At 46.1% G+C, this 72,089-nt stretch overlaps 2 protein-coding genes across 2 annotated transcripts; both read right to left on the bottom strand.

Moving 5' to 3' along the window:
- Window positions 1–40,771: 40,771 nt before the first annotated feature.
- Window positions 40,772–56,534, bottom strand: LOC127587422 (uncharacterized). The gene is made up of 5 exons (XM_052045719.1): window positions 56,354–56,534; window positions 46,679–47,017; window positions 46,292–46,591; window positions 44,608–44,732; window positions 40,772–40,852 (listed from the first exon to the last, which is right to left on the bottom strand). Exons 1-5 carry the CDS (start codon window positions 56,532–56,534, stop codon window positions 40,772–40,774), a joined length of 1,026 nt encoding a protein of 341 aa, XP_051901679.1.
- A 4,952-nt stretch (window positions 56,535–61,486) lies between these two features.
- On the bottom strand, window positions 61,487–70,081 carry LOC127587543 (uncharacterized). Its single transcript, XM_052045950.1, has 6 exons — window positions 69,974–70,081; window positions 68,841–69,167; window positions 65,749–66,039; window positions 63,715–63,828; window positions 63,556–63,614; window positions 61,487–61,642 (listed from the first exon to the last, which is right to left on the bottom strand). Exons 1-6 carry the CDS (start codon window positions 70,014–70,016, stop codon window positions 61,610–61,612), a joined length of 867 nt encoding a protein of 288 aa, XP_051901910.1. The 5' UTR covers window positions 70,017–70,081; the 3' UTR covers window positions 61,487–61,609.
- Between the last annotated feature and the right edge of the window lie 2,008 nt (window positions 70,082–72,089).

The following is a 72,089-nucleotide window of genomic DNA, read 5'->3' as shown; positions in this document are numbered from 1 at the left end:
ATCCACGAAGTTCTCTGTAGCATCAGCAGGAACAGGGATGTACATCACCACAATCAGTAACTTCATTTCCTGGGATATCTCTCATCGTACCATTAGTGTTAAGTTAGGGATTGAACCTTCGTCAATGAGGAGTACAGAAAGGCATGCCGGGATCACCGCCAGGCATAGCTGAACATTAGGTACCAACACATCAGCCCAACGCAGCGAAAGCAGCATGCATTCGACAGAGATAAGCCAGCTCATGATCAACAGATCAGATCCAACTCTGCAGTCGTATTAACATCCCGCCGTGAATGGCGGTGGACAACTAAATTATCAAAGGGAAGCAGAGGCTCCAAAGGTACCTTCATCCTCAGCCATAGCAGAATGCAGCATTGAGAGCTAAAGGCATGGCTGAGGTAGACACGAACATCTTCAGACGAGCAAACTGTCCATTTAGTGTTCCTGCCATTCCCATCATAACGAAAGCAAACTTGCAGCCAAATCATTGAGTCCACGTGATACCAAGAATCGGCGGAGAGCCCTGGATACCCCAAAGGTATTGGGGCCAGTGAACATCTGAGATGCAGAACTGAAGACTTTGGCTTCATCTCTAACCGAACTGCTCCAGTACAGTTACAACACTGCCACCTACCCGACAACGTGACATCTGTCCAGGTATGAAATGTAAACAAAAAACAGGCGTCTGCTCCCCCTCTGTGCCAGATCCCCATAGCCCCCAATCCTCTGATCTTTGAAAACTTCATCTCCCTCTACTTTAAACACCATAATGAGCTGGTCTCCACAACTCTCTGGGGCAGAGAATTCCAGAGATTTACCACCGGTTACCAAAAGGAATGTCTGTGTAACTCAGTTTTAAATAATTGGCCCTTGTTCGAGACTCTCCCATCAATGAAAACCTTTCAAAATCTCACGTTTCTATAAAATCAGTCCTTATTTTTCGAAGCTTCAAAGAATACAGAATCAACATGTTTATCCTCTCCTGATAGGACAATCCCCTCACTCTAAGATCAATCTCTTTTGGGCTATCTAGAATTTCGTTCAGTATTTGCATTGCCCTTCAGCAAGGAGAAGGACACGGAGGATCAGTGCTGAGTGCACTAATATCCACAGTAAGATCAGCGTGGAGTATACTAACATGCCAATGTATTTTGAGATCAAGAAGGAGGTGGTTTTGTGTCTGATGGTACATTAAGGTGGATAAGTCCCCAGTGTCTCATCGGATCTATCCCAGAGAGGGAAAAGAGGAGATTTCTGGGGTATTTATGCAGATCGTTGTATCCTCTCTAGCCCCAGGCGAGGTCCTTGAGGACTAGAGAATAGCCAAAGTGTTTTCTTTGAAAGAAATAAGGAGGTGTTCACGTTGGGAGATCAAATGTAAGGGGAAACTGAACAGTTAATGCTAGGACTCGTAACAGCATTGATATACAGAGGGATCTTGGGGTCTTAGCTCCCTGAAAGAGGAAACACAGATAGAATGCTAAGGAGGGCGGATGGCATGCTAGCCTTCATTTGTTGGGGCAATGAGTAAAAGAGTCAGCAGGTCATATTGCAGCTGTATAAAGCTTCGGTTAGGCCGGCAATTCTGGTCTCCCCGTCAGAGGAAGGATGGGGAGGCTTTGGAGTGGGTGCAGAAGAGGTTTACCAGAATGCAGTCTGGATTAGATGCTATTGTCTATACGGAGACGTTGGATTGCTTCCTCTAGAGTATCGGAGGGTGAAGGAACACCGGATGGAAGTTTATAAAAATATGAGAGTCATAGATCGAATAGTCATTTAGAATCTATTCCCCGGGTAGAAATGTCGACGACTACACGGCATTGAATTAAGATGAATGAGGGAAAGTTTAAAGGAGATGTGCGAGGCATTTTGTTTTACACAGTGCGCGGTGGGTGCCTGGAATATGCTGCTAGGAGTGGTGGTGGAGGCAGATGCAATACTGGCATTTTAAAAACTTTCAGACAGGCACATGAATATGCAGAGAATGGAGGGATATGGATAATGTGCAGGCAGAAGTGATTAGTGTAGCTTGGCATCATGGTCGGCACAGGCATCTTGGGCAGAAGAGACTGTTCCTTTGCTGTACTGTTCTATGCTCTATCTCCAATGCTACTCCATACTTTCTTAGGTAAGGGGACCAAAACTGTTTTTTGTTCCTGAGGTGTGACCTCACAACCACCCTGTATAATTGTAACAACACCTCCCCATTTTTAAGATCCAAAATTTTCACAATACAGACCAATATCCTGGTTACACTCGATGTTCCTTTTGTGATTCATGCACAAGAGCACCGACACCCCTCTATATTCCTGGCAGTTCTTTTCCGTTTGGATTATAATATACCTTTTGATTTCTCTTATCGAAGTGCACGACCTCAAGCTTTCTCACATTAAGTTCTATTTGCCAAGTTTTCGCCCACTCACTCAAACTATATTCGCAATATCCTCATCACATCTTGCCCTTCCACCTACTTTCGTGCCATCAGCATGAAGCACCCTCAGAGATGTCACCCAAAACACCACACAAAACTCTTTCCCTTCTCCAGGGATGCCCTGTGACAGTAGAGTGAAGCAGGTACAAGATGCACCGCTCGACAGAAGAGTAATATGTTTAGTGCCACCAGGAACGTCACGATGAAGGAAAGGCGATATACTTCCAAGTTTCACACCATTCTAACTTGGAAACACATTGTCTTCCCTTCATTGCCGCTGCGTCTAATTCCTGCAAGTACCTCCCAACAGCACTGTGGGGGCATCCTCATCACACCGACTGCAGCGGTTTAAGAAGGAGTTTCACCCCCAACTTATCAAAGGGCGATTAGAGGTGGGCAACAAACGTTAGTCTTGCTTGAGATAAGCAGAACCCCAAAATAAATAAATGCAGATTAACACTGATTGTGGCCTCAGTAAACCAGCAGCTCTTCCGACGGACACCACAGATGAGCGTCAATCTTTTCTGTACAAATCCTTGTCTTACCTTGATGTGTTTCGGTGATGGAACGGGACACGCTCTTTGTCCTTGTCTTGCCAGCACCGCCAAATTGTGCGATGCAGGTACAGACACCGCCGCTCCTCCAGGTTTCTGGCGGGACCAGCACTTGACTTCTGACGCTGTAGCTCCCGTCCGGGTCAAGTGTACCGGGATCGCTCCGTCCTCCCGTAATCTCTCCCGAAATGTTCCAGTAAATGACAGTCTGGACGGAAGAAAGGCCGCTGACTTGACAAACCAGGGGAACCGACTCACTTGTCTCAGACGGCGGGACAAACACCAGAAGACCGGTCCGGTTGGTGGAGCTGTCTGGGCAGAGATTGGGACACCGTTTACCACAGCTTTACCCGAATTACATGGCTGTGCAGAGCCCGACCGTCGCCTTCTCTTACCTCCAACCAGAAGCGTGGGCCCTTTCACGAGCGGTGAATAGCTATTCCTTCCAGCGCAGTAGTAGTAACCCGAATCCTCCACCTGGACATCCCGGATTTCCAGTACCGATGTGTAATCGCTGGAGCCTTTTTTGTAAGTAGCCCTACAGCCGGTCTGTTGACAGTCCCTGGTCTCGATCGGTACCGGGCGTTCGTCCGCACGTTGTTTGTACCATAGAGCAGCGCTCGGGACCGCCAGTCTATACGTCAGTTCACAGGACAGTTGAACTGTCTGACCAACATCCGCAGTCACTGCACCCGGACCCGCAGAAAAAAGTTCTGGTTCTGTAACTGGAAACATCATCAGTAAATTAAAATTGTCTATTAAGAGAACTGAAACACTTTGCCTTCAGTTTAGGAAATGCGCTGTCATTTTAGGTTGCTTTTATTGCCTAAAGTGTCTTTTCAACAACTACTGGAAGACCAGAAGATAAATTCACGTTAACCTGGTCAAATTCGCAAAACCTTTCTCTGATTCATTTACAGGATATATGCGTCGACGGCAAGACTAGTTTGCTTATCCATCCATAGTTGACCTTATACTGAGACGTTTGCTAGCCATTTCCACCAGGACTCGCCAAACATTCTGCTGTAGGTCTGGAGTTGCTTATTGGGCAGAGGTTTAGTGAGCCGATGTCCTTCTTCAAAAGAAAATGAGCTAGATTCAGTACTTTTAGTACTAACGTTAATGAGCTTCTCGTTTTGTATTCCAGATTTATTCAATTAACTGATTTTTATTTCCCCAGTTGCTTCGGACTGTGGCCGCGGAGAGCTGGGGTGAGGGACGTGTGAGTAACTTACTCCGGATTATTAGCATGAGCTGCTGATTTTATAACGGAGCAAAATCCCCACAGGGCTACCAAACCTGCTCAGTGTTTTCTCCCACTATTTTCGGCCGATCCTGTCTAAAAGTTCCCACAACCCCGACTCACTCACCGCAAACCTGGAACAACTGGACGGCAATGACCAAGGATAAAGCTTCCGTCAACATCTGGACTCGGGTCGGTGGTCGGCTGGCGCTGTGCTCTCTCCCAGGGGTCGGAGTGAGTGGCGTGTGTCCGCAGTTCAGCCGCAGCTGTGTGCAGCCCCTCAGCTGCCGTGGCCTCTGCTCGATGCTGAGGTTCCGGGGCGGGATTGTTCCAACCATACCGCGCCTTGTGCGGGTTACACCTGGTGACGGCATCAGTGCGTCACAGGGTCAAAGGGCTATGGAAAGAACTACTGGAGGATTGTTCAGAGGTTTCCAGGCAGACCGTGGTTGGGCATGTCTTTTCGGGATGTAGAGAGGGGCACAACCGGCAAAACCAGCATTCATTTCCTCTTGCCTATATCCCCGGCAGAAGGTGGCGTTGAGTCGACTGTCTGCAGTTACTGCAGTCCTTATGATGAAGGCACTCCTTGCTGCAGAGGAAGGAGTTTCAGGGTTTAGAACCAGTGACATTGAAGGAATTCAGATTATATTTCCAAGTCAGGGTCATTCACGATTTGGAGAGCAACCTGCAGGTGGTGGTGTTCCCGTGCCTGCTCCTCTTGAACTTCTTGGCCAGGGTTTGGGGGAGCAGTTGGAGTGATCTGGGTGAGTAACTGCAGTGTATTTGGCAGGACTACTGGATGACACTGTTTGTGTTGTCGGAACTGTACTGCCAGAAGTAGAGAATATTCCATCGAAATCGTGACCTGTGCCTTGCAGATGGTGGAAGTGGTTTGTGCCGTCATGAAGTGTTACTCGCTCTGGTATTCCCAGCTTCTGAGCTGTTCTTGCAGCCACCATATTCATATAGCGTTAGGAGTTTCTGATAAATGGTGACGGCGTGGTGTTGATTTTGGGGGATTCGGCGAAGTATCATTAACTATCAAGGTTCATCTTGCTGGGGATGGTCAGTGCCCTGAGCTTATGTGCCTCCAGTGTCAACTTTCTCTTCACTGTTTCAGATCACAGTGTTGCTTACATTCCGATACCCGCTAAACAGGACGCAACAGAGGACACTGTAACTGAGGTTAATTTCCACAGAACTACTTGCTGTTCAGTTGAACCCACCCTGGCCGCTGCAGTGCATTCCAGCGCGCCGTTCAACATGAAGTCTAATGGGTTGACCTTTGGGCAGCAGCGCCCAAACTACGAAAACAGGAAACCCACACAAGAGCTCCAGTTCGGTCACTTTTTCCACCTCAAGCGATATAATCGTGATGAGATACTTGGCCATTGATTGCTGCAATTGTTTACGGGTCTTTGAAGCGTCTGAATGTGAGAAAATTGAAATAGATGTAAATCCCTGAATGTGAGCGAGGCAGTCTATGAGTTTAACCCCAGCAGTCCACTGGTCATCCCTGTGCTGCCAGCTCCCCCTGCCCTCTCTACATCAGAGGCTGACCCGTTTCATTGTCACTGAAGGTCAAATCTCTCTCCAGCATTGATTCAGTCAGGTGCAACATGGTTATTTTAGTCCAAAACCAGTAATTCCACTGTGAATTGGAAAATAATCCTTTTTCAATTTTCTCTCCCCCTTCCCGGTCTCCCAAAGCTGACCGCCTCTGCTAAGGACTCCTGCAAAAAAAAAACTGTTCTGCGAACGATCCATTTGTCCCCTTTCCTCCCTGTTGTTATTTCTGCTCTACAGCAACTTCCTCTCACCTCTCTCCATCTCACCCATCTCTACCTACTTCCATTCTTTTCCCTGTCGTGTGCCCATCTATCTTCACTCAAATCCGTCTCTGTTGTTCACCACCTCGAGCGAGTTCCGCATTTTCCCTTCACTATTAAATGTGTCCCAGTTTCCACGGTGGAGTTATTAGGGATTATCCTCATGACCACCTGTCCCACTCCGTCTTGGTTTCCTCCACCATTATACAATTTCATAATTTTATTGGCTTCTTCTTTGCCCAATTTTCTTTCCAGGTATAATCTCTTAGTTCTGGTATCAGCCTTGTAAAACCTTCCTTTGTATACTTTACAAAGTCTCTAATATTGTACAGACCAGAACAGTGCAGAGCGCTCGAGGGCTAATCAAGGCTCTATACAAATACATATCACTTTCTTGATCTTTACTGACATGTTTTCTTTTTGTGGATGGTTGGGTCAGTGTTGTGGGTCGTCTAAGTAGGAGAGGCCTTGGGATGAGAACATTATCAACAGTAGATTCCTTTGGTCTGCAGAAGCTCACAATTTCACAGGTGTTACTAATTTTCTCAAACTGCACCTTACCACGGCTCTACATGAACTGGCATTCATTTACAGTTACTTATTTCATGCTTGTTTATATCTTTCGCAGCTATTTTTGGTATTAACAACGTGAGCTGGTTTGGTGCTGACGACAAATTCCATAGATCCATTCTGAAAATGTGGGCAACGATGCCAAGAACCGGTCTCACGCCTTTCGTGATCTGAAGACATCCTACGGGGGGTGGGGGGTGGTGGGCTTTATTTCTTGATGCATTTCCTGAGACGTGCCAGATCATGGCAAGATCAAAATTGGTTTCCCATTTCTGATTGCCCTTGAGAAGACTGGGATGGACCGTCGTAGTCTGCCTGCTGAATGCATTTCCTTGGCGCTCCTGGGAAGACCCGGCCACGAAGGACCGACAATAAACTTCCAAATGAGGACGGTGAGCGAAAGGAAGGGAACCGTGCAGGTGGCGATACCATGTGTCTGCTGCCCTTTCCATTCCATTATTTTAGGAACAGACCAGGTTAACGTCTCATTCAAGAAACAACACCCTGGCCAACACACCACACCCCAGTGGTTCGTTAGATTCGACCTCTTGAAGTAGGGGAGGGTTGGGTTGAACCTGCTGAAGAATTGAAGTGATACCTACTGACGGTTTCAACACAGCAATCGTGGCCCATTCAATGATACCTAGTTGTTCTCTTGTTCCATTCCATTGCCCTCTCCCGCCACCCCCGACACACACAGCTCACTGTTGCAAATTTGGACCAAATTTAGCAGCAGATAACTTATTTGATCACAATTGAGATGGCATTGGGAAATGCTCGGTAGCATCGTCCAATAGGGTTGGAGAACATTGGACGATTTGTCCACCCGCTGGAACTGAGCGGAGACCCAGAGAGTTATGTACACACCTACATAAGATGTAGGAGCAGGACCAGGGAAATTCGTCCCCTCTGACTGATCGTGATTCATTAGGCTCATCTTCTGACTCATGCACCATATTCCAACCCTTTCCCCCTTTCCCCTTGATCCCTTTCATGTGCATCAGCCTACGAATCTCTGCTTTGAATCCGACCAATGACCAATAGCCTTTGGAGGGAGAGAAACTTATTTATTCATCGCCCCTGCCTTAAGGACATTTTTCTTCGTCATTCGTAAATCGCCTACCCCTTATTCTGGAACCATGACTCCCAGTTTTGGACTCCTTAGCTAAAAAAACTTCTTCCTCGAATCCACACCGTTGAACCCAAAGAAAGCAGGGAAGGTGGGTCATTGCGAAGAGTTTCAGGTTAGATACAGAGGCAGAGATAGACACAGAGGCAGGGATAGATAGAAGTGAGGAAGGGAGGGGGAAAGTGGGGAAAATGGGAGAGAGAGAGGTGGAGAGGAAGGGGTGGCGCTGAGGAAGGTAGGACCGACTGTGCATTATATATATGAATGTCTATCTGTGTGTAAGAGAGAGAGATAAAGAACATGCCTGTTTCGGAGGTAAAGAGTTCCAGATTTCCGACATCGTTTTTGCGAACACGAGGAGGTGTTGGCATTAGCCAAGACAGCTCCATGTAACCGAGAGCAAATTCGGGATTTAACTGTGTCTGTATGAGGCCGAACTGCCCAGCCTCTTCCTACGTCAATCCCTTCATCGCAAGTGTTAACCAGTGAACCTTCTCTGCACTGCCTCCAATATGAACAAGTCCTTCCTTCCACATAGGGGCCAAAACCACTGGCTGTGCTTCAGCTGTTGTCTCAGCAGCGCTCTCTGCAGTTTGCACAGAATAGTTTTTTGCAACAAAGACCAGCATTTCATTAATCTTCTTGATTATTCGTTGTATCCACATACCAGCCCAGTGGGTTTTATGCCGCGGGTCTCTTTGCACCACACAATGTTGTTGACTCTCTCCACTTAAATCATAAATTGTTTTTCATTTTTCCTTCTAAGATTCCTTCTTCACATTTTATCACATTACACTCCGTCTTTCCCATTCGTTTAACCATCGATAACAGTTTTGTACCTTTGGTAATCCACCTGATTTCGTTTCATCGTTAAGTCTGGCCCTTCATCCAAGACACATAATGAAGGTCCAGCATGGTCGTGTTAGAAAGAAGGGCAAGGCTGACAGGATTAGGGAACCCTAGTTGACGAGGGATATTGAGGCTCTCGTCAGGAAAGATAAGGAGGCGTATGTCAAGTATAGGAATCTGGGATCAAGCGAATCCCTTTGATTAGTATAACAGATGTAGGAATGCACTTAAGATGGAAATCAGGAGGGCAAAAAAGAGGACATGAGATAGCCCTGGCAAATAAGGTAAAGGAAAAACATAAGAGATTCTACAAGTAACGATCAACGCGACCGTCTATCTGTGCAGCCATGGGAGCTGGGCGAGGTCATAAATGGATATTTTTCATCTATATTTACGGTGGAGAGGGTTGTGTAAACTGAGTATTTAAGGGGAATGAATTGTGACATCTTGGAACACATCCACATTGCAAAGGAAGAGGTGCTGGTGGTCTTAAATCATATGAAGTCGGATAAATCCCCTGGGCCTGACCAAGTGTATCCTAGGACATGGTGGGAAACCTGAAAATACATTGCATGGGCCCTGGTAGAGATATTTGCATCATTTTTTTGTCCACGGGTGAGGTACCGGAAGACTAGAGGGTGGCTAATGTTATGCCTTTATTTTAAGAGAGCTGCAGGAAAAGCCAAGGAACTACACGATGGTGAGCCTAACATCAGTGGTTGCAAAGTTACTGGAGGGTTTTCTGAGGAACAGGATCTACCACTATTTGGAAAGGCAAAGAATGATTAGGGATGGTCATCTTGGCTTTGTGCGAGGGAAGTCGTGTCGCACATTTGAAGAGGTGACAGAGGACTGACGAGGGCAGGTCGGTGGACCTTTTCTACAGAGACTTTAGTGGTGGGTCATTCTCCCTCGCGGTAGGCTAGTCCGGAAGATTTTACCACATGGAATCCGGGATGAGCTTGCCAATTGGATGCAGAATTGACGGTGGAAGGAGTCAGAGGGTGATAGTGGAAAGTTGTTTTTCAGATTAGTGTTCACCAGAGTGCTACAGGGATCGATGCTGTGTCCACTGTTGTTTGTCATCTATATGTACGATTTGGATGAGAATGCAGTTGGCATGCTTAGTAAGTTTGCGATGAGAACGAACTTGGTGATACAGTGGACAGTGTAGAGGGTGTTCTCTAATGACAACGGGATCTAGATCAACTGGAGAGGCGGGCCAAAGAATGGTAAATGGAACTTAACTCGGACAGTGTTTCACTTTGATAAGTTAGACCAGGGCAGGACTTACACCGTAAATGGTCGGGCTCTAGAGAGTGTCGGAGAACAGAGCGAACAAGGGGGAAAAGGTACATAGTTCCCGGAAAATGGAAACATGGGTAGGCAGGGTGGTGAAGAAGGCATTTGGCATGCTTACCCTCCTCGGACGGGGCTTTGAGTACAAGAGTTGTGACGTCATGTTAAAACTGTGCGCGTCCTTGGTGAGAGCAGACCTGGAGTATTGTGTGCACTTCTGGTCGTCCAACTACACGAAGGATGTCATTGAGCGGGAAACATGTAGAAAAGATTCATGAGGATGTTTCTGGAAATAGAGAGCTTGAGTTATCAGCAGAGGCTGGATAGGCTGGGAATTTACAGGATGCTGACCTTACAGACGTATATAAGGGGCACAGATGAGTTGAATGGTAACTGTCTTTTTCCCAGGTTGGGGGAATACAAAACTAGCAGGAATAGGTTTAAGATTAGAAGGGAAAGATTTAAAAAGGACCTCAGGTACAACGTTTTCACACGGAAGGTGGCTGGAATACGGAACAAACTGCCGGGGAAAATGGTAGAGGCGGGTACAATTAAAATATTTTAAAAACATTTAAACAGGTTCATGATAGGAAAGGTTAAGAAGGATATGGGCCAAACTCAGGCAAATGGGACTACGTCAAGTAGACAACTTGGTCGGCATGGACGAGTTGGACAGAAGGGCTGTATAACTCTATGAACGTGAAAACAATGTTGTATACATTTCACGAAGTAGTCGGAGAATTGTTTACTGGGGAAAAGTGCATGTCCCGAAAGATTTGAATGACTGGGAATGTCTACAAGAGCATCAGAAATTGTTCTCAGTCCATTAACGTAAGGAAAACACTTCTAAATCTTTCCATTTATAAAATAAGTCGAGACTATCTTGTTAACTTCAGTGTTTTAAGTGTTGCAGTTATTTGGAAGTGTTCATAAATGACGAATATGTGAGAAATAAATGTGTTTTAGGAGTCATAGAGACAGAGTTATACAGCACAGAAACAGGCCCTTCGGCCCAACTGGTACATGCCGACCAGCATGCCCATCTACTCTCGTCCCATTTATCAGTGCTTGGCCCAAATCCCCCCAACCCTTCCCAATCCATATACCTGTCCAATGCCTTTTAAAAATCTTTGTGCTTTTAGTTCATAAATTTATTTCCTTTTTAAGTGTTAAATATTTTCGAACGCATTCGAATGCCTCAGAAATTTCAAAGATATTTAAAACTATTTAGTATGTTACTAGTTCCATCTGACCAGCTGAGGGCGTGATGTACCCGACTTCACTTTGTTCTCATTCTTCGGGCGCGGTTTGTTTCGGCTGCCCCAACGATGTCCCGCACACTCCAGATGGCTCACTCGTTGTGGAGGTAGAACATCGACCTTGTGGTTACCATGGCCTATGGTAACAAGCCCCGGGCGCAAACCTACACCACCCCTCCTCTTCTCCAACTACTGTCAGAATTTCCTCATAATGGCAATCTGCGCAATGAGCTTTGGGGAAAAAATGCACAGAGTTGTCCATGTCCGGAATCTGCGCTTTCTGGCAGAGAATGTAAAAACAGGAATGGATCCTATCCGGATTCACAGTGAAGTACATGTGTCAAATAATCCGCTCCCAAACTCCCCGTCTCTGCTTGGAACGTCCTGCTCTTCCTATGCAAGTCCTTGCTTCCTCGACCATCTGCAAACTTGGATTTACAGCTCCCTGTCCATTCATCCGTGGGTATTGGTGAGAATTATAGCACCAGAAAGATCCCCGGGGAGCAGGACTCTTGGCATCCTCCATTCTTTGTATTTGTTCCACCCCCACTCTTCAGCTCCTATCTTACAATCAATACCCGGCCCAAATCAAATGACTCCCTCTAATTCTTCACGCTCACATTTTACCCAATACTCAAGTTTCTGGGAGTGAACATCACCAACAGCCTGTCCTGGTCAAATCACGTGATTCCACGGCCAAGAAAGCTCACCAGAACCTCTAGTTCCTCAGGAGGCTAAAGAAATTTGGTTTGTCCCCTTTGACTCTCACCAACCTTTACCGATGCACCATAGAAAACATCCTATCTGGATGTATCATGGCTTGGTACGGCAACTGCTCTGCCCAGGACCGCAAGAAGCTGCAGAGAGCTGTGGACACAGCCCAGCGCATCACGGACACCAGCCTCCCCTCCTTGGGCTCTTTACCTCTCGTTGTCTTGGTGCAGCAGCTAGCATAATCAAAGACCCCACCCACCCGGGACATTCTCTCTTCTCTCCTCATCCATAGGGTAGAAGATACAGGTGCCTGAAGGCACGTACCACCAGACTTAAGGAAAGCTTCTACCCCACTGTGATAAAACTATTGAACTGTTCCCTTATACAATGAGATGGACTATGACCTCACGATCTACCTTGTTGTGACCTTGCACCTTATTGCACTATACTTCCTCTGTAGCTGTGACATTTTACTTTGTACTGTTACTGTTTTTACCTGTACTACATCAATGCACTTTGTACTAACTCAGTGTAACTGCACTGTGTAATGAATTGACCTGTACGATCGGTTCGTAAGACAAGCTTTTCACTGTACCCCGGTACAAGTGACAATAATAAACCAATACCAATACCAATGGTAAAAGCTTACTGAATTTGTTTTGAGTACAGATAACTGTCGTCCACAGACACTCAAAAGTCTGCCTGACTGGTGATACCATCAATAAATGTCCGTGTTCATGAAAGGGATCTACCTCTCACAGAACCATGTATACCCTGTGGTCAGCTCATAGTTACTTCAGAGTGCAGCCATTATATACTTAGAGTCAAATAAAAGAAGCTTCCCTGCAAGTAGTGACCCTCCCGCAGAGATGCGAAAGCTTGATATGTTTTTGGATATTGAGGGGATCAATGAATAAGGGTTAATGCGCAAGGCACCGAAAGGTGTACTATGGCTACTGTGTGTTATGTTATTATGTTCCCTGCCGCCGCCCCCCCCCCCCCCCTCCACCACCGACCTTTTAAATATTCTAGCTCCGGAACCTCTGTGCACGGAAGCGGACAACGTGTCTCAGGAGGGACAGATTGGAAAGAGAGCAAATACCTTCGCCCGAATGGGACCAGCTCACAAATTTAGAAGAAGTTAAATAATTTAATGTCTTTCCCTCCTGCCCACCTCCCTGGATGTGCAATGTTAATAGGGGTTGGATAGCTGTCTCTTTGGGACCTTGGAACCGATTGTTTGCATGAACTGAGAGAAAGTATAACCTCAGATGGAGGGACGGGCCAAGTCACCGGGCAACACTCCTACAGTGGAACACTCCCAAAAGGGAAGTCGGAGTTCGGTCAAAGAGCGGTGAGAATGTGAACAAAATACCACAGGGAGGGTATGAGGTGAAGAGCAGACACATGTTTAAGGATGATCAGGATAACCACTGGGGAGAACTATGAATAGAGGGTCCCGCTGACGGCAGGAAGTGAGAGAAGACAGAAGAAGCCGCTGTAGGACACAGAGATCGGCATTGATCAGGAGGGGCGGAATAGGATGTCTGAGCTGATTTGACTGTAGTTCTGTGTCAGGTGGCTCCTGAGCGTCACGATATTTGCTGCCAATTCCCTTAATGTCCTGTGAGGAGCTGAGTAAAAACAGACACTGTAAACCCACCACTGAGTCTATTAAGAGACGTGTTATACAAGGTCCAATCACAACACGGTCACCGTCTACGGGGTAATCGCGACCCATTCTACGCAGAGCACAAGTTCAGACACAGAGCAGTGGGGACAATTCCACGGAGAATTGTGAGTCGCAAAAGGCTGACAAGCATCGCGATCACTTCTGAAATTATTAAACATTCCGTTTGTTCCCAGAAGCGGACCTCCGACACAATTACATTGCACAAGGCGGCGGCACAGACCCAGTGAGGATTTCACTGCATTAAACAGGAGCGAAGAATTCGGGTGTGCTGCCACCTTGAGCGGCCTCACTGCGCACAGGTGGACGAAGAGATGGTGTTGCGCAGAGGCGAGCTCAGCGAGCTGTGGCTCACGCTGCAGGAGTAGCTCGACACCTTGTTCCAGGCAGCGGCGGAGACCCACAGGTAACTGCTCAGCCTGTAGGTCTGGTCGGTGTCCGGGGACACGGCGCCTATCGTCACCCCGCTCTCCGCCTCGACGCCATCCACGCTCCAGCGCAGCGCCACCAAGCCCGGCTTAAAGCCGTTCACCAGGCAGGACAGAGTGGCCGAGCCGGAGCCGGATTCGTCCTGGGAGGAAGGGAGCAGCAGAACCGAGGGCATCCGGGACTTGCCACCTGTGTGTGAGAGAGGGGCGGAGGGGGTAGAGAAACATCTTTGGTTTGTGGAATCCGTCAGCAGCGCCACACTCTGACCCCTAGAAAGAAACTCGGTCACAGACATTATCACAAACCACAGATGATACAGACCATCACTGAAACGTGAGGCGTTGAAAACTGCAGCTCCAGCAACTCCTGGACATGCCCCACAATTACCACCCTAAAAACCGGCGGCGCAACGGGCCTGCGGTGTGAGCCATTACAAAATAGATAAGGACAATGGTCCGCCTTTCTGTCATTGGACCCTCGCGCCTTCTCTGCCGTTCAATGAGACTCCAGCTAATTATTTTCCCGAGAGACGCATTCTTGCACTCAAACCATATCTATCAATTCCCTTTGTATCCGAAGATCCATGAAACTCCTCTAATATGCTTAGCAACTGAGTATCCAGGCCACAAAATAACACCTAATTTCTTGCTCATATCAGTCCGGAATGACACACAACGTTTGAGACGTTGACCCATATTTCTAGACACTTCAGCCGGGGAAATCATCACCACTGTATCTCTGTCATTCAACAACAGTTTCAGTGAAATTACCTTTCCTTCTAAACTCGGGAGATTACAGGATTTGTCGCCTAATCTCTTTTTATTCGTGGATCAACCGTGTTACCTTCTGTCATATTCACTCCATCACTGATATAACCTTTCACACCCGGAAGGCAGGCGATACACAATATTCCAATCGTACTCTCACGAGGGCCCTTTGTGATTACTGTAAGACATCATTACTTTTTGCTCAAATATTCATGCAATAAAGTCTAATAAAACCTTTTGCTTTATTACTTGCTTAGTGTATCTACTCATTAACGTTCAGTGATTTGTTTGCAAGTGCACCCAGGTCCTTTCCTATCCGATTACTCACTATTGAATAGCTCTACAATTTTTTATTGACTCTGCAAAAGTAGATGATCTCATTTTTTCCCCGCCATTTGTTCCATCTGTCGTATCCCCGCTTGTATACCTAACCCGTCTGTACCACCTCAAGAATTTTTGGAACGCCTCAGAAACCGGGTGGGTTTGTATTATCAACAAGATGAAAAACACTATGATGCCGGATGAACTCAGCAGGCCAGGCAGCATCCGTGCAGAAAAGCAGGCGGTATCATCAACAACCCTGTACAGATTACACTTATCTCTCTCATCCTAAAATTTGATGTAGATTGTGAACAGCTAGAAGTGTTTCTCACGAACCTCTCTTGCAACACCTGCAGACGGCTACAGAAGGTCGGCATGCACCGCATTATTTAGTTTCCTCCTTTTCTATCCTCTTACAGAGTTGTGGAAAAAAATCTTGCTTCAAACAATCTCGAACCTGGGCGATTCTATTGCTATTATCTAAATGCTCTGTTACCTCATCTTAATAAAAGATTCCAGCATTCTCCCTACAACAGATACAGAATAAATGTTTTCTCGCTCTCTCTCTCTCTTACCCGGTCGCTAACATTGTAAAGGGTCTCTAAACTATGTATAAATCCCAGCCGTCTTCCAGTCCACCCCTCACACTCTGCAGGATGTCCTGTCGCTAATTGAAGGGACTACGAACCACTACCAATCCCTAGCAATCTGGCCACCAAGACAATGAACACAAGCAACACTCGGAGCAACACACAAGATGCTGGAGGAACTAGGCGGGTGAGGCAGCATCTGTGGAAGGAGATGGACAGTCGAATTTTTCGGGTGACACTCCTCATCTGTGTATCCAACTGAAGAGAGATTGTCCCCAGAATATACAGCACCCAGCGTTTCCCGCACTAACATCGCGGAGGAGTCTGCTGAAGAAGCAGGAGTTGTTTCCAGAGTCAGAGTCCCAGTAACCAGGGATTCAAAGGAAGTGACACAGGAGAGAGCAGGAAATGAAGGGCGGAGCTTTGTGCAGGAGGCCGTTGTGATCGGAACCGAAGGCTGTGGAAACATGTTCAATAAATAGAACATAGAAAAATACAGCAAAGTCCGCGCGGAACACGATACCGAATTAAACTAATTATTTTCTTCCTGCAGATGACCCATATCCAAAGTCAAAGTCGAGTTTTTTGCCATGTGCATAAGTACATGCATGCACAGGTGCAATGAAATACTTACAGCAGCATCACAGGCACATAGCATTATATAATCAGCTTTCATAAGAAAAGTATATATTATTATACATTACATGTATTACATAAATTATTCACTGCTTTTATAAGATAAAAATTAGAACAAAAGAAAACAAGGTCTATTTTAGTACAGAGTGATCAGACTGGTGACAGGGTTGTTAAACTGTCGTGATGAGTATTTGTTGGTTGGTTCAAAAACCGAATGGTTCAAGAGAAGTAGCTGTTCTTGATCTTGGTGGTGTGGGACTTCAGGCTTCCGTACGTCCTGCCCGATAGTAGCTGCGAAAAGATGGCATGGCCCGGTTGGTGGGGATCCCTGATGATGGATGTTGCCCTCTTGAGGCAGCGCCTCCTGTCGATACTACCGATGGGCAGAATGCACTGCTCTCTGCAGCTTCTTGCATTCCTGCCCATTCGGATATTCATTTGCCTATCTAACAGGCTCTGAGACTTTACCGCACCTGCTTCGATCACCACCCCGGCAACCCGTTCCCACCACTTTCGGTGCAAAAAAACTTGCCCAACACACCTCTTTTAAACATTCCTTCTCTCACTTTAAATACATGATCTCTAGTAGTTGATATTTCCACCCTAGGGTAAAGGATTCTCACTGTGTACCGTATCTATAGCTCTCATAATCTTATAAACTTCTGCTAGGTCTCCTCTGAGCTTCCGACGCTCTAGAGAAAACAATCCAAGTTTGTCCAGCCTCTCCTTTAGCTCATATCCTCTAATCCAGGGTATGGGTGCGACCAGAACTGCACACAATACTCTAAGTACGGCCGAACCAAAGTTTTATACAACTGCAACATGACGTCATAACTCGCATACTCAGTGCCCGACCCAGGAAGGCAAGCATTTTTCACCACCCTATCTACATGCGTGGCCACTTTCAGTGAGCTATGGACTTGGACCACAAGATCACACTGTACATCAAAACTGTTAACAGTCCTGCCATTTACTGTTTACTTACCCCTTACATTGAACCTCCCGAAGTGTAACAGCTTACACTCGCTCTGATTAAATTCCATATACCATTTCTCCACCCATATATGTAACTGATCTATATTCTGCTGTATCCTCTGACAGCTCTCTCCACTGTCAACAACTCCGCCAATCTTTGTGTCGTCTGCAAACTTACTAACCCACCCACCCACACTTTCATCCAAGTCATTCATATATCACAAACATCAGAGGTCCCAGCATCAATCCCTGAGCAATATCACTGGTCACAGACCTCCAGTCAGAATTCTGGACCTGATACTATTACCCTCTGTCTTCCATGGGCAAGCCAATTCTGAATCTAATCTTCTATTCGCCATGATCCCGTGCATTCTAACTTTCTGGATCAGCCTTCGATGAGGCACCTTGTCAAATGCCTCACCATAAACCGTGTAGACAACATTCACTGCCTTCATCAATCACCTTGGTCACTTCCTGGAAAACAATCAAGTTAATAAAACATGACCTGCCCTGCACACAGCCATGCTGATTGTCCCTAATCAGGCGAAGTTTTGTACCCCAAATCTATCCTTAAGAATACTTTCCAATAGCTTCCAATAACTGACGTGAAGCTCATCGGCCTATTCAAAACGAAATGTGATAAATACTCAACAGGCAAAACATGGCTCAAGGGAAGGAGCTGGAGAGTGCAAAGGTCTTCCATAGAAGCGGCACAGGATGCTCTATCTGTGCCGTGTCATCCCGTAAGGGAGAGTCTCTGCCCCAAAGGTGTGTATGTGTGTGTGTTTGTGTGTGTGTGTGTGTGTGTGTGTGTGTGTGTGTGTGTGTGTGTGTGTGTGTGTGTGTGTGTGTGTGTGTGTGTGTGTGTGTGTGTGTGTGTGGAGGGGGGATAGATTGCGTGTACAGGATTCAGAGAAGGAGAGCCCTTGACGCCTTCCGGGCTGATATTCCAATGGTTCCCTGCATAAGGATTCCATTCCTAGTGCCCACTGCCTCTTGTATATTTATTAAATACATATATTTATCAGCGCCCCCACCCCCCCCCCCACACACACACACACGGTTGTGCCAACACCACCAACGTTCCCGTGGGGAGATGATGAAGTCCGCAGCTGCATCAGTGCCGCTTACAGACATAGGCTGGCACCTGGCTGGACAACCTTGTGAACCATCATCGCTGTCCTCTGTACCACCAATATTACTGTCTTCTGCAAACTTATTAACCACGCCAACTTCATTCTCATCCAATTCGTAAAAATAGATGGCAAAAAGTGGTCTAGAATAATCACTGAAGTACAGATCCTTGTGCCTTGAAGTAGCTGGCAGACAGGTACCAAAATTTCGGTGCCCATACCTCTGAATTGTCTGACGTATCACTACCGAAGTTTACGTGCGGGTGCCTCCAGGTTATCTGCCACACAAGTCCTGAAAGTTAAGCACCTGCACCTTTACTCCGGCTGAAGTGTCGGCACGTGCATCTTGACATCACATGGTGAACAGCTCCTTAAGATGAACAGTGGATAACTGTCTTGTAAGATGCATTTCCTAGGAATTATGAAGCCTAATTGCCCGCCCAGCTCCTGTATGAAGTGCAGAAAAGAATTGCCTTTGGAACAGTGAAAGGCTCCATCAGTACGATCCAGATATTTGAAATAAGCCACATTATGGTTGGACTGCTGAGACTGCAATTCAAATCAACTATGCACAGCACTCTGCCACGGTACTGTGGAAATCTTTCAACGGGCTGATTACTGAGATGTCAGGACGACGAGGACTTATCGAAACTTTCTGAAATCTGTAAAGGTTTTGCACGACTCGGTACAGGGCGAACGTTTCATCCAGTTCTAGAACCAGGGGTCACGTCTCAGAATTTGAGGTAGACATTTAGGACTGAAAGCAGGAGACATTTCTTCACCCAGAGAACGACGAAAATTGAAAAATCCTCACATAATGTATCATCCCGCGGAAAGAGCTGAAGTTCAGTTCACATGATTGGTACGGCCGCTGCAACTGACAACGGTGGGAACTTGAAAGTGGAGCTGCTCGAAGTACCACAACTGATCGTTTGGTGGCAGCAGAGACAGATCGAGGGCGAATTGAGCCAAACCTGACAGAGTGGATTCAGCAGCACAAAACAAAAGAACACGTGCATTTCTATTGCGCCGATCACCACTTCTGACAGATCTAATTGGACGATAATATCTTGCTTGAATGCATGATCCAGCAATGCGGTTATTCCACTGCTCTGCAGTGCACATGTACACCTCCTCCGCTGTTGACCGTAATAATTCTCCGGTATATCGCTAACCTGCGCCACTGTTTGACTTCATTCAGACCCATTGCAGTTGAGTACTTGAATGACTGTAGATATGCTCCGTGATGCCATTTGCAAAGAATACAAAATCACTGAATCAGTACAGAAGGTGGATACTCGGCTCGGCGAGGCTGTGCTGATGGTGTAGAGCAATCCAATTATTCCCAATCTCACACCCCGGAGAAATAGAACTATTATTTTAACTGCCAATAAGTGGCAAACTCTCCCTTAACGGTGACAGTTGGATCCTCATCCACCAGACTTTAAACAGTGAGTTCCAGATCATCACCACGCTCTGACTTGGATGAGGAAGACCTTTCGTCTTCTCCTGCCTGCAGCTTTAGTCCATCATTATGAATCTCCCCCCTCAGTATTTCAGTGCAGACACCTTCTCTTATATCTCCCATACAAACACATCCATATTTTATTCCACTCTGTCAAATCTACTCGCAACGTTTCTGTGCCAATCCGACTTGCTGCAAATGCATGTTACGTTTCTCTTTTCCTTAAACTAGCAACTTCGTGTTCACCGAGATTTATTGGTAGCTTAAGCGGTCGCCGATCCAGAAACACCTCACGGACGTTGTGATATCCTAATATTTCCTTGGTGTTGATCCACTTCTCTGCTGACCCCGCCCAATATTGTACATATATTGGTCCAAAGACAAGTCAAGATCTCTCTCAAAATTGTTCATTTGATTAAGAAGATAAAAAAAGGGCAATTACAACCCGTTCAGCCACACATTTGCAGTAGGGAAGATGTTGGAGAGGATTATCAGGAACAGGATTTACTCTCATTTCGAAAAGCATGGGCTAATTAGGGACAATCAGCATCGCTTGTGCGGGGCAAATTATATCTTACAAACATGATCGAGTTTTCTTTGAGGAAGTGACGAGGGTGACTGATGAGGGCGCGGCAGTGGATGTTATCTACGTGGACTTTATTAAGGCATCTAATAAGGCTACTCAGGTAGGCTCATTCAGTTGATTAAAATATATGGGATCTATGGAGACGAGGGAGTTTGAATTCAGAATTAACTTGCCGATAGAAGACAGATGGTAGCAGTGCAAGGGTGTTATTCCGGCTGGAGATCCGTGAGCAATGGTGTTCCCCAGGGATCCGTGCTTCATCATCTGTTGTTTGTAATATACATAAAATGTCATGGACAAAAATGTAGACGGGATTTCATCGCGAGGTGTCGCAGTTTGGGAAGTCAAATAACGGGGAAAGTATACAGTTAATGACAGGACCCCTCACAGCACTGAGCGAGCTTCGGATCCAAGTATGTAGGTCCTTGAAAGTGGCAAGACAAGTAGATCGAGTGGTAAAGAAGGCGTACGGCACGCTTGCCTTCATCGTCGGGCATTGAGTATAAAAATCAGGAAGTCATGTTGCAGCTGTATCAAACTTTGGTAAGGCCGCACTTGGGAGTATTGTGTTCGGTAATGTTCGCCCCGTTACAGGAAGCTTGTGAAGGTTTTGCAGAGGGTGAAGAAGAGGTTTATCAGCATTCTGCCTTGATTAGAGGACATTACCTATAAGGAGAGGTTGGACAAATTAGGTTTGATTTCTCTGGAGAGTCGGAATTCGAGGGGAGATCTGATAGAAGTTTCTAAAACTATGGGAGGCAAAGATAGAGTAGATCTTCAGGATCTTTCTCCCGCGGTGGAAATTTCAAATACTAGAGGGCATAGATTTAAGGCGAGATGGAAAAGTTTAAAGGGGATGTGCGGGGATTTTTTTTAACAGAGAGTGGTGTGTGCCTGGAACGCACTGCCAGGGGTGGTGACGGAAGCTGATATGATAGTGACGTTTAAGAGACTTTTCGATAGACACATGAATGTGTAGGGAATGGAGTGCTGTGGATCATGATCATACAGACAGTTTATGTTTAATCTGGCATCATGTTGGCACAGACTTGGTGGGACCATAACCCAATTGTCCTTCCTTGCGCGTTCTCCCGATTCCCTCAGTATTACATAAATGCACCAGACACGTTTCTGAATATACCTATCGACTGAGTATCCGCTCGTAGGACAGAGAAATCTAGAGATTCACACCTTTCCCGAATGAAGACAATTCTCAACTCATTCCCAAATGGCCGACCTCTTTTCCTGAGAGTGTGAACTCCAATCCGAGACCTTCTGCCAGAGGAAGCAGCCTGTTTGGCACGTGTCTAATCGGGCGCTGTCATGACTGTTTATGTTTCACTGAACTCATTCTACGTTGTCGGGTATACACGTCAGTCTAGTCAGTCTCTGCTTGTTGGACTGACCTCTCAGCCCAGGCTTCCCTGTCCACAGAAGGAAATCCATGCTTCAGGCACAGTACAATGTGGCTCCTTTGGATTGATTTGTGGGATGTGGGTTTCGCCTCAGAGATGGAATAGGAGAAGACAATTTTCACTGAACTTTAGGCGAATGAAAGCTGAACAATAGAACATATCTTAAACATACTCCAAACCAGAAGGGATTATGAGAAAACATTTAACAAAGCAAACCTAACGAAGTTTCTGCACAGTGGCTTTATCAGACCAACGTTGACACCGAGGCACACGAAGAGGTTTTTGGACAGTTGCGTCAGGAGAGTGGGCCTTTAACAATTCCTTAGCGAAGGAAACAGAGGCGGAGAGGTTCAGGGAATTCCGAAAATGTCGGCGTTGGGAGCTGAAGACACCGACAACAATGGTGGAGTGGTTTAACCTGAGGATCCAAAGTTCAGTATTCGGGATAAGAGATCATGTTGGGTTCTGGAGCTGCTGTTCCCAATATTGGCTGCTCCTAATATTAATTTGGAGGGAATTTCAAAATCCATTGCAGGAGGTCCAACCATCAAAGAAGAGATGGTAAATTGGTTTATTATTGTCACGTGTACCGAAGTATGGTGAAAACAATTTTCTGCATGTCATCCAAACAGATCATTTCCTACAACAGTGCATTGTGGTAGTACAAGGGAAAACAATAACAGAATGAAGAATAAACTGTCACGGTTACAGAAAAAAATGCAGAGCAGGAAGACAATAAGGTACAAGGCCATAACGAGATGGATTGCGAGATCAAGAGTCCAACTTATTAGAGATGGTAGAGTGTGAATGGTGTTAAATCATGAACAACAGAACAGGGGCGTGATCTTTCAGACAGGACCCACTGAGGGTGAGATACATCATCACCTCACACTTGCTCCCTCACCGTCCGGTCACAACACAAGACCTGGAAGTGAATGCGGAGAGGACTGATCCATCAGCGCTGCTGCCGCATTTTTAATCTGTAATGCATGATAGGGACTCCATGGACCAACAACATCACTCTGAAGCCACGCAGCGCCGCGCTAGCCTTTAGCCTCCTGTGAAAGCAACTGGGTCAGGGTGATATGAAAGACAGTTGGCTAAGTACGTCTTTAGGTTAAGGATCTCCTTCAGGATGTGACCAGAACGTCTCACAAGGACCTGTACTCGAGCAACCACCATTCGTCGAATTTAGATAACCTAAATGGAATAGGAACTGACCAGTGTGTGTACAAATAACATAAAGAAAAAAAATATTGTTTGCCATGTTGATGACAGCATTGTTCAGAAGTGGAAATGTGTATACTCCGATAATTCTTTGGCAAGTGGAACTCAACGGAGACAAACGTCAGGGGATCACAGGAGATTGCAGTTGCTGTAAACTGTAGCAACACATAATATGCTGGAAGAGCTCAGTGGATCAGCCAGAAACTGTAGTGGGATATAGATAGTTGAAGTTTCATCCCCCTGGACGGAGGGTCTTCATCAACAGACGCTGACTGACCTGCTGAGTTCCTCCAGAATCTTAAACACAAAATAATTCTGCGGATGCTGGAATCTGGAGCAATAAACAAAAAGTGCGAGAGGAACTCAGCAGGTCAGGAAGCATTCATGGAGGGAAATAAACAGTCGACGTTTCGGGTCGAGACCCGTCATCAGGACTGGAAAGGAAGAGGGCAGAAACCAGAATAAGAAGGTGGGGCAGGAGCATACGCAGGCAGAGGATAGGTGAGTTCAGGTGGGAAGCGAGTCCAGGTGAGAGGGGGAAGTTAGTGAGTGGGGGAGGGGGAGAAGATGTAATAAGCTGAGAGGTGGTCGGTAGAAGAGGCCAAAGGCTGAAGAAGAAGGAATCCGGTAGGAGAGGGCCGTGGACCATGGAATAAAGGATGGGGAAGGGGAGGAGAGGATATGGGCAGGTCATCAAAGCGGGAGAAGGGAGCCACAGAAATAAGGGAAAATAAAGGAGTGGTTGGGGGTGTGGGGGGGGAAAGGGATGGAGCTACCGGAAGTTACAGAAATCGATGTTGAAGCCATCAGGTTGGAGACTCCCAAAGCGGAATATGATGTGTTGTTCCTCCAACCTGCGTCTGGCCACTACTGCCACAAAAAAAAACTCCCAGGTATATCGGAAAACGACACGGCAGTGACGAGCTGAATGAAGATGGTATTAGGAAGGATATAGTTTTGAAAAACCAACTAGTACTGAAAGCAAATAACATGAAGGTCTGCGCCGCAAGGGTTTGTGAGGAGTGGTGGTGATGAGATTGGGCGCACTCGTATTCATCTTCCACATTTTCATGAAGTGTTCACACATTGAATGGTGGAGAATATAACCAGGTCATTGTCGAAGTTAGAGGGGAGAAGGAAAGAGAGACTCGGGGAAGAGATAGTTGGGGGGGGGGGTGTTGGAGGGCGGGGTGAGGGGATAGACAAATTGTAGTTCTATATTAAGCGGTCCTAAATGATATTATACTTTGTTTATTTTTGTTCGCTAAAGAATAAACCGGCAGATTACAATTTCTGCAGATTTATGCAAATTTGAGGCACAAAGCGCACAATTGACTGGAATGGACCAGTTACAGCAGGTCCAGGAGAAAAGTTTATGACGTTGTCCAAATTAATATAAAGCGGAATTTAGCAAAAGAGAACCAATACATAAATAAACGAGAAACATGAAAACGGAGAGACACGGACAGAGAGAAGGAGACCACAGAACAGTTATTTTGACATCAGTTTTATGCAGAATGCTGGAATATTTGATTAAGGACGAGCTAACAGGGCACTTAGAGAACATAAATAGAAACACCCAGATTCGACATAGATTTATGGAAACTGTAAGAGAATAGAAAAGTTGGAAACTAAATGATGTGGTGCATGTCGACTTTCTATAGGCCGTCTACAGCTGTCGCACAGGAGGTTACCAAGCAAACACCTTGAGCTGTTCATAACGAATATCAAATGGTTGGATGAGGGAACTAAGTGTCATATGTTCAGGTCTGTGGTCGATACAAACCCACACTCGTCAGCGAGGCGAACGCAGAGAGACGTGATGTGATAAAGACAAGTTTGGTAAACAAGCAGGATAAGAAATCGGAATAAAATGCAGAAAAAACATGAGGTCATCTACTTTTGTAGAAACAAAATAGAACATTGGAGTATTATTGAATAGTGAAGGATTGGATTCGAAAGGAGGTAGGTGCACTTTCCCGCAAATCTCTGAATGTTAACTCAGGAGTGCGGAGGAACAAAGGGATCTAGGAGTTCAGATGCATAATATCCTGGAAGTGGCGTCACACGTAGACAGGGTTGTAAAGAAGGCTTTTGACATCCTGGCATTCATACATCAAAGTATTGAGTGGAGGAGTTGGGATGTTATGGTGAGGTTGTATAAGACATTGGTGAGGCCAAATTTGGAGTATTGTGTGCAGTTCTGGTCACCTAACTAGAGTAAGGATATCAGTAAGATTGAAAGAGTGCAGAGGAGATTTACTAGAATGTTGCCGGGTCTTCAGGAGTTGAGTTACAGGGAAAGATTGAACAGGTTAGGACTTTATTCCTTGGAGCGCAGAATAATGAGGGGAGATTTGATAGTGGTTTACAAAATGATAAGGGGTATAGACAGAGTAAATTGCGAGTAGGCTCTTTCCACCTAGATTAGGAGACGTAAGTACGAGAGGACATGGCTTTAGGGTGAAAGAGGAAAGATTTATGGGGAACATGAGGGGGAACTTCTTCACTCAGAGAGGTGGGAGTGTGGAACAAGCTGCCGTCTCACGTGGTAAAAGCGGGCTCACTCTTAAGTTTCAAGAATAAATTGGATAGATACATGGATGGGAGAGGTCTGAAGCGTTAAGTACTGGGCGCAGGTCAATGGGACTAGCAGAATAAAGTTTCTGCACAGACTAGAAGGGCCGAATGGCCTGTTTTCTGTGCTGTAGTGTACTATGGTTCTATGGTAATGAGTAGATACAATAAGAAAATAATAAAGAAAAAAGGTTACATTCGACTTTGTAGCATGAGTATTTGAGCAAAGAGTAATGATGTCTTACAGGTATGGAAGGTCATATCAGTGATGGAGGGAATATGACAGAGGTTGCCACGAGCGATTCACCAATAAAAAGAGATTAAGTAGACTTCGTCGGTAATCTCTGGTGTTTAGAAGAATAAAAGGTAATCTCACTGAAGCAATCTTTTGATGGACCCAGACCGCAGTTTGCAGAAACAGGTGTCAGAGTCTCAAAACAAGTTTTGTGTCATTCCGGACTGTCATAAGAAAGAAATGAGGAAACCTTTCGTGGCCTGGATGCTCAGTCGCTTAATATATTCAGGAAAGAGTTTGACGGATCTTTGGACATAATGGGAATTGATAGTTATGGTTTATTGCAGTACAGTGGTGTTCAGGTAAATGATTAACTGTCGTCTCATTGAACGTCAGAGAAGGCGAGACGGCCCAATGACCAAATAGCAGACCATTATCCTTATTTATTTTGCAATGGTTTACACTGCAGGCCCGATGCTTTATTCAACTTATCTGTGCCCCTCGTGATTTTATATATCTCTGTCGGGTCACCACTCAGCCTCCTGTACTGAGTGGGTAAAAGCCCCAGCCTATCCAGCCTCTCCTGGTAACTCAAACTCTCCAGTTCCGATAACATCCTCGTGAAACTCTTCTGTATTTTTTCAAGCTTAATGAGATCCTTCCTGTGGTTGGACGACAGTACTCCAGGTCTGCTCTCACCAAGGACTTGTACAGTTTTAACATGACGTCACAATTCTTGTACTCAATGCCCCGTCCGATGAGGGTAAGCATAGTCAATGCCTTCTTCACTACCTTGCCTACCCATGTCTCAATTTTCAGGGAACTATGTATTTTTCCCTCTTGATCTCTCTGTTTTCCAATACTCTCCAGAGCCCTACTATTTACTGTGTAAGTCCTGCCCTGGTTTAACTCGCTAAAGTGAAGCACTGTCCGAGTTAAGTTCCATTCTTTGGTCCACCTCTCCAGTTGATCTAGAACCCGTTGTCGTTGTAGAACACCTTCTACACTGTCCACTGAATTACCAATTTCTTCTCATCCACAAACTTACTGAGCATGCCAACTGCATTCTCATCCAAATCGTTCGTAGAGATGACAAACATCAATGGACACAGAAGCGATCCCTGTGGCACTTAAATGGACACAGTCCTCCAATCTGTAAAAAAATAGCTTTGCACTACCATCCTCTGACTCCTTCCAACAATACAATTTTGTAACCAATTCTCTAGCTCACGCCGGATTCCATGTGATAAAATCTTCCGGAATAGCTTGCCACGCGGGACCTTGTCAATCCTTGTTAAAGTCTATGGAGACAGCGTCAACTCGTCAATCTCCTTGTCACCTTTTCAAAAAAAAACTTCACATTTGTGCGACATGCATAAAGCCACAATGACCATCCCTAAACATTCCTTGCCTTTCCAAAGGCTGGTAGATACGGTTCCTCGGAAAACCTTTCAATAACTTTGCCACCATGATCTTACGCTCACCAGCGTGTAGTTCCCTGCTTTTCCCTGCAACTCTTTTTAAATAAAGGCATAACATTAACCACTGTCTAGTCTTCCGGTACCTCACCCGTAGATAAAAATTATGAAAATATCTCTGCCAGAGCCCATGCAATGTATTACCTGGCTTCCCACCAGGTCCGAGGACACACTTGGTCAGGCCCTGGGGATTATCCAATTTAATATGATTTAAGACCACCAGCACATCTTCTTTTGTGTGTGTTCCAAGACATCAGCCCTTTACTACTCAGCTTCCATGACCCTCTGTACGGTAAATATAAATGAGAAATATCAATTTAAGACCTCGTCCATCTCGCATGGCTCCACAGATAGACGACCGCATTGATCCTTACTTGTAGAATCTCTGATGATTTTCCTTTCCCTTATCTACCAGGGCTATCGCATGTCCTCTTTTTGCCCTACTGATGTCCCTCTTAAGTGTACTTCATTAGTTATTGTACTAATGAAGGGATTCGCTTAATCCCAGCTGCCTCTGCTTGCTGCCTCCTTCCTTCCTGACGAGAGCCGCAGTATCCTTCGTCAACCAGGAATCCCTAATACTGTCAGACTTGCCCTTATTTCTAACAGAAACATGCTGGTTCTTCATCCTGTGTCTTGTATGAAGAGACTGGGTGTACTGCAGGCAGATTGACCGATGATACAGTTAGATAGCTTAGCAAAAGCACTAAAACTGTTATAAATGGGTTAATCTAGAAGGTAAAGGAGTGTAATGTGAGAAAACGTGATGTAGAAGGAAGAATGAAAAGCAAGTTATTATTTCAGGGGAGAGAGACAACAAATGTTTGTGGTGCAGAGACACCTGGGGCATAAACCTCACAGGACTGGCATGTGGGAGTAATTAAAAAGTTAATGGAATGTTGGTCTTTATTGCAAAAAATATTCTCTGCAAACAGCGGGGAGTATTAAATGTCAGGCTGTCGGTTGTTGAATGAGTCGTTAACCTGGTCTCTTCCTAAAATATACCATGACTACACTCTGGGATGGGAAGGGCAGCAGACACATGGCACCGCCACCTGCAGGTTCCCCTTCCATTCTCTCACCATCCTCACTTGAAAGTATATGGTCAGCTCTTCGCCACCGGGTCTTTCCGACAGCGCTAAGGAAATGTATTCGTCAGACAGACTATGACAGTCCATTCAAATCTTCTCAAGGATAATTAGAGATGGGAAAACCGTCTTCGTGTGAAGATAGATAGTCACAAGAGAGGGAAAGGAATGGACGTAGGTGGAGATGAGTGAGATGGAGAGAGGTAAGAGGAAATTACTGTGGAACAGAAATACTAACAAGGAGGAAAGGAGCCGAATGGATCATCCGCGCTGTAGATCTTTACAGGACTTCTTAGCAGAGGCGATCAGTTTTGGGAGACCTGGAAGAAGGAGAGAAATGTGAAAAAGGTTTAAGTTCCAATTAACAGTGGAATTACTGGTTTTTGACTAAAATAACCATGTTGTACCTGACTGAATCAATGCTGGAGAGAGATTTGACCTTCAGTGACAAGGAAACAGGTCAGCCTCTGATGTAGAAAGGGCATGGTGATCTGGCAGCACAGAGATGGCCGGTGGACTGCCGAGGTTAAACTCACAGACAGCCTCGCTCACATTCAGGGATTTGCATCTATTTCAATTTTCTCGCATTCGGACACTTCAAAGACCCGTAAACAATTGCAGCAATCGATGACCAAGTAACTCTCACGATTATCGCTTGAGGTGGAAAAAGTGACCGAACTGGAGCTTTGTGTGGGTTTCCTGTTTCCGTAGTTTGAGCGCTGTTGCTCAAAGGTCAACCCATTAGACTTCATGTTGAACGGCGCGCTGGAACGTACTGCAGCGCCCAGGGTGGGTTCAACTGAACAGCAAGTCGTTCTGTGGAAATTAACCTCAGTTACAGTGTCCTCTGTTGCGTCCTGTTTACCGGGTATCGGAATGTAAGCAACGCTGTGATCTGAAAAAGTAAAGAGGAATTTAACACTGGAGGCACATAAGCTCAGGACACTGACCATCCCCAACAAGATGAACCTTGACATTTCATGGCACTTCGCCGAATCCCCCAAAATCAACACCATGCGATCACCATTTATCAGAAACTCCTGACACTCTTTGAATATGGTGGCTGCAAGAACAGCTCAGAGGCTGGGAATACCAGAGCGAGTAACAAACAGTTCATGACGGCACAAACCACTACCACCATCTTCAAGGCACAGGTCACGATTTCAATGGAATACTCTCTACTTCTGGCAGTACAGTTCCGACGACACAAGCTCAGTGTCATCCAGTACAAAGTAGTCCTGCCAAATGCACGCAGATACTCGCCAGATCACTCCAACTGCTCCCCCAAACCCTGGCCAAGACGTTCAAGAGGAGCAGGCACGGGACCACCACCACCTCCAGGTTGCTCTCCAAATCATGAATGACCCTGACTTGGAAATATATCTGAGTTCCTTCAATGCCACTGGTTCTAAACCCTGGAACTCCTTCCTCCGCAGCAAGGAGTGCCTTCATCATAGGGACTGTAGTAACTGCAGACAGTCGACTCAACGCCACCTTCTGCGGGGGATTTAGGCAAGAGGAAATGAATGCTGGTTTTGCCAGTTGTACCACTCTCTACATCCCGAAAAGACATGCCCAACCACGGTCTGCCTGGAAACCTCTGAACAATCCTCCAGTAAATCTTTCCATTCGCCCTTTGACCCTGTGACGCACTGACACTCTCAGCAGGAGTAACCCGCACAAGGGACGGGATGGTTGGACTGGTACCGCCCCGGAACCTCAGCATCGAGCAGAGGCCACGGCAGCTGAGAGGCTGCACACAGCTGCGGCTGAATTCCGGGCACTCGCCACTCACTCCGACCCCTGGGAGCGAGCGCAGCGCCAGCCGACCACCGGGCCGAGTCCAGATGTTGGCGGAAGCTTTATCCCTGGTGATTGCGGTCCAGATGTTCCGCGTTTGCGGTGAGTGAGCCAGGGTGGAGAATATTAAGTCAGGATCGGCCGAAAATACTTGGAGAACCACACTTAGCAAGTTTGTTTGAATGTTGTTCGATTAGAAAGCCAGGAAGCCCAGGCTAATGATCTGGAGGAAGTTACCCACGCCTCCCTCAACCCCACGCTCCACATACAGAATCCCAGCCGTGCGGGAATTAAAATTTAGTTAATTAAATATATCTGGAATACAAAACTAGAATCTCATTAATGTTCATTCTAAAAATTTCAAGTCTCACTCGTTTTCTTATGAAGAAGGAACTTCTGGCCCACTGAAACTCTCTGTACAATACGTAACTCCAGATCCACAGCAGAATGTTTGGCGAGTCCCGGCGGAAATGGCCAGCAACTTTCTCAGTTCACGGTCAACAAGAGATGGATAAGGAAATTAATCTTGCCGGCGACACACACAGTACATCCTGTAAATGAATAAAATAAAGGTTTTGCGAATTTGATCAAGTTAACGTGGAGTTCCTTCTGGTCTTTCAGTAGTTGTTGTCAGGATATCTTAGCCAATAAATGCAACCTCATATGGCGGCGTATTCCGTAAACTGCAGCCAAAGTGTTTCAGTTCGACTTTCTTCGATCTCTTAGCAGATAATTTTAATTTACTGATGATGTTTCCAGTTACAGAACTCGAACCTTTTTCTGCGGGTCCGGGTGCAGTGACTGCGGATGTCAATGAGACAGTTGAACTATCCTGTGAACTGACGTATCGACTGGAGGTCGCGATCAATGTTCTCTGGTACAAACAGCGTGCGGAGGAACCACCGGTACCGATCGAGACTGGGGACTGTCGACAAACCGGCTGCAGGGCTACGTACAAAAAAGGCTCCAGCGATTACACATCGGTACTGGAAATCCGGGACGTCCAGGTGGAGGATTCGGGTTCCTACTACTGTGCTGAAAGGGATAGCTTTTCACTGCTTGTGAAAGGACCCACGCTTCTGGTTGGAGGTAAGAAAAGGCGACAGTCGGGTTATACACAGCCATGTACTTCGGGTTAACGGTGAGGTTAACGGTGTCCCAATCTCTGCTCAGACAGCTCCACCAACCGGACCGGTCTTCTGGTGTTTGTCCCGCCATCTGAGACAAATGGGTCGGTTCCCCTGGTGTGTCAAGTCAGCGGCCTTTCTTCCGCCCAGATTGTCATTTACTGGAACATTTCGGGAGAGATTACGGGAGGACGGAGCGATCCCGGTACACTTGACCCGGACGGAAGCTACAGCGTCAGAAGTCAAGTGCTGGTCCCGCCAGAAACCTGGAGGAGCGGCGGTGTCTGTACCTGCATCGCACAATTTGGGGGTGCGGGCAAGACGAGGACAAAGAGCGTGTCCCGCCCCGTCACCGAAACGCATCAAGGTAAGACAAGCATTTGTGCAGAAAAGATTGAAGCTCATCTGTGGTGTCCGTTGGAAGAGCTGCTGGTTTACTGAGGCCACGGTCAGTGTTAATTTGCATTCATTTATTTTGGGTATCTGCTTATCTCCAGCAAGACTAACGTTTGTTGCCCACCTCTAATCGCCCTTTGATAAGTTGGGGGTGAAACTCCTTCTTCAACCGCTGCTGTTGTTATGATCAAGATGCTCCCATAGTGCTGTTGGGAGGGACTTCCAGGAATTAGACGCAGCGCCGATGAAGGGAAGACAATGTGTTTCCAAGTTATAATGGTGTGAAACTTGGAAATATATCGCCTTCCCGTCATCGTGACGTTCCTGGTGGCACTGGGAATTATTGTCCGAGTAACCTAAACAGATTACGCTTCTGTCGAGCGGTGCATCTTGTACCTGCTTCATACTGCTGTCACAGGGCACCCCTGGAGGAGGGAAAGAGTTTTCTGTGGTGTTTTGGGTGACATCTCTGAGGGTGCTTCATGCTGATGGCACGAAAGTAGGTGGAAGGGCAAGATGTGATGAGGATATTGCGAATATAGTTTGAGTGAGTGGGCGAAAACTTGGCAAATGGAACTTAATGTGAGAAAGCGTGAGGTCGTGCACTTCGGTAAGAGGAATCAGAAGGTAGATTGTTATCCAAACGGAAAAGGACTGCAAAGAATATAGAGGGGTGTCGGTGCTCTTGTGCATGAATCACAAAAGGTTAGTGGGCAGGAGCAGCCAGAGTGTAACCAGGATATTAGCCTGTATTGCGAAATATTTTGGAGCTTAAAAATGGGGTGGTGTTGTTACAATTGTGTAAGGTGCTGGTGAGGTCATATCTGAGGTACAAGAAACAATTTGGGTCCCCTGACCTAAGAATGGACAAAGTAACATTTGAGTAACAACATAGAAGATAGCACAGTACAGCGCAGCTAGAGGCACACCTTGTCTGTGCCGACTATGGTGACAAACTAAACTAATCCCTTCTGCCTGCACATAATCCATATTCCTCCATTCCCTTCATATTCATGAGCCTATCTGTAAGCCTCTTAAACGCCAGTATTGTATTTGCTTCCATCACCTCCCCTGGCAGCTCTTTCCAGGCACCTACCACTCTCTGTGTAAAAAAAAGCTTGCACCGCGCATCTCCTTTAAATTTTCCCTCACAATTTAAATCTATGCCCTGTAGTATTCCAAATATCTACCCTTGGAAAAATATACTGAATACTTTCCTATCTCTGTCTCTCATACTTTTATAAAGTTCTATCCGGTCTCCCTTCAGCCTCCGATGCTCCAGAGAAAACAATCCAACTTCTATTTATAGCCACTACCTTCCAATCCAGACTGCATCCTGGTAAACCTCTTCTGCACCCACTCCAAAGCCTCCACATCCTTCCTCATGGGGAGATCAGAATTACACAGAGTCCTTCGTGCGGCCTAACCGAAGCTTTATACAGCTACAACATGACTGGCTGATTCTACTATTCAATGCCCCAAAAGATGAAGGTAAGCATGCCATACGCTTTCTTTAGAATTCTATCTGTGTGCCACTTTGACGGAACTATGAACTTGGACCCCAACATCCCGCTGTCTAACAATGCTGTTAAGGGCTCTGGCATGAACTGTATACTCTCCCCTTACATTTGACCTCCCAACGTGTAACACCTCCCTATTTGTATTATTAAACAAAGAAACAACTTTGGTTATTCTCCAGTCCTCCAGGACCTCGCCTGTGTCTAGAGTAGAGAAAAAGGTCTTCACCAAGACCCAGGAAATCTCCTCTCTTCCCTCTAACAATAACATGCGATAGATTCCATAAGCTCCCGGGGAACTATCCCCCTTAATGCAGCAACATACACAACACCACTTTTTTCAAAATGCCCCAGCGTATTGGTGTACTCCACTGTGATCTTACTATCGTCCATGTCCTTCTCCTTGGTGAAGACCGATGCAAATACCGAACAAAATACGAGAGAGTCCATAGGAGATTCACCCGAGAGTGATGGGATTGTCCTATCCGGAGAAGATAAGCAGGTTGATTCTGAATTCTCTGAAGCTAAGAATAATGAGGGTTGATCTTATTGAAACATAATATTTTGAGACGTTTTCACTATTGGGAGAGTCTCGAACGAGGGCTCGTAGTTTCAAGATAAGAGGCCAGTTATTAAAAACTGAAGTACATAGAAATTTCTTTTGGTAACCGGTGGTAAATCTCTGGAATTCTCTGGCCCAGAGAGTTGTGGAGACCAGCTCATTAGTGTTTAAAGTAGAGGCAGATACCTTCTGAAAGATCAGAGGCTTGGGGGCTGTGGGGATGTGGTACAGAGAGGGAGTTGAGGCATCATTTTTGTTTACATTTCATACCTGGACAGATGTCACATTATCGTGTAGGTGCCAGTGTTGTTACTGCACTGGAGCAGTTTGGGCAGACATGAAGCCCAGGTCTTCAGTTCTGCATCTCAGATGTTCACTGGCCCCAATGCCTTTGCGGTATCCGGGGGTCTCCGCCGATTCTTGGTATCACGTGGGCTCAATGACTTGGCTGCAAGTTTGCTTTTGTTATGATGGGAATGGCAGGAACACTTTAAATGGGCAGACTGCTGGTCTAAAGATGGTTGTGAGTACCGTAGCCGTGCCTTTAGCTCTCAATGCTGCATTCTGTTATGGCTGAGGATGAAGGTATTCCTGAAGCCTCTGCTTCTCTTTGATAATTTAGTTGCCAACCGCCATTCAAAACGGGATGTTAATACGACTGCAGAGTTGGATCTGATCTGTTGATTATAGAGCTCGCTTATCTCTGTCTAATGCATGCTGCTTTCGCTGTGTTGGGCTCATGTGTTGACACCTACTTGTTCAGCTATGCCTGGCGGTGCTCCCGGCCTGCCTTTCTGTACTCCTCATTGACGAAGGTTCAATCCACTTATCATTAATGGTACGATCAGAGATATCCCAGGAAATGACATTACTGATTGTGATGAGCTTCGTGGATACTCTAGAGATGCCAGATCCGTCCCAGGTATCATATTCAGCACGATTTGATTACCACACAAAATGACTGACTGTGTACTTTATGTGACCTTGCACAAGACCGTACAGGGGCACTTGGTAAATTGGTTTATTATTGTCACATTTACCGAGGTACAGTGAAAAACTTTATTTTACATGCCATCCATACAGATCATTTCATTACAACAGTGCCTTGAGGTAGTACAAGGGAAACCAATATTAAATGCGGAGTAAAGTGTTACAGTTACAGAGAGAGTGCGGTGCAGGTAGACAATAAGTTGCAAAACCATAACGAGGTAGATTGTGAGGTCAAGAGGTCCATCTTATCGTATTAGGGGGACCGTTCAATAATCTTATAACAGCGGGATGGAGGCTGTCCTTGAGCCTGATGGAACGTGTTTTCAGGCTTTTACATCTTCTGCCCGACTGGGGGGGGGGGGGGTGGTTGGCGGGGGAGAAGAGAAAACATTACCAGTCTTATCGTGGATAAATGCGCCTTGCTGTCGGGAGTTTGGTGGTGAAGAGATTTATACTTTCTGGTAGTTTATTCAGTAAATGTTCCAAAGCCAGTTTGGCACTCATGTCCTACACGGCTCATCCAAGGTGATACCACCAAGACACTCCTCGCGATGAAAATTGGACTTCCCCACCGAGATTACAGTCTGTGCCCTTGTATGTAGAAACACGCTGCTTCTTTAACTGAGGGAAGGCGCCAGATAGCAATAAGGAGGTTTTCATGTCCATGTTTGACCCGATACAATGGGGTTCAGAGTCAATATTGATTACCCATGTGTGCCTTGCGCCACCATATCCATGCTAGTAGCCAATAGACGTCGTCCAACCTGCTGAATAATATGGATTCAGAACCGATCTGGCAGATCAATATCAGGCATCCGTGCGGGGCTGCGGACTGTCAGAAGGGCGTTGCGGAGAATAGTCGTTTGTGGCATCTTGCTGAGTACACACCTGATGTCTTTTTTCTTCCTTGCTTCAGTGATTGTGAAGGTCCATGGTACGGTAAAAAAAAACAAACTAAAATGTAATTTTGCTTTTGTCCGCACGTTGAAATAGTGGGTAATTCTGCCTCATGTGGAGAACAACTGAAAATATTTGTTCTGCGTCGCCTGGTCTTGAAACCGTAGATTAATACAGAAAGAACAGGGGCCATTCTATTCTGGTGATAGCATTTTGAATGAGAGATCCGTTTAATATTATCTTAGCTCCCCTGCTCCATTCTCACAAGGCTGAAGATTTCACCCCGCCAAGACCAAGGTTAATTGTCATTCCTCCTAATTACGTGTGAAGTGAAGGACTTTCTGGGCCATTTGAGGCGACAGCAAAGGACTGCGACATTGATGACGTTGTAGTCACACGGAGACCAGGCTGGTCCCGGGCAATAGATGCCCTCCTTAAAGAACATCTGTGAACATTGGGATAATCCGGAATTTCACAGTACTTCGCTGAGACTCGTTTTTTCTTCATTCTGGATGTATTTAAACTTGAATGTTCATTTCAAATTGCCGTGGGGATTCCAACTGCCCCCTCCGGCTTGTACATGCCGTCTTCTGGATCACTTATTGATTTCCGGCTTCCCTCTTGAAATTTTGAGATGGATTTAATGGGACTCTCTGGTCTGAAACATCTCCTATTTGGGTTGTTAGAAATTGCTCCGGTTTATCGCCCATAAAACATTTTATCACCCATAAAACATAAGTGATTGTGTGTGAGAGGAGTCTGATAAGTTGTCTAACTCTGCTACATTAGAATCCGTGATGCTGTTGGCTACCGACCTTCGCCCCGTGCACTTAAACGGCCAGGATCTCCCGCTGGCCAGCCATTTTAATTCCACTTCTCATTTCCACACTGACATGTCTGTCCACGGCCTCCTCTACTGCCAAAATGAGGCTAGACGCGGATTAGAGGAACAACACCTCATATTCCGTTTTGGTAGTCTCCAACCTGACGGCATCAATATCGATGTTTCTAATTTCCGGTAACCAATCCCCTCTGCTCCATCCCATATGTTTCCCTTATCCCTCTGGCCCCATTGCCCCTTCTCTTTCACCTCTCGCCGCCCCCACTACCTGCACGCCACCCACACCTCCCTCCGTCTGGTTCCCCACCTCCTTCCCTTTATTTTACTGTCCACTGTTCTCTCCTATCAGATTCCATTGTTTTCGGCCCTTTGCTTCCTTTACATCACCTCCCAGCTTCTCACATAGTTCCCACTCCCCCCTCCCACCTACCTATCTTCCCCCCTCACCTGGACACACCTATCACCCACCAGCTCGCACCTCCCCACCCCACCCGCAACACACACCCTTTTATTCGGCTTCTGCTCGCTCTCTTTCCAGTCTTGATGAAGGGTCGCGGTCTGAACCGTTGAATGTTCATTTTCCTCCACAGATGCTGCCCGCCGCTCTGAGTTCCACCAGCACTTTTTGTGGGATGCTCCAGATTTTCAGCATCTGCAGTCTCTCTTCTGTCTCGAGTTTGATTTTATTTCTCTTAGTTGTTTAGGATAAGTGTTTATCCTTCGCATTACAACTAGATCAAACGTCGCATCAGAAAGTTTCTGTCGAGTATAATTTCACGGAGCAACAATTCTGTTTCTCTAGGCTGGTGTCTTCCTGCAACAGTGATAGTCTCAGGGATCCTCGTGTTCCTGATCATCCTAACTTCTATTTGGATCTATAGAATCCGTGGATCAGGTGAGGATTCGCCTTTCCCAGACCTAACGGTTAATGGTTATAACAGTTATCGCGGTCCCAGTCTCGAGGTTCTGAGTGCTAATTGCTGTTAATGGGCTCAGAAGGGAGGAGGTAGGAAATAATTGGGGCAGGAATTTGGGTGAATTGGTTTGAAGTCACGGAGGGTTGCGATCTGAGGAGAGGGATATCTGAAGTTCAAGAAAACGTGTTTCCCGCCATCATTGCCTCTGTGGTTTAAGTAACATATAGGCAATCAGAAGACCCCAGTCCTCAGAATGCATGGGTCGAGTGGGGCGGGGGTAGAAGGCATGAGGATCTTGGGAGGTCTTGGAGTATGACGCTTTCACTGAGGTATCGGCGACCGTGGAAGGATCATTGGTGTGTTAAGAAAATTCTCGTGTTGGGGTCCACTGACATATTGTGGAATGAATAACGAAGTAATAACGCACATGGATGGTGTTTGTGTATGTGAAATAATTGGAAACTATTAGCACAGACCCACTGCTAGTATATTAGGGACTACTGTCATATTTGGGACTGCTGGCATATAAGGCATCTCGGTAACTAATTATAAATTTTCCAGAACAAATAATATTTTCAATTCATGCTCTTAACTATTAATACACAGGGACCCGTCGTCAACCGGAGAAGAGGCAAGGACAAAGCAGGACGACTCAGGTACATACACTCAATGAACCCCGTTATAATATTCACAAACTTGATGTTTGAGATTGGATATAAAAGAATAAAGGGTCAGAACGGAGTCAGCAGGGATTTGTGAAACGAAAGCCCTATTTGACTAATCTGCTGGAGTTCTTTGAGGAGGTGACTCGCAGAGGAAAGTCGGTACAGTAGTGAATCTGTTGAAGAATGGTAGGGCATGGTGTGCGATATCTTTAATTGCCAGTGTTTGATGTACATTCCCCCAGGCGCCGATCATTTACGCAGCTCTCGAGTTCGCTGCTGCTTCCTCTGCGCGCAGATGAGAAACTGGTTGGTTTGTACCTCGCAGGATTATGAAGAAATGGACTGAACCTGTGGTCACACTAACCCACAACCACCCCCCCCCCCCCAAAAAGAAAGAATCATCAGGTGACACTCCAGGACTGTCAAGATCTGTACGGTTCGTTTATTATGTAAATAAAACAATTCAGTGTTGGACTGATACTAATAACGCGATTTAGGCATGTTGCAAGCCTTAAGTGAAGGCCAGAGACTTCTTGCATAGTTTGTGCAATTCTTTGAAACTTTTCGTTTGATCATAGAGCTCCCTTTAATAACAATATTTTGATTTGTTTTTCGTTTATGTAAATTAAATATATTGTAAGATAATAAAAGAAGACGTTATTGCATTAATCAATATTCAACTTCGGTCATTTCTACCAGGGGTTACAAGTTAGGCTGCTGCTGTAGAAACAGCTGGTTAGCCAACAGCTGGAGCATTTGGAGTAGTTCTGGGGCGCATCTTACTTGGAGGGAGTGGCCTTGGAGAGAGTGCAGAGTTTTACCAGAATAATAGCTGAGTTAATTTACGAGGAACATTCCTCAAACAAAGTTTAAAGTTTCTGTGCGTCCCTTCGGTTCCCTTAAACATATTGAAAACCAATCAAATCATCCTTCAGGTATGAGAGTAACTAGTGATTTAATCGGATTTGAAGGGACTGAGAGAACGGTTAGAAAGAACCTGCTGCCGGTAGTCAGACAGTCTAGAGTAGGAGGAGGCAGAGACGGAGTTTCATGGGTGAAGTTTGGAAATTCTTTGTACTCAGAGGTTGGAGAAATATAGAACTCTCTCGTGCAAATGGCAATTAATCTCGGAATAATTGGCACTTTAAGATCTGATGCTGAGCGATTTTTATTAACAATGGATATTACATAATGCGAGAGATAGACGGATCAGTCCGAATGGCCTCCTCACGCTCATGGTATAATTTCATGCCATCTGGGTAAAGCTGCTTCACCCCTACGGATTTCCCCATACCTTCACATTCTTGTGCTCACCTGATACCCATGTCAACGCCACTCGGAGCCTCGGCTCAAGGCGAACAATGTCGCGTAGAGTTTGAGGAATCAGTGATTAGGTGAACTGGATCATCCCGCACTTACCATAAGTCTCTGGAAGACAAGTTGTAGATCTAAAATAGCGTGTAGTCTGACGGTAATCAAACTGGGTTCCTTGTGTTTCTTGCCTATTGTGTTGTCATTCTATAACTATTTGGCTCTGCGGCTTCGTTAGAAGAGGAAATACCGAGCACCACATCCCATATCATGAATCCATTAATTGTGGTGGTTTCAAGCACTTTCCCTCTCCTTTCCCTCCCCTCACCATTCTCCCACTCGCCTCTATATTCCCATCCGACCTTTGTTCTGGACTCCCCACTACCTCTGCACCTCAATTCACGTCAACTCCTTTCGGACGTGGACAGGATCTGAATTAGTTCAGTGTTTAAATGTTAGTTACTTGGCTTATTAATTTAAGCGAGTTTATAAAACCCTTTACAAAACTTCAGCGCCAACATCAGTCTATTCAAACCCTCATTAAGGAACTAAATATCTTCTGGATAAACAGTGTTAACTCGGGATTGGGAACATGAGGTTTACAGGGTGTCAAGCACTGGTCCACATTGAACATGGGCGGTTTCAGACCGGTCAAGTAAATCAATTCTCCAGCTTCCAACCGCACACTGTTGGCCAGCAAATGTGCGCTGTGCGTTTGTTCAAATTCAGCTGGATAAACCAAACAACATCTGAAAATACACAGAGCTCGAGTTTTCAAATCTCTTTTATTGTACGCTACGACTGATGCATTGTTAAAATTCTTGAATTATATGGAGTCGAATTTCCCTACAGAAATACAAAGTAAAATTACTAGTATCAGTTGAAGAAAATTGGAATTCCATTAACCGGAAGTGACAAATCAGGGTAAAAATAGCAGAATGTCATAGTTCGCGGCTGTTAAAAGGGATTAGCTATTCCTCTTGGGATGCGGTTTCCAACAACGTGGGTGAAATTGCTTCAGAGGTGTCACGATTTGAGGCTCTCCAGTAGCTGGTATATTGATCAGGATTGGTAGATCCTCTTCTGGGTACATTTGAATTTGCTTACCATTGGTAAACTGACCTAAGTTCGCAGGCACTAGGAAGGACATACATCTCATCTGAGGCAGACTGTCGCCAGCGTTACCGGGTGGCCGCAGACAATCAGCAACGTGTGGCTGAATTTGTCACTTACAGCCTTTTCCGACTGCAAACCTTCTACTGCACCGCGGGAATCCTTGCTTCCGACTGCCGTGTCTCCGTCGGGCCCACATTAAATGTCAGACTAGCATAAGTTGACTGCGAGAGAAAACCGAGAGCATCGTCAGGGGATCGTGGGGGCAGTAGGATACCATTCATCCCATCAACCTTCTTCCACAATACTACTAAATTCTGATCTTTTAGATAACACTGACTCTGGTCAACTTAAGTCAGCGGATTCGCTTAAGTGTTTAAAGATTTCAGAAGAAGTCCTCAGAATGGGCTTTAGTGAGTGGGGTTGGGAAGCAAGGAAAAGGTGGAGCACGATGGTCATAGTGCATGGGAGATGAGTGACTGAAGTTGAGGAAAAAGGTGTTGACACAGTTTGGATGTAGTTAAGATATAACAACGGCTAGAAGTCGCTAGGGGGAGCGGTTTTCAAGCTTATTAACAATAACGACGCGGTAGGACGGAGCACGAAAGGAGAAATAATGAGACGTTGTCACAAAGATGTGGCAATAACTACAGGGGATGTTAGACTGAAACAAAAATAAATGGGTAAAGGGAGTTTAGATCAAGAATTCAAAAACTGTTTTGAGGATAGATTCTCAGAACAGCGCGTTCTGGAGACAATCAGAGACTAAACATGTTGCTGTGCAATGAGATAGGATGAATCAAAGACCGAATAGTGAAGGAGTCGTTAGGTACAAGACTTTGATTTGATTCAGGAGGTACCCTGCAGGCTGACAGTGGGCAGAAGTTGGTCTTCTTCTGACTTGCAAAATGTAACAACTATGGTACCACGGGAATTGGTCTTGGAATCTCAACATTTTACAATTGATATAAATGACGGGAAAAATGCACCGTAACTTACTCACAACATGAAGATGGGTGGAAAGTTAAGTTGTGATGGGGACATTAAGAGGCCAGAAGGAACATAGAAAAACAAGTGGGTAAATAACTGAGAAATGGGGTGTAATGTTGGAATTTCTGAAAATGGCCATTTAGGCAGAAAGTATAACAAAGAAGCTTGATGACGTAAATGGGGAGAGGTTGCGGGGCTCTTAGGTACAGAAAGATCTGCATGTCCCGGGGTATCGGTGCAAAGTGTTGGTTCGTAAATACGGCAAATATTTGAGGAGGGTCACGTGATATTAGACTGTATAAGGTTAGTATCGCACACACCAGGGTGCAATGAAGTTCCTTGTTGGCATGAAATCAATACAGCAATAAATACAATGACTAGCGTAAAACAAAGGCAGTGGTGCAATTTCAGGTAGTGCAAAAATACTAAAATGACAAGAACGGAATAACCGAGAACGTGACAGCACCACCGGGAAGGGGGTGTAAAGGTGAAAAATGCATGGGGAATAGAAGGTAAAAGAAGGGAGGATCTGTTTCTGTTAGAAGAGGCATTGCGGAGATCACATCCGCAACAAGCGTTTACGGGTTAAGGAGACTAATACCTGGAATGAGTGTATTCTCATTTTCTTAAAAGTTTGGGTCAGGCTAGGGTTATATCCTTTGGAGTTTAGATAAATGAAGGAAGACCTGATTGAAATATACAAGATCCTGAGTGTTCTTGGTAAGTTAGAGGTGAAGCTGATGCTTCTTCTTGTGGGAGAATGGAGAACGAGGATTCATTATTAAACAAAATAAATCACCCGTTTAAGACCGAAATGAGGAGAATTTCTCAGTCTTTGGAAATCTCTTCCCTAAAGACGGGAGTGGAGCCTTTGAGCAGAGATTATTGATAAGCTAGGGGTGAATGTTAAACGTGAGGCGGAGTTGAGGTTGCAATCAGATCAGCCATGAACTTGTTTAGTGGCGGAGCCCGCTCTAGAGGGCTGAGTGGCCGACTCCTACTCCTGATTTGCATGTTCTTATGTCCTAGAACCTTTAACCCTGTTACTGTCTCCATCAATACTCGCTGGCCTGCTGAGGATTTCCAGAATCTGTTGCTTTTATTTCAGATTTCCAACATCTGCAGTATTTTACGTTGTTTGAAAAATAAAACAACCGATTGTTCTCAGCTTTACTATTCCTAACAGACTCCAACCTCAACTTGAGGTCGTGAGAGTTGAAGATGTCCCCCATCCTTTGTGTGAGGACGTATTGTTGGACTCCGATGTTACTCTGCATTTCCACCGCCAGGGGAAATGGTTTCACTTCACCCACTCGGTAATTTTTATTATGAATTTAAAGCTCTCCAATTAAAATGGTCCTTAAACTTCCTTCAAATGCCCTCGTCATTTATCCCTATATGAAGGTCGTGAAATATCATTCTGCAATTATTGCATGGTCGACTGTCTGGAAGGTGAAATCGCAGGCGATCCAGTGAGCTGGCCAACTGGATACATAATTGTCTTGGTGGAATGTGTCAGAGGGTGGTAATGGAGGGTTGTTGTTCAGACTGGGGGCCTGTGACCAGCGCTGTGCCGCTGCGATCGGTGCTGGATCCATTGTTGTTTGTCATATATATCAACGACTTAGATGTTAATATAGCTGGCATGATTAGGAAGGTTGCGAATGACACGAAGATTCGTGGTGTGGGAGACAGTGAAGAGGGTTGTCTGAGGTTACGACACGACCTAAATCAACTGGGAAAATAGGCAATGGCCAAGGAATGGCAGAGGAAATTTAGCTCAGACGTGTGAAATGAAGCATTTCGTAATTTAAACTTGGGCAGGACTTACATAGTAAATGATACGGCCCTGCAAATACGTAGTTCTCTGAAAGTGGCTACACAAGGAGACAGCGTGGTGAAAGACATGTAGCATGCTTGCCTTCTTCGGACGGGGCTTTGAGTGCAAGAGTTACGACGTCATGTTACAACTGTACAAGACGTTGGTGAGACCACACCTGAAATATTGTCTGCATTTCTGGTCACCATACCATACAAAGGATGTGATGAAGCTAGAGAGTGCAGAAAAGATTTACAAGGATATAATCCGTACTGCAGTGCTTGAGTTGTAAGGATAGGCCGAATCTGCCGCAATTGTTTTCCCTGGAGTGAAGACGTTGGCTTATGGAGGTTTATAAAATCGTGATGGGCATGGATTAAGTGGACGGACATGTCTTTTTCGCAGGACAGGAAAGTGTAAAACTAGAGGCTACGGGTTTAATGTGTGAGGGGAGAGACCTAAAGGGGATATGAGGGGCATTTTTTCAACGGAGGGCTGGGGTGGGTATGTGGAACGAGCTGCCAAAGGAAGTGGTAGAGGCGGGTACAGTTACAACGTTCAAAAGATATTTGGACAGGAACATTAATATGAACGGTTTACAGGGTCATTGGCCAAATGCAGGCAAATGGGAATAGCTCAGGGTGGCATCTTGGTCAGCATGGACGAGTTGGGCCGAAGAGCCTGTTTCTGCGCTGTATAGCTCCGTGACTATATTTTCAATCACTAGCTTCGAATGTCCAGACGCAGAGGAAAGATTTGCAGCGTCTCATTCGGAACATTTTATCGATTCTTAAAATAAACGTAGATAGGCGCGTGAATATGCGGAGAATGGAGGGATATGGACGTGTAGGCACAAGGGACGAGTTTAGTAGGCGTTTAACCATTAGGTTAATTGGCTCGGTACAACGTCGTGGGCCGAAGCATCTGCAAGATTCCTGCGCTGTACTGTTCTGTTTTAAGTAAACAAAAACTAAAAATAAAGCAAAGAATAAAATATTTGTACTTCATTTCCCGCTGTCCGTGGTCTCACGTCTGCAAAGTTCACAGCACCGCTCTTGTTGCCTGAGATGGAAAGAGATTTCAACTTAACGTTGGCTTTAAATCTCGTTCTGAACTGACCCAGAAACAGACAAGAATACTCAACAAAGAGTCATGGGGAGGAAGAACGACCTCGGTACCTGATCGCCGGTTCCTGAATCTTCTTCTCACAGCGACCATAACGGTCGCCGGAAGGATAATCACCACCGGAAACACCAAATAAAGCAGGGAAATGCAAACCTGTTGGGGCGAATCATCTGCAAGAAAAGAACCATTCATTTTTATATGTTTAAAAATCTCTATCCCATAGTTTCCGATTCTAACAACATAGTCAGAAGCAAGGTGCCCAGGGGAGGAGATTGGTCGCCGATTATACTGTCGCCCAGATCCCGAATACAAATTATAAATATTTCTGAAAGCATTAAGTATCTATCGATGTATCGAAAGACAACGAGAGGGAGAAACAGATGGGAAGATAGATAGATGTATACAATATGGAGCAAGAGACACACTACATAGTACTGAAAGTATGGGACCGCTGATCAGTGAAATCATCCAATTGTAAGGCACCGGAAAAATATCTGGTGCCCTAAATGTTGACACATGTTCACCCCATTACCCACCTCTCTGTCCACATTCAGATAATAATCAAATATTAAGTACAAGGATACAGCCAACTCTGGAAAGCAGCATTCGCTAATCCGAGGAATACCGGCCCACCAACGTTTATTTCCTGACTACTATTCAACATTTAATCCATCTGTCAGTGTCTATCAGCCCTCTTAGGGCTCATCGTTTTCCTTCCTCCTGCTCTGGCAGAACAGTCGATACCATTGTGTTTTCATGTAGAGGATAAGTAAGGCTCATATGTTTTGGAAAGTAAGTATCCAGAAAGAATACGGTGACAGCAAAATCAGGAGTAGGGATAGCGAGCGGGGTAAGACAATATTCATTCAACAGCAAAAAAAAAACAAATATAGGGTTAATGTCGGAGCTCAAAACCAGAACCTTGGTTATCGTAGGTGTGAAGTGTTCCAAACGTTCTGATGCCAACATTATAGAAAACACATTGTAAGACACTGGAATTCGGCTGAGAACAAATTACCACGAGGAGTCGACAAGCGAGACTTTATGCCCGTCGGGACATCAGGAATAATTGAACAAGCAGGAGTTCCCTGTCACTGAAAAGGGGCGACCTGATTGTGGTCTTTACATTGTTCAGGTTGTTTGATTGGCTGGACAAAATATAAAAAAGAGTCACCAAAAAATCCGACTGGGCATTCAGGAAATAAAACCGTTATTTTTCCAGTGGTCAGAATGTGGAATTTGCTCTCAGGAGAAATATTAAGAAGGACAACAAAATACTAGCACAGAGAGGGACAGAACGGCGTCTTTATGCGCCGTGAACCCAGGAAAAAGCTGGATAACATAAGGTAGAAAAGAACGGAAGAATAGGGCGGATGAAGGTGGGCGGGAGGAGGTTCAGGTGGATCATACACACTACAATGGAACAGAAGGGCCGAATGGACTGCACCTCTGGTAGAAAGTTGATGCTTAATGTAATCCTTATAACCCCAGAGAAATGTTAAGGGTGAAAGCGATAAACTGAAATTGAAAGTTATCGTTTGATGCAAATTCTGGTATTTTCCCTTGTAACTTAATTAAGGTTTGAACCACATCTCAGAAAGCCGGACACTGAAGTATTGGGAGGTGTGCGGTAGGAAGATAGAAAGATGAGAATGGATTAACTCGTCATGTACAAAGTAGCTTTGCGAAGTATTAATGTTCCTCATTCTCGCTTACTCCTGAAATTTACCTCTTCCAGCGAAGACGCTGTCACTGATGGTTTCGGTATCGTTGACTCGAAGCGCGCAAGTGCAGACGGCGCCGCTGCTCCAGGTTTCCACCGGGACGTCGATCTGACTCCTGACACTTCGCGTCCCGTCACGGTCGATTGTTCCGGAATCCACCCGTCCCTCGACATCCCGTCCCGAAATCTCCCAACGTATGGACAGGGAATCGGCGGCCGCGGTTTGCGCCAAGCACATCAACTGGACCGTTTTCACCCCACGGATTTCACCCGCCGCCGGAGTTAAGAGAAGAATGTGCGGAGACCCTGGCGGGGATTGGAGTCGGGACGCAGTTACAGATCGGCATAAATTCGGGAATTTGAGAAATTGAATACAATTGACCAGATGCTAACCTGCAATGATCAGTTTGGAGCCGTTTCCGAACACGAAGGGCAATCCGCTAAATTCTTTGGCTGAACAGTAATACCACCCCGAATCATTTCGTTGGACATCATTGACAATCAGGGAATAAATAGTCAATTCACCGTTAACTTGTCCCGATAATCTTCCGACGGGAGGGGTGTACTCCATCACAGAGAAAAGGTACTGCAAATGCTCTCGGTGCTGCCTTTTGTACCAGAAAACCTTTCCACTTGATAACCAGCCCGTGTGGCAATGCACCTTAAAGGTACTTCCAACGGAAAGGACCTGAGCCGACGGAGTCTGGGTGTAAACGTCCTGGGGGCCAACAACTGCGAAGGGAAGGAATTCATCAGAAGGTTTGTTAGGGTGATAATCCATCAAGACTATTGTAGGGAAAATATAGACCGTGCGCTGCCGCAAGATGCACCATCCGGTCACTAAATGATTAGGATTCCTAATCTTCATTTGGATTTAAATCTTCAGGGTTAAATTGAAGCAAGAACAGGAGAAAGATAAAGATAGTCAAACAGAGAAAAGTAGATAGACAGTTAACAGAGGTGATCTTTGCAGCCACCGAAGGACAATTTGAAGTCTCAGTAGAGTATACGGCCTTCAATATTAGCAGAACAAGATCCTGAAAAAAATCAGGAATGCAATAATCATCACGTAATATTTTAATGAGCTTGATTGATGGATAACTGTGGCGCACGGAGGCCGAGTAAATCCTCAGTCCTCTTTCCAAAAGTGGACGTGGGATGCTTTATGTGCACCCGAAGGGGCCCTTGGAAGGCCCCATTGGAAGCTCTGGTAATTTTGGAACACGGCATGTTCTGTATATAACGGGATAATTTCACATGATGCATTCTTCCCCTAAACTTATCACTTCAATGATCTGGCGCCAGAATTGCGCCCCAAATTTGAAGCGGATAAAGACTAACCTGGGAAGAAGTGGACCAGGACACAGGCCGTTAAAAAGCTCATTGTCGCCGCGGCTGCGAATTGTACACTGAAAGGTTACCCGGATACCGGTGGGCTCGGAAGTGAAATGCACGGCAGCTGCCGAAATTAGGCACCGCGTATAAAGATAGCTCTCTGGAAAGTCCCGCGCCATGCCGATTCGGGCTGCGGGTTTCCTGTTTACACCTTAAACAGGAGTGAGGGCGTCTAACTGCAAAGGGCGATCTGTGATAGATCGCATTGAACACGCGTGGAAAGCGTTGTGTGGACCAGGCTGCTTAAACCGTGGGCAAGAAACCGGTGGTGTCGAGTCCCTTTCTACTGCTTCTCTCAACAGTGTGGCCCCTGCACTTTGTCTCTCTGCACTACACTTTGCTTGTAACTGCAACACTGAATTCTACATCTGTTTTCCTTGTCACTATCTCGACGTACTTGTGTGTAGATTGATCTGTCTGCGTGGCACACAAACAAAGGTTTTTCAGTGTATCCCGACACACGTGACAAAAATAAACTAATAAACGGAGTGAGAATGAGCACACTCCCGAGCCGATGTTCTGCCGGACATAAGGGCAAACCTGCGCCAGCCATACTACCGGGAGGGAAGTGGGAGCGGGGTAGATGGGAGTTTATTTTAAAAACTGTTTCGCACAGAGCTGATGGGCGGGGGTCAGTGGTGGAAGAGAAAGCGACCGGATTCACCCACAAGAACCTTCCTGTTCCATCCCTTGCTCTCGCCTGAGGAAACTTTTCGGTCGGTCTATCCCAGTAACCGCTGTTGCTCAGTTCAACCCCTCCCAGGTGGAACGAGTTCCACAGCCAATTTCGCACCCTGGGGAGAGAGGATTCTCCTGATTTACACTGAATTCGGATTTATCGTTCACCTGGTTCTGGTTTGCTAGGACATCTTAGGAGTCCGTTCCGCCCGGACAAAACCCACCCCTCACCCACATTCCTATTAATTCCAGACTGATTGTCCTTCCACCACCGGCACAGGGATGGTTTACAGCAGCTGCAGGAACACCCTTGGGAACCCATGTAATCACAGGGAGTGGGGTTGCAAACTCCACGCAGACAGGATCGAACCCGGGTCGCTGATTTGCGAGGTATCAGCACTAACCGCTGAGCCACTGTGCCGACCCTGTTCTGCTCCCGTCCACATGGGAACTATCTCTTTGTTACACGACATTGGACAGGATGGAGTAAGACTTCGCTTTGTCAGGGGTGGGAGCTTAACCGAGGGACTGGGAATTGTTACTGAGAAGAGTTTTATCCGAAACAATAAGAACACGAGATCATCAGAAATGGCAACAGGAGGCGGCCATTTGGCCCCTCACACCTGATTGCCCTTCCAATCATCTCAGCGCTGGTTTATACCTTGGTGCCTTTTCCCGGCATCAATCCCACACCCGCCTTTCCATCTAATATCTAAAAATCCACCCAACACGGACCAGGGACTGAGACGAGTATCTTTACAAGAAACTTCTGAAGATTCTTTACCATCTGGCTGAAGAAATTTCCTCAGTTCAGTCCTGAACGGCGACCTTAATTTAAAAGTATGGCCGTGGTTCTAGATACCTGCAGCCGGTGTGGGGGAGGGGGGCGGGGCGGGGGGGTCCAAGTTGGAGGGTCATTAACTCCGCATCTACCCCGTACAGCCCAGAAAACATTTTGTAGGTTTCTATGAGCTAAGGTCCAACTTTTCTAAAGATCACAGGCCCAATCTTAGTCCTATATTTAACCAAATCATCATTTCCTTGTGACAAACGCCAACAAATTGTTTCTCCTGCTAATTGCCTGCTGCACCTGCACATTAACGTTCAGTTTTTTTGTGTACAATGAACGCCGGCCACCCTGAGCACCAACATCTTTCAGTCTCTGGTCATTTAAAATTTCTTTACTAATTGTTGACCAATGTGGATGATCGCACGTACTTTCCGCGTTCCGTTTCATTTCCTTTGCAGCTTAGGCATTCACTTAGCCTCTCTGTATTCCCACTGAAGATTGTCTGCATCTCCTACCTCTGGTTTTGTTATTCGAAAACATACGATCTCTTCAACTAAATCTGTGATATAGACTCAGAGCACTACAGCAAAGAAACAGGCCCTTTGGCCCATCCAGTCGATGCCGACCTGATCTTCTACTTGCACCCGGACCATATCCCTTCAAACTTTATCCATGTACCTATCAAAACATCTTTAAAGTGCTACAATTGAACTCGTGTCTACTACTTGCTCTGGCAGCTAGGTCCACGCCCGCAACACCCTCTGACTGAAGAAGTTTCCCCTCACAAGCTCCTTAAATATTTAATCTTTCTCCCTAAACATGTGACCTATAGTTCCAGCCTGACCGAACCTGAGGGGAAAGAGTCTGCATTCATTCACCCTATCTATACCCCTCATAATTTTGTATACCTCGTTCTCCTGCGCTCCAGGGAATGAAGTCCTCACCTATTCAACCTTTCCCTATGCCTCAGGTCCTCAAGTCCCGGCAACATCTGTGCAAATTTTCTCTGCCCTCTTTCAAGTTTATTGATCTCTTTCCTGTAGGTAGGTGACCAGAAATGCACACAGTACTCTAAAGTCGGCCTCATCAACGTCTTGTAGAACAGGCGGCACGGTAGCGTAGCAGTTAACGCGACACTATTACAGCTCCAGCGATCGGGGTTCGATTCCCGCCGCTGTCTGTAAGGAGTTTGTGCGTTCTCCCGTGTCTGCGCGGGTTTCCTCCGGGTGCTCCGGTTTCCTCCCACATTCTAAAGACGTACGGGTAGGTTAATTTGGGGGTTTAAAATGGGCGGCGCGGACTCGTTGGGCTAGAAGGGCCTGTAAATAAAATTTAAAAAAAATAAAAAAAATCAACATAACATCCCAACTCCTGTGCTCAGTGCCCTGATTAATGAAGGCCGATGTGCCAGAAGATCTCTTTACAACTCTATTTACCTGTGATGCCACTGTCAAGGAACTATGGGCCTGCCTTACTGGGTCACTATTCTATCGCACACCTCAGTGCCCTACCATTCAGTGTGTAATTCCTTCCCCGTTTGGTCCTCCCAAAGTGCAACACCTCACACTTCTCTGCATTACATTCCATCTGCCATTTTCCTAGAAGGTCCAGTTCACTTTGCAAGCTTTGCTAGCTTGCCTCACTGTCCACTGCACCCACAAACTTGGTGTCATCCGCAAATTTGCTGATCCAGTTTACCACATTGTCATCTAAATCATTCATACAGATGATAAACGGCAACGGACACAGCACCGATCCCTGCGGGACACCACTAGTCACAGGCCTCCGGTCAGAGAGACAACCATCTACCATCACTCTCTGGCTTGTAATATTGAATCCAATTGACTACTTCATCCTGAATGCCAAGCAACTTAACCTTCTGGACCAGGATTCCATGCGGGACTTTGTAAAAGGCCTTGCTAAAATCCCTGTAGACAAGATATCACGCCTTCTCTTCAACAACCTTCTTCGTAATCTCCTCGAAGAACTCCATACGATTGGTTAGACATGACCAAACACTCACAAAGCCATGTTGAATATACATAATCAGATCCTGTCTATCCAAATATTTATACTTCCTGTCTCTTAGAATACCTTCCAATAATTTACCCACGACTCGCCAGCCTAAAATTTCCCTACCTATTCTTAGAGCCTTTCTTGAACAACAGAACAACATCAGCTATCCTCCAGTCCTCTGGCACCTCTTAAATATCTCTGCCAGGGCCCGTGAAATTTCTGTACTGGCCTCCAACAAGGTCCACGGGAAGACCTTGTCAGGCCCTGGGGATTATCCATTCGCCTCAAGACAGCCATCACCTCCTTTTCTGTAATCCGGATATGGTCCATTACTGCACTACTCATTTGCCTCAGTTCTATAGTCTCTGTGTCTGTTTCCAGAGTAAATACCGATGTAAACATTTCATTTAAAATCACCCCATATCTTTCGGCTCCATACACAGATGATCACGCTGATCTTCAAGAGGACCAATTTTGTCCCTTGCTACTCTTTGCTCTTAATATAGCTATAGAAACCCTTGGGATTCTCTTTCACCTTATCTGCCAGAGCAACCTCATACCCCCTTTTAGTCTTCCTGATTTCTCTACTTAAGTGTTCTCTTGCATTTCTTATGCTCCTCAAGCGCCTCATTTGATCCTAACTGCCTATACCTGATATGCGCCACCGTCCTTTTCTTTACCAAGCCTCAATATCCCTCGACAACCGAAGTTCCCCAAACCTGCTAGCCTTGCCTTTTGTTCTAACAGGAACATACCGAATCTGTACTCTCAATATTTCACTTTTGAAAGCCACGCACTTACCAAGCATCTCTTTGCTGGAAAAGAGCCTATCCCAGTCCACGTGTGCCAGATCCCTTCTGATGCCATCAAAATTGTCCTTACTCCAATTTAGAATCTTAACCCGACGACCAATCCCATCCTTTTCCCTGATAATCTTGGAGAAGGCGTTCCCTCACACACACTTCTGTCACCAGCCCTGTTTCGTTCCCTGAGAGGAGATCCAGTATCGTGCTCGCTCTAGCTGGAACTTCAATATATTGATTAAATAAACTTTCCTGAAAATATTTCACAAACTGCATCTAACAGTATCTATATATATGCATATCATACTAAATTTAAAATGATCTATTTATTTCCGTTAGCCAATCTTCAATCCATGACAGTATATCACATTAACTCGTGTGGAATCTTATCAAAGGCTTTCAGGAAATCCAAACACATCAACTGTTAGCCTTTACTTCTGCTGCGAGTTACAAAAAAAATACACTAATAGATTTGCCAAATATATTTCTTCTTTGACAAATCCATAATGACTTTTTCCAATCCAGTCATTATGTTCCCTGTTATCACTCTTTCACAGTGGCCTTCCCTGCCATTGATGTTCGGCTAACGAGTCTGTTCATTATTTTCCTTCTCTCCTTTCTTCAATGAAGGGGTTACATTTACTATCTTTCAATCTGCGGGAATCTGTCTACAGAGTTTTGGAAGATGACAACCAGTACTTTCACTACATCCATAGCCATCCTTTTTCAAAATTCTCGGAAATAAATTAACAAATCCCGGAAATTTAACTTCGTTCTTGTCAATCTCACCAACAGCGTTTCTTTGTGCGAATTCTACTTCCCGTGAGTTCTTCATTCACTCCAGACTTGTAGTTCTCTGTCGTTTCCAGGAGCATTTCTGCTTCTCCCCCGCAATGATATGTACAAAATATGCATTGAATTTCGCTCTTTTTTTTCTTCACCCTAAAGCAACGTCGACGGATTTGCAGTCTATAGAGGTGGGATCCAACTTTTAAATGGATACTTACCACAATCCACATCTTCTCGTCATCCAAGTAGTCAAATATTCACACAACAATCCAGTCAAATTGTGTTATATCGTGACGTGGCACGATGCAAATTAAAACAGCCGTAACTTGGTCAAACCGAGAGCTGAAAATTCTGTCCAAGTATGTTTTATAAATAACGTAAAGTCAGAAGAGAGAATCTGTGATGCATGTTTTGCATTCCTTAGATGTTTCGCGTGTCCCTTTTTAACTCTAGTCAAAGTAAAGGATCTTTCGATAAAAGTTGAAATCAACAGTGGTCGGGGTGGTGCATCGAACGATGTCACTTCACTCATCCCTACACTCCATCCTATATGTGACGAAGAGGAATTTCTCTTGTTGCTTTTCTCTGTTGAATTTCTCAATCGTTCAGCCCCATGAAAACCTTTCAAATCAGGGATGTGGAACCAGAGTCAGGTCAACTTCTGTTCCGTGACGCACAGTGTAAAATAAGCCCTGCAGTGCATGCCCAATTCATAATTTCAATGGAACAATAGAACTATAGATTTTGAAAAATGTAGTTTCTAGAAATATCAAAGAAAAACAGAAAATTCTGGAAACACGACAGTTCAGACAGCGTCTGTGGAAATTTAAGGTTTCAGGTGGAAGGTTCTACGTCAGAAAATAAAACCGCAGAGCCTAACAACTCAGAATGAGGCCGTACATTCGCCCCGTGCACCCCCAACAACCCCCTCCCCGGGCTAGTACCGGCTCATTCCACGCTGGCCTGTTTAAGCCTAACAAGGAGGAAGGAGAGACAATGCAAACACGGAAGCGAGCGCTCTATCCCAAAAGCTGTTCACTTTTCTCCAGTTCTGACCTTGCTGACCGACAGTCGAAGCTCTCGATTTTAATATTTGAACATTGTGCTGATTCTTTCATGAGTTACCTGTGACAGGGGCTACCCCCTACACCCACCTGCTTCCCGAAATTTCATTGGCCACACTCCTGTCCCTGTTTCTGGGGTTTCCTCCGCCTCCTCCCACTGAAATCCTCCAGAGTTCGACCCTCCCTGTATTGTATCTTCCTTCAGCCCGGCACTCCTTCCCATATCCGTGCCTCCCCCAAAATCAGCTGTGATCAAAATAAACTTTGAAGAAGGCTCAAGAGGAAAGTTCTCGTTCTGAACCAAGTTTCTGTACAGTGTGAAAGTTTGTGGTCCACCTGTTCTGGAAAATGTGGGAAATCAGCCACTCCAGGAAAAATTTAAGCGTAGGTGTCAGGTTATAAGAATTTCTTTGTATGTTGTTTCAGTCCAAGTCTATTTTTGAATACAGTCTGTTAATGTTCAACTGCCGTTTCACACTAACAAAGAGTCTTAAGATTCTTTGTTTGCCACTGACATCCGGTGTTTATTGGTTGAAGGTTCAGAATGCAGTAACCGGAAATCCCAGCCTAGCATTGCACCGCCCTCTTGTGACCCACATAGAATGGTAAAACTGCCTAGCGCTTGTCAAACGCCAACTTGCGCCCTCTGCCAACTCCCAGAATAAAAAAAATAATCGGAGAGTGAGATGCAGTTCAGTCCCTGTGGCAAATCCGCTACTCACTTACATCGTGGGAACCGTCTATTTACCTGCTCTGACCACAATTTCCTTAATACTCAGACCCAACAAACACTTAACGATGTCTGCGCTGGATTTCCTGTTCACCCCACCTAAAATAAAGGACTTCTTTGTCCTTGAGTTCCTGCTTTTCAGCGTCCTTCCTAGTTCTCCATATTCACATTTCATGACCTCATCCTATTTCCCACCGACGTTGCTGGTAGCAATGAGTACCATGACTTCCGGCTGCTCACCCCCCCCCCCCCCACCCTTTTAGAAGACTATGGACCCGACCTGAGACGTCCCTGACGCTGGCACCTGGGAGGCAACATATCATACGGGAGTCTCCTTCACGTCCACAGAATCTCCTGTCTGCTCCCTTAACTATATAGAGTCCCCTATCACAATTGGTCTCCTCTTCTGCCCCTTTCCCTTCTATGCCACAGAGCCAGAGCCAGACTCAGTGCCAGCGACCTGACCCCTGCGGTTTCACCCGGTAGGTCGACTCCCCCCCCCCCCCAAGGTAACCGAAGCAGTATACCTGTTATTGAGGGGAATGGCCACAGGGGTGCTCTGCACTCTCATCTTATTCCCTTCCCCCCTCCTGACAGTCACCCACCTACCTGCCTCCTGCATCTTAGGTGTGGCAACCTCCCTGTAGCTTCATCTATCTCCTCCTCATTTTCCCGTATGAGCCGAAGGTCATCCACCTGCAGCTCCAGTTCCCTCACACGGTCTGTAAGGACTTGCAGCTGGATGCACCTCCCGCAGATATAGCTATCAAGGAGACTTGAGATTTCCAAAATCTCCTACATCTGGCAGGAAGAACATATGACCGACCCTGGATCCATTGTCACTACTTTAGCTGGGCATTACTAGACAAAGAAAGAAAGAAAATTACCAGAAACGCACCTTAGCCTCTTCTCGCCGAAGCCTCTTGAGCCAAAGCCTCAGCTCCCCACTCCAACAATGGTCCACTCACACAAGCGCCTCTCCAAAATGGCGGCTCCGCTTGACCCTACCTTCTTTTTTATTGGTTGCTGCCAATAGGTTAATTTCTCGTTCAATTATAACCTAACAATTTGCGGTCGTGCCTCTTATATTGTCATGAAGTAATTGGAAAAGAACTGGGTCCCGACACTCAGCTCTTTATATGGCTCCCATTTCTCGCACCGAGAGTCCCGCTTCTCTCTCCGTCACGGCCCTCGCTACCCGGAAAAGCAAGGAAAGTGAACAAAAGGTGCTGGAGAAAGGGGAAGGACAGAGAGGACAGGGAAAGATAATGGCGTCAACAGTGTTTAAAAAGAAACAGACGGTACCGGGTCAGAGGATGAAATAGATGAATATAACCTTCTGCACCCTCGCCCCTCTCAGCCACAGTTACAAGTGTCACCCTCTGAATACTCGGCGGCTCTTTCATCAGCCAGTGCCCCACCGCGGCCGGAGGTTCCCTATATAACCTAATAAATGATTTGAGGGAGTATTGCCCCTCCCACTGTAGACTGGCATAAGATACACACTACCGTGCAAAAGGCAGATGAGGATGTTAACGAAGGTGTAGAACACATACATACCATATTTCAAAAGCATTCCGGAATAACCCCAGAGGCGGGGACGCCCGCCTTGATAAATGTTATTGTAATTGGGCTACAACCCAGATTAAAGGAAATGTTCACTGTTACTTGTGAGGATGGGAAGGCAAAGATTTAACTTCGAGGTTTTCATTTGATTTAAGATTGTGAGTGTTTTGCAACATTGTCAAAGGCAGTTACAACACCAGGAATCTAAACCTGCTAAAGGAGGTGGGGACACGTTACTTGTGTCAGCACCGCGGTTACTCCACGTCAACCAACCTGGGTCGGGGCAGCGGATGCGGTCGAGGTAGAGGACGGGGATATCCGCGAGGAGTTTGTGTTGTTTGTGGACAGTCTGGCCACTGGGCTCGGGAGTGCCCTCGGCTCCAAGGCAACATTGATAGTTAACAATTTCCGCCCCCATCGCCACCGCCACCACAGGCTGCGCAATTCACTTTAAACAACCCATTTGATCAACATTCCCAGCTGCCATAATAGGGGCTCCACCCCCAAATTCTGCCCGTTATGAAGATTTAGGAGCCTGCTATTCCCTTGACTGTATGTGGATAACAACTTGATTTCTTAATTGATACTAGAGCCACTTATGCCACAATTCATGCTTCCGATTGGCCATTAGCATCATTGAGCAATGAATCAGTAAGCGTTGTGGAACCTTAAGGACAACCAGTCTCGTTACCTGTTTCTCGGAAGGTTACTTATCAGCTTCAGGGAAACCAAGGGGAACATCACTTTCTTATAACACAGAAGCCTCCGGCTAATTTGTTAGGGCGGGATCTCCTTTGTAAGCTTGGCTGTACGTTGGTATGTACCCCTGATGGAGTACAACTTGAAGTTCCAGAAACCGTATACCCTGCTGTCTGTGCCTTGTTGGAAGAGACTGCTTGGGTAAAACCCGAAGTTTGGCGGTAGTATTTCACTAATAAATCTTTGTCTACACCGCATTAGCCACAGTTAAACAACAGCTGCAACTCTCTGAAGCCCGAAGAGTACCGGGAAAATACCCATACATGACATCCGAGTGACATACAACTATCCATTGTACGGCGAATTACTCTGCGGCGGGTCTGGACAATTTGTATGAGGAATCTATGGGGCAACTATTGTGAGACGGCCACAGTAAGTCCACCTCTATTACTAATTTCGCCCTCTTGTGTTGGTCCCGAAGGCGTTGCTGCTGCTACGAAACTACCATCTGATGCAGACCCACTTTTCCGAATGCCGCTCCATGGTTTACCATCTCTTATGCGGAACACCAGAGGCCATCCATACTGACCCGGGAGGAACTCTCTCAGTTTTTCCCGAGGCAGTTGTCTTCACATACAGCAAATTTGTGTCTTATCCCACCGATTTCAAACACCATGTTTTGAACCTTTCTACGTCACAGAACGATGATATCACTGATGTTTACTCACCCAAGCACCGGAGACCCTGTGGGCTTCTCACCTCTTAGGCGACCCCAGGACGGCACGGTGAATTAATTGCCAATCTCATTTCTGCTATTTAATTACTTTCTGCGATCGTTGTTATTAAATGTAAGGCTGATGGAAAACCTAATGGAAATGATGAAGTGTCTAAAGATAAACCGGCTGGTTTTGCTGCAAAGGCAGCATCAGCGGACTCATATAAGATAAGATTTCTTTATTAGTCACATGTACATCGAAATACACCGTGAAATAATTCTTTTGCGTAGAATGTTCTGGGGGCAGCCCACAAGTGTCGCCACGCTTCCGGCGCCAACATAGCGTGCCCACAACTTCCTAACCCGTACGTTTTTGGAATGTGCGAGGAAACCGGAGCACGCGGAGGAAATCCACGCAGACACGGGGAGAACGTACAGCATGTGGTACCCCAATGTGTTCAGACTTCCAACCCCTTCCCAAACGCTACTGATGAATTCGGACATTCACAGCGTGATGCATCAGAGACTGAAAATACTCCATGGACTTCAATTACCTAACTGTATGGGTTATACCTCTGTACTTGATATTGTGTGTTTGTTCTCCCGACAAGTAGAAGCCCATCCGACTTGGCGAAATGATGCTGTAACTGTTGCTAAAATTTTATTACAAGAATTCATTCCTAGGTTTGAAATCCCTGAGCAGATATCAAGTCACAACGCTTTGCAGTGTAAACACCATTTCACTTGCCCGTACCACCCACAGACGCATGGGGCGGTGGAGTGACAGAATGGAATCCTGAATAACATACTGGCTCAATTATACGAGGGAACAGGATTAAAATGGCCAGAGGCACTTCCACAGGCCCTCGTGACAATGCGCTGTGCTTCACACCGTGTAACGGGCCTATCTCCACATGAGATAGTATTGGGATGTCCCATGGGTTTCTCAATCGCTCCTCCCCTTTCTCTCAAACAGATGGACATCCACACCATGAGCGAAAGCATGTTGCAGTATTGTGCGGCACTAACGCCAACAGGTAATTGAAGCTCAGAGGCCGTGACGACTACAGACTGCCCGAACCACCAGCTGGGAGTTTGGGTACTCGTGAAATACTATCGGCGGAAACATTGCCTTGTACCCTTAGTGGGAAGGACCGTACCAAGTGTTGCTGACCACGCATACTGCCGTGAGCTCCAAGGGAAACAGACTTGGGTCCACCAATCCCATGCTGAACCTGCTGCACCACTGGACCAGGGTATCGTTGGCAAAGAGGTCCTAGAGGACAAGAACTAACTAACTAACTGCATTATTAGATCACTATCATTCGCTATTTTAAGTAGTCACTGTGTGTTTTAGGTCATGGATATTCTGTGTGCCTGTCCTTCAGCCCAGAACCGCACTTTGCTAGGTCTTAGTTATGAGTACGCTCTTCGTTCTAACCAGTCCAGTTGTCGGATATGTTCTAGAGGGCCCACGTATTGAGGGGGGGGGGAGTGCCAATGCGGATAGTAGCCCTTAATCAGAGTGAACTCCATTCCGTTTCTACTTTGATAACGACACCAGAGCTGAAGAGGGAAAATAAATTCATACTACACTGTCCATAGGGACGAACCTTGGCTTTGCTGTTGCTTTGAGGGATGGTATCAGCCTTCCTCTGACAAGGCGTGTAACCCTCCAGTGGTGAGATTGACTCATGAGAGTCAGGGAGAGGTTTGCTATTGTAATACCCAGAATCTGGAGGCAAACTTAGGCAACAGTACGTCAGTACGTGCAACTTCTTCACCACTGCCCACCCCACCACCACCCCCCACCACCCCCCCCCCCCCCACCCCCAGCTCAGCCCTGTTAACGGCACTTATTGGGCCTGTGGCCACAGGCTTACCCTGGTTGCCGGGAAATATTATTGGCTAGGTTGCTGTTACCTGGCCAATGTGACACCATTATGTACTACATGCCATCGCTCTCCCACACCCAGCTGAACCCTTCTGGATAATAGCGGCCCCATTCTGAGGTCCTGTAAGACTACCTCGCGAAAACATCAATGTGGCTTCTGCTATGGAAAGATTGGCCGATGAGACGACCCCCACATTACAGGACACAAGCCAGGCCACTAACGAAAATTACAGCTGAGATGGTAGCGATTCGCACTGTGGCTCTCCAGAACCGGTTGTTCGGCTTACTCTGGCGGAGGAAGGTAGTACTTGTGCCATTATCAGTCGGGAATGTTGTATGTACATTCCTGACTCGTCTGAAAGCATCATTGATTTGGCCGTACACTTTCAGAAGGAGGCTGACGTCAGAAAGATTGGGCAGGAGTTACATATGATCACTTCGTCACTTTGAGATCCCTTTAGCTGGCTCCATTCGCTGTTGGTGGTTGGGGCAGCTGCATCAAACAATGGATACTCGGGGCCTTATTTCTGCTGGTTGTGATATTTGTTTTTCGTCCCTTGCCTGAGATCACTCTGTGGGGTGATGGCCCACAGAACAGCTGCCTCCATCATGATCCAACGGCCAACTGCCCCTGATAAAGTCTTCACGGAGTTACAGAAGCTCTGCTCTATTGAAACTCAGTAAGATTTATGTTGTGTTCACAGGACAAAAAGGGGAAGCGTAAACGCTGTGACAAGAGCAGACAGAGATGGTTTTCAGAAAGTATCATGTCACCCATGCTGAGCAAGGTCCTTGACAGCACAGCTCCTCTCTGTACAGCATGGGAGCCGAGGTCACCAGCACACCAAGACAAGGATGCAAACGAAGGATTGCAAGGCACACACTAACTACTGGACAATTACTTTACTAACTCTGATGTAGTATTGGCCATTAACATCTAGTTTCCATTGGTCAATAACACCTATATTAGTGGAACGTGATTGGTATTTTATGTATGCGAATGAGTAATTCTGAGGTGCCCAAATTTTCTCCTTGTGCACAAGTAAATAAAGTGTGATTGAGAAACGAGTGCAAGTTGTCAGAGTCCAGTTAATTGGCGACGACAAAGGCAACACATCCTCTCGCTGATTAACGGGAAGTCCAAGGCTTCTTATTCACTCGCGGGTTGTGGGTGCCGCTAACAATATCTTGACCGTCTTTGGCCCTGAGAAGATTGGTTTGCTGAGACTGTTGAAAGTCGGCCACAGGACTGAGCAGGCAGGAGAGACAGGGGTTTGTACGTGTGAACGATGATGGTTTTAAATTCAGTTTGGGCCCATGCCTCCGACTCATTAGGCTGAACCACCAAACGGGTACACAACCAGTCCGTCAATAATTGACCTTCGCGGGCAGCGCTCAACACTAAAGCCTCAGCATCAATAATGCCTTCCCCACCTCAAGCGCGAAGGTTGCTGGGATTCTCGGCCAACCACTGCTGCGCCTGCGCACGGATCCCTGAATCCGCCTCCAATACGAGCGAGGCGACTCCATGTGTTTGACACCAGGAGCTCCGGTCACCGGCCAGCGGCTTCCTACTGTCGGCGCGCTTGGTCCCTCCCTAAAACTGGGGCTGATTCACTCCTTCATCACTGAAGGACATTTCTCACACCGGTAGAGCTGGTGTCAAATACTATCCCTCGGATCAGTCCAAAACCAATTAATTCTACAACACGTTTCAAATCCCAACTGAACCTGACTCAATCCTACCCCCTCAGAAGCACGGCGCACCCTCACTCGTGCCCTCCCTCAGGCCGTCAGCTGTGGGGGAGGGTGCCCTGTATATCTGGTAGGAACGTCTCAGGACCTAGAGTGAGAATTCAGGATCTCTGGCCCCAGCAGTGAATGTGCGACCAGCTGCCCCACAATCAGGGAGAAGCGCCTCGCCGCCATCTCGGCTTTTAGAGAAAAAAGAATAAATTCGACATTTAATGTCACACAAGAATTTATTTAAGCAGTAATTGGGACAAAGGTGCAATGTAATTGCGACAAACAGTACACAAACAAACAGGGAGCTGCAGATTAATCACAGGTCCTCATTACCACCGCACATGGTCTGTTACTGAGGAAGCTCTGGGTGAGTCTTTGGATGGAGAGGACTGAATCTTTCCATGTTCGCGGAGGAGAACCTTCGCCCTGCCTTTCGATATCAGTTGTTACCAATCGCCAGCTGAGCGTAGGTCTGTGAGCCAACGACAAGAGAACGGTTACTCCCCTCCCCACACCATCCTTCGCCGTCAGACGGGACCAGGTTGCACCAAAGGGGAACTCGGCAACGCGTTAACCCCAGGTCAAAGGAACATGGCGTTATCGGTGAAAGAGTTTCATTCCGCTTCACTCTCACTGATTGCAACCAACAACCAACAGGTCTCTTGCGGACCCTGAACCTCTCCCTGTGCCCCCGCTCCCCCCCCCCCCCCCCCCCACCACCACCCCCCGATCTCGGCAGCATTCTTCAGCCTCCGCACTCTGCAATCTTGCACAACCTTCCGCCCCAATCCATCTGTAACATCCTACAGCCCCCGCACGTCTTACGGTCTCTGAAATACCTTCCAGCCCTGAACCCCTCACTGTCTCTGTAAACTTAGACCCACACTAAACCTCTCCCTGTCCCTATAACCACTCCAGCTCCCACATTCTCCCCATCCCTGTAACAGCTTCCAGCCCCTTCCTCTTTCCCAGTCTCCAACCTCCAGCCCCTGCACATCTCCCATCTCTAAAAACCCTCCGCCTCCGCAACTCTCCATATAGCTGCAACGTTCACCAACCCCTAGCTCTTTCCTATCTCGGTAGCTCTCTCTGGCCCCGACACCTCTCCCTATTTTTGAATGCTCCTCCTTTCTCCTTGACAACCTCCCCAACACCCCTCCCCCAGCCCTTACAGCCCCCTCTATCTCTGTAAACCCCTCCAGTCCCTACACCTCTCCCTATCTCTGTAACCCCCTCCGGCCCCTACGCTCCTCCCTGTCTCTGTAAGCCATACCGCCCCTAAACCCTCGCTATCTCTGGAAGCCTCAGGTTCGAAATTCAAATAATCTTTCCAGCTTTCTATCCTTGTATCTCTGTAGAATGTTCTAGCCTCTACACTTCTTTCTAACCCCCTGGACTCCCTTTATCCCTCCCCACTAGCCCTTTCATGCCCCTCTTCCCTGTATCTGTATAAACCCCTCCAGCCCTTACACCCCTCTATATGTGGAACCCACTCCAGCCTCTATATCCTTGCCGATCTCTAACTCCCTCCAGTTGCTACCTCATTCCTGCCACTAAAATCTCCTCCATTCCCTGCCCATTCCCATTCTTTGTAATATTTTGCAGCCCCACAACTTCCCAAGATCTCTGCATTCCTCAGATGCGGCCTACCCGTCACCCCCTGATTTCCCCTTACACCAATAGTAGCGTGTTTTCTGCTATTGGGCTCCGTCCTCCCCTCATTGAAAGCTTTCCAGAAGATCGCGTGGGACTCAGTTTTGGGTCACATGACCTTATGTGGTTCGCATGGTTTCATGTCACATGACCGTATCCCGTCCCTGTAAGTTATTGCAGGGCCTTGAATTCCTACACAAAGCAATAATTTGAATGTTCATCCCTTCAATTTGTAGCAGGTAGTTAAATTAAAATCCGACATTTAAGATACTACGACGAAGATTTTCATAAATATCAAGGAATCACGTGACTTCAGCCAAATTTCCAATTGGACAAGAAGGAGGCCATTCAGCCTCCTTATGGCCATTCAGCCATAAGGGCTAGGCCATTTAGGACAGAGGGGAGGAAAAACTTCTTCTCCCAGAGGGTTGTGAGTTTGTGGAATGCACTGCCTCAGAGGGCAGTGGAGGCCAATTCTCTGGGCACTTTCAAGAAGGAGCTAGATAGGTTTCTTATAGGTAGGGGAATCAAGGGATATGGGGACAAGGCAGGAACAGGATATTGATTGTTGAGGATCAGCCATGATCTCAAAATGGCGGTGCAAACTCGAAGGGCCGAATGGTCTACTTCTGCTCCTATTGTCTGTTGTCTTTCTTACTCCTCCCATCCCCCAACCGGAAGAGCTTTCCCCTACTGAATGACGGCAGATTTTCCCGGATTATTCACACTTACGTCGTGTCCTGGATTCTTTCTCCGGGAGTTGATGATTTTACCAAATGTTTCTGGATTTCCTGGTGAAGAAGATATTGAGAAGTGATTTTCTCTTCAAAGGGAGTGTTCGCCAGTTGGCGAGAGCTTCAATTCACGATTGGGTTAAGGCCGGCAAGTTACCTGCTTGGCGTTTCTCCCTGCCCTTAGTGATGGCCACAGCGGTTGCCCCCAGAAAAAGGAGCAGGAGGGTCGGCACCAGACTGAAGAAAATTATATGACAGGGCTGCAGGTCGTCTGAAGGACAAAGAAACATATTTCCATTAAAAGAAATTTGCCATCAGTCTCACCCTGCCATTTGCTGGCTTGTGTAGCCCAGTTGCTCAATAGTTTACACATAAATGCAAATTGTCAATGTGAAGAACTGTGCACCTCCAGTTTCCCCGATTCCCTTCGCCATAGCTCTGGAAATCCTTCCCAATCTCTCTCTCATTCTGAAAACTCAGCCCTTTGACCTAAACAATGACCTATCCCAATGGTTCCCTACTCGGCATAGGAACAGTCTATTCGGCCCAACCAGCCCATACTTAGGCTCCGCGTGGCCTTTTTCCACTCTCTACTTTCTACTCTGTTCTGAGAGGAGGATAATGCTGAAAAGGTTACCGAGTCTGCCCAGGCTTTTTGTCCAATACAACGCGACTGCCTGCAAGATTGGAGACGGCGGGCTCTGATTATAATTCGGGTGGTGGCCAATGACATTCGCTGTATGTGCTTTATATTAAATATGTTGGTCAATCCTATTGTGACCGTCGCTCATGGCTCCAGGGACACGGGTTCGATCCCGAGCTCGGGTGCCGTCTATGTGAAATGTGATCGTTTCCTCGTGATCACGTGGGCTGCCACACATGCCCTAAAGACTTGCTGGTAAGTAAATGCCACTAATGAATGAAAGGGTATCTGATGCCCATATAGAAACGCATAAGGTGGAGGGATATAAAGGGAAGGAAATCTGAAGGAGGATGTCCCAAGACGTGAAATGGACAATAACGGACACAACATTGGGGACTATCAGAGTGTGAGGGGTTGTCACAGAAAATGATCAGAATGTCACTAAAACCTCCTTTACAATCCTTGTGCCTGGAGTTTTACGAAACGTTGACATTTTAATCGTTTAATACAATAAATATGGAAGTTTATATTAATTGGTAATTGGTTTATTATTGTCACATGTACCGAGATACAGTGGAAACCTTTTGTTTTCGTGCCATCCAGACAGATCATTCCACACATAATTACACCGAGGTAGTACAGAAGGAAAAGAAAACGAAGAACAAAGTGTTACGGTTACAAGGAAAGGGCAGTGCAGCGAGACAAATGAGGTGCAAGGGCCACTACGAGGTAGACTGAGAGATCAGGAGTTCATCTTTATCGTATGAGTGGTCCGTTCATGCGTCTAAAAGAAAGAAACACGCGAGATAGACCAGTTACCCGGTTTGTGTTTGATATTTTGCTGACATTTGAAATCACAGCAAATAGGATGTACAAAGGAGAATTGGTAAATGTAGGGCTTTGCATTTCCAGAAAACATTCGTAGTGTTACGGGAAGATTACAAGTTAAGAGCCCAGATGGTTGGGGCGATATGTTGGTCTGGAAAGGGGAGTGAGTAACCAACAGAAATCGGAGAGCAGGGATGGATGGGTCACTTTCGGGCCTTAAGGATTTCTAATGTTTATTGATGAGTTGAATGGAGGAACGCGTGTCTTGTAACCAAATTTGCCGAAGATACAAAAATAAGTGGGTCAACAAGTTGTGAGGAATCCAAAAAGCTATTGAGAAACTTATCGGGAGGCGTGTATTGGGAGACTTGTAAATAAGAAGGGCCTATTATAAATAAGAAGTCCATGATAATAAATCCGATTCTGATTCTGACCTTTTTTTCCTCAGCAGAGTGGTCAAATCATCTAATGATGAGGGAGGAAATGAGAGAAAGGTTTTCACTCAGATAGAGGAGGGGGTCTGAGTGATCGATGGAGTCAGAAACTCTGGCCACTTTTATGCAATACTTGGGTGCACCTGAAGAACCGTGACCTTCAGGGTCACAGAGACAGCACTGGAAGGTGGGATTAAGCTGGTAGCTTATTATCGACCGGCATGAGCCCAAAGGTCCGAATGGCCTCTGTCATAAAATTGATGGGAATCATTGGTTTCTTTGATACCTTTCTGAACGGCGACACGGTCACTGACCAGATCTCCAGCGGTGCAAGTGCAGACAGCACCACTACGCCAAGTTTCCGCCGAGATATGGAAGCGGCTTCTAACGCTGTAACTCCCGTCCGGATCAAATGTCGGGGGATCAACGACACCTTCACTGATGTTTCCCGAAACATTCCAGCGGATGAGCAAGGACTCGGAAGAGGCGCCTCTCACCAAGCACATCAATGGCACCAGTTTCATCTGGGGGATTTCATCCACTGGCGGAGCTAACAGGAATATCGTCGGAGGATCCGCTAAATGCGGAAAATACAACAGAGCTGTATTAATCGGGTTTGTCAATTTTAATTACAGTTGCGAAACCAGGCTCTTCGGCCCATCTTCTCCGTGCTGGCTGTCGAACTAATCTATAGCAATCTCATTTTCTCACACCCTCCTTGTAATCTTGATGTCATAGTTCATCTGCCTCGCAATCCCCCTCAGGCAGTGAGGTCCCAACCACCCTCTGACAAAAACATCCTTCCTCAAGCCCCCTCGAAATCTACTGGTTATCTTAAACCTAAGCCCACCGGTTATACACCCCCTGCTAAAGGGTTTTCGCTATCTATCTTATCTATGCCTCTCATAATTTTCTACGCCTCTACCAGCTCAACCCTCACCTTCTCCACTCCAAGGAAGACAAACCCAACCAATACAAACGATCCTCGTAAACGAAACGCTCTAACCCAGGCAACATCCTGATCATAGAGTCATAGAGACTTACAGCAGGGAAGCAGACAATTCAACTCACCACATCCACACTGACCAGTGGGCACTCATTTACATTAATCTCACCTCCCAGCACTTGGCTTAGGCCCTTCTATGCCTCAGTGATTCAAGTGCAAATCTAGAGACTTCTTAAATACTGTCAGCCCCCTCTTCAGCCGCTCTCTCGGGCAACGCATTATAAGCACCCACAGCTCTTTTGCTGAAAACAGTTACCTTTAGATCCCCTCGAAATCTCTTCCCCTTACCCTAAATCTATGTCCTTTTGTTTTATCTACCTCTAATTTGGGGAAGGGTTTCCTGCAGTTTAACCTATCTACACCTCTCATAAAATAAAGTTGGAGCATGACCTTGATTTTTTTACATTTTCCCGAGTAATGAAACGGCGGTATCCATATGCCTCCCTGGTCACGTTATCTACCTCCGCTGCCACCTATGAGTATCACTGGATTTGTACTCCAAGGTCCTTCTGTTCCTCAATACTCCCCAAGACCCTGCCATTTATGATGTCCTAGCCTTACTAGTTCTCCCAAACTGCATCAATTCACATTTCTCTGGATTAAACTTCTTAGCCTATTTCAACACTTCACCATCACCCTGACGCCACAGACCACCCTCCAAACTATCCAAACTATCAACAATTCCGCAGCGAACTTACTGAACATGGCTCCTCCCTACAAATCCAAATTATTCACGTATTTTGCAAATATCATAGGACCCAGCACCGATCCCTGTAACAGTCATCCAGCCCTCTACCATCACACTCTGTCTCCTATTGCCAGACCAATGTTGGATCTCAAGAGCCCTGACATTTGGGCCAGCCTTCCATGTGGGACCTTTTCAGAAGCTTGACTGAAGTCCATGTAAAACAAACCTACTGCTCTGCCTCCACTGATGCACTTGGCTACCACTTCGAAATTCCTTCACATTACTCAGACAGGATGATCCCTTGACACGGCCACGTTGGCTATCTCTGAATTGACCCTGTCACTCCAAGTAATCATTAATCTTGTCGCCTAGAGATTCTCCAGTAACTTCCCTCCTGCTCATGTTAGGCTCATAGGTCTATTGTTACCAGGTATTTCCCTGCTACTACATTTTCTGTCCCACAGCCAACGGGAACCTCGCATGTGACCAGCGAAGATTTAAACATCTCAGTTAAAACCCCAGCAGTATCACAACTTGCCTGCCACAGCAGCCTGGGACAGATACGGGGATTTGTCTACATTTAAGACCACAAAGGCATCGAGAACCTCCTCTTCATTCATGAAGATTTGCACTAGAATTTTACCTTTCCCTTACTGATTCCTACAACTACAAGATCCACTTCCTTTGTGAGTACTGACCTCATCTGTACCTTCTGGCTCCGGACGCAGATTGCCCCTGTTCTTTCTCTGGTTATTCTTTCTTATTTAATATACTTATAGGACGCTTTCGTATTAACCTTAATCTGTGAGCCAATGATATTTTGTGACCCCTTCCTAATCTGCCTTTTAATCATCTCCCTGCACTTGTTATGCTCCTGAAATGCTTTGCTCGTCTTTAGTTCCCTACACCTGCCATATGTTTCCTTTTATCTCTTCATCCAACCCTCAATAACCTTCGATATCCAGGCTTCCCTGAACTTGTTACCCCGGGCTTTTACCATGACAGGGGCATGTTGGCCTTGACCACTTGCTGTTTCTCCTTACCGTACAGATATAAACTTGCTGCAAGCAGATGCTCCAAATCAGCCTTAGACAGGTCCTGTTTAATGTTCATGAACTTGGCTTTCCCCCAATTTAAGACAACTCAATAATCCCACTATACTGAGCCTTTCACGCTATCCAGGTAATATTCGGAAAATTCAAACCTCCTCTGCACCCTCTCCAGTGCAATCACGTCCTTGCTACAAAGTAACGACCAGAATTACACACACTGCTCCAGCTGTGGCCTGATTAACATGTTGTACAGTTTTATCATAACCTCCTTGCTCTCAAATTCTATGCCCCGGCTAATGAAGGCAAGTATTCGGTATGTCTTCACCACCTTGTCTCCAAGTTTCCTCAGTATTTCCTAGGGTCCTGCCGTTCATTATGTCTGTTCCTGAGCTCCCAAAGCATATCGCCTCGCAGTTTTTTTCGGGATTAATTTTCTCCTGTCATTGTTCTGCCCATTCCATCAACTCATCAGTGTCGCTCTGTAGCTGGAAGCTACTCTCCTCACTACCGACAGCACCATAAATGTTCGTCTCGTCTGCGAATGTACGAACCCTACCTCCTACATTCGACCTATAACGAACAACAAGGGTCCCAGCGCCCGTAGAAATGAATGCACTTGTTGTGACTGTTACCTGTGACCACCAGTTTGGATCCATTGCCGAACTCACTGTAGAGATGAGCTGCACAGAAGTAGATCCCGGAATCATTTAGCTGGACATTCTCAATCACCAGGGTGTAGTTGGCCGATTCTTCGTCTACAATCCCCGAAAACCTCCCGTCCGGGCCCACGAATCTCCCCATTCTGTAAAGGAACTGCAGATGCCCTCTGTCGCTCTGTTTATACCAGCTTATAAAAGCAAGCGCACCCACGTCCCGGCTGCAATTCAGGGTGGCCCGACTCCCGACACGAACGGTCTGAACCGGCGGAGACTGGAACAAGGCCGCCTGAGATACAGAAACTGAGAAGGAGATAAACGTTTTACCACAAATTACGGTCCTGAAGGCGCGATATTATTCGTGATAAAATTCAGGCGAATATCTAAAACCCGACGCCTGGTGCGCTATTGAAAGAATGCGTTACACTTCTCCTCCGGCACGTTGCCGACCTTTATTTAATGCACTTTAACCCGGCCCCATAACTGTGAATAACTTTGAACTGTCTGTCCTTGTGATTTCCACAGTAGTTTGGTCCACACTTTAACCTGCACTCTTTCTGTCTCTTTCTATTTGCGACACTTTGTTGTGCTAAAGACCACAATAAGTTTTGCTAATGTTCTCTTCGAACCCCTTACCCGTTCCCAGCAGCCGAACGGACCTTCAGACCACGGTTGTTTGATCTAATTTATGGAGAATTCGCATTAATTTTGTTCGCGGGTAACGTGGCGCGACTTCAGCCGCGCGCCACCCGAAGACCTTGCTTCTTTTCCTTACAAATTAAGTCGTTGGAACGCAGAAAGAGGCGAGGCGGCTCAGTCCGTCCAATTAGTTGCACTACCCACTGCTCTAACCCCACGGTTCTATCCAAATTTAAGAAAGAGCCGTTGAAATTCCCTCCGGGCGCTGCATTCTCTGGCGGAGTGAGAATGAATTCTCCACACCTTCCCTCTTGTGTCATCCATCTGCCCAATTCTACCTTCTCCGATTATTAGGGTTAAACAAAACCCCTTATTCTACCAAATCCCTTCTGTTTATTAACTGCAAATTCCCCACTGAACTACCCGCCCAAACTCTTCTCCGCTCCATCAGGCGAGTGCAAGTCGCTCACCTTGCAATAGGTGGGAGAGAGCGAAGACCGCGAAGCAGCTCATTGTTCGTGAGCGGGTTAAACACTGGCAGTTAATCGCTGACGCGTGTCATTGGTTTGTAAAGTCGGTGCGAAGGAGGGGTAAGATGCATTGTAATTTACGAAAATCACACGCAATGTTTATTAATAAATGTTCAGCTGTACTGGAAACAGGTAGAGGCGCGCTGTGGGTTTCCTGTTTACGCAGGGCCCGGTACACACAGATGGAACGTAGTTTGAAGACACAAGCAGTACACGTCTACTCGCGTTGGTCAGATCACACTTGGAGTCCTCTGCACAGTGCTCAACTCTTGGGTGTGAAAACCAAGAGGTCTCTTGTTAGATTTATCAGGAAAGACGAGTCAGTCCAAGAACGTGGAGAAGATGTTTCCAGGTGGGGATGGTTGAATTGGGAGTGGGGGAGGAGCGGTGGACACCGGAACTGGAGATCATCAGTGTAAGGCCAATGAATGAAGCAGGAAAGTCAGGAGAACCATGAGACTGCGAGCCCTGCTCCTTCAGGGGATAGTTGGGGCGAAGATCAGAGGTCACAGAATCATAGAGTTATAGAGCAATACAACACTGATACAGGCCCTTCGGTACAACGTCCATGCCGACCACGGTGTCTACCCAGTGAATACCAATTTGTGGGTTTTAATAATAACAGACCCACATTTCCATCTTGTTTAACTGCTCCTGCACGGCGTTCCAAGTTGTTTAATTGACAAAAACGTATTTTTGTGATCACTGCTGTAACATTGAAAAGACACTGACCAATTTGTACACAGCAAGCTCACACAAACGGCGATGTGGTGGTGACCAGTCTTGATGGATCGATATTAGATCAAAGAACGGGAAGGAATTGTCTTCTCTCCTTCAGTAGAGTAGCCATGGAGTGCTTTAATGAGTGGGAATGGGCAGACGGGCTTCATTTTAATATCGCCTGAAGACGGCACAGTGGGCAGTGCGCCGCTCTTTCTCTGGAGATTCGGTTTGGGCATTTGTGGAGAAACTTAAGTTAAAGAGAAGCTGGATGTTCAGATTAAGGAGGAAGGGATAACGTACAATGTTAACGAGGGTGGTGGAAGGAGGCTGGAATGGAGGACGCAGCCGGTGATCGACAGGGTCAGATGATTCGATGCACTGATGTGATGAAATGATCTGTATGGATGGCAAACAAAACAAGGTTTCTCACTATACCTCGGTACATGTGACAATAACGAATCTATTCTGTTTTGTTGACTGTTTGTTGCACTGATTTAGTTCTATTGTCTTGGTGAACAAATACACTAACACATACACACATAAACACACAGACACGAACTACAAGCATTCAAAGGCACAAACACGCACACACACAAACACATACACAAGCACACACAAACACACAAATATACACACATATACACAAAAACACACACACAAACATACACACATATACACATACGTTGTTTAATGTTGTGTATGAGTGAGTGTATGTGAGTGTATTTCTGTGTGTGTGTGTGTGTGTGTGTGTGTGTGTGTGTGTGTCTGAGAGAGAGAGAGAGAGAGAGAGAGAGAGAGAGAGAGAGAGGGCGAGGGGCTGGGTGATGACAGTCACAGCCTAAGTAAGTATACAAGAGACAATGGTCAGCAGGAATGGGAACCTTACCAGGGAACCATCAGAATCTCAGCCTGGAAAGCATCAAAGACTCGGGGTATTTCTCCTTCTCTGAATCTTGCACACTCAGTCTCCCACATGAATATGACGGTGTATGTGTCAAATCACCTTTTCTCAGCCTGAGTCTCTCTCCCTTATCCTTGGCTTTCCCAACCACGTGAAATAGTCTCTCCACATCTACTCTTTTAGTCCATTCAGTGTCTGGTCTCTCATGTTCCTAAACTGAAGATAGTTTTGCGCAACCCTGTCAACCTATCCTCACGGATCAACCGACTTATCCAGGGAACCTCGTCTCCATAGCGAGTGTAATCCCTGATACAAAAATCAGATCTGCTCACAGACTTTGGCTCAACAATGGACTGTAAGATACGACAAGACTTCTGCATTCTTGCACTCTAAGCTCCTTGCAAAAGGCCAACATTTGCCTTGTTCACTGCT

The sequence above is a fragment of the Pristis pectinata genome, chromosome 40, assembly GCF_009764475.1.
Source record: "Pristis pectinata isolate sPriPec2 chromosome 40, sPriPec2.1.pri, whole genome shotgun sequence".
NCBI classification, from domain to species: Eukaryota; Metazoa; Chordata; class Chondrichthyes; order Rhinopristiformes; family Pristidae; genus Pristis; species Pristis pectinata.
This window is presented reverse-complemented; position numbering and strand designations above follow the sequence as displayed.

Excerpts from the sequence above, each read along its gene's own strand:
- LOC127587422 (XM_052045719.1), bottom strand. The coding sequence starts at position 56,534 with ATGGGGGCGGAAATTGTTAACTATCAATGTTGCCTTGGAGCCGAGGGC. Across the intron at positions 44,733-46,291 it reads CAGCGTCTTCGCTGGAAGAG|ATGATTCGCCCCAACAGGTT; the intron begins GTAAATTTCAGG and ends CTTTTCTTGCAG. Across the intron at positions 40,853-44,607 it reads ACCGGCGATCAGGTACCGAG|TCAACTTATGCTAGTCTGAC; the intron begins GTCGTTCTTCCT and ends TTTCTCTCGCAG.
- LOC127587543 (XM_052045950.1), bottom strand. The coding sequence starts at position 70,016 with ATGAGCTGCTTCGCGGTCTTCGCTCTCTCCCACCTATTGCAAG. Across the intron at positions 66,040-68,840 it reads ATCCAAACTGGTGGTCACAG|CGGATCCTCCGACGATATTC; the intron begins GTAACAGTCACA and ends TTCCGCATTTAG. Across the intron at positions 61,643-63,555 it reads GAAAGAATCCAGGACACGAC|ACCTACGCTCAGCTGGCGAT; the intron begins GTAAGTGTGAAT and ends GTTGGCTCACAG.